This window comes from Bubalus kerabau, chromosome 4 (genome assembly GCF_029407905.1).
Source record: "Bubalus kerabau isolate K-KA32 ecotype Philippines breed swamp buffalo chromosome 4, PCC_UOA_SB_1v2, whole genome shotgun sequence".
In the NCBI taxonomy this organism is placed as follows: domain Eukaryota; kingdom Metazoa; phylum Chordata; class Mammalia; order Artiodactyla; family Bovidae; genus Bubalus; species Bubalus kerabau.
In genome coordinates, this window is record NC_073627.1 from 61,178,960 (window position 1) to 61,251,048 (window position 72,089).

Genomic DNA, 72,089 nt, shown 5'->3' on the forward strand with positions numbered 1-72,089 from the left:
GGAAATCCTATGGTTGGAGAAGCCTGGTAGGCTGCAGTCTATGGGGTTGCTAAGAGTTGGACACAACTGAGCGAATTCACTTTCACTTTTCATTTTCATGCATTGGAGAAGGAAATGGCAACCCACTCCAGTGTTCTTGCCTGGAGAATCCCAGGGATGGGGGAGCCTCTTGGGTTGCCGTCTATGGGGTCGCACAGAGTCAGACACGACCGAAGTGACTTAGTAGCAGTAACAGCAGCAGCAGGCATTTTACATAAATTTTCTTTGATCCTTATAACAATGCTAAAATGTAAAAATTGTTTTCCAAATTCTGTACATAGGATCAGAGAGGGTAAATAACTTTTTTAAAGTCACACAGACAGTAAGTGCTAGGGTTCAAATTCATATCTGTCTTTTATCAACATCTGTGTTTGTTCCATTTCTCCAAATTGGCTCACCACATTAAGCAAATTATTACTTTAATCACATATTTAGTATTTAAGCTTCCTGGTATTTAATAAAATTATCAACTGCCAGTAATATCATTTAATTCTAATAGAACAACTCTCATATATTTCAGCATCTGAAATGGACTTCCACAGAATTATTAGCAGCCACTTAAAGCAATGCATTTCAAAATATATACAAGATGGTTCATAATTCAAACTAATAGTTTTCCATTAAAAAACTATTATAGGCAATGAAAAAAATCAACATTGGTCTTTCAAAGTTAACATGCATAAATACAAAATAAGCATCATAAGATTACTGTCAGATGGAGAATACAACTTTAGTGAATATAACTGAAAACCAGAGTAATGTTTAAGCCACATATGATCTTATAAATCAGTTAATGTCATGATATTCTTCATGTTTTAATTAAATGCATGTAGCCAGTCACACAAGCCACAACCCTGATTTTCAACCCCTTCCCATCTATACTATTAAACTCCAATCTTGATAATTAGGATTAGGCCTTCATTAATACTCAATTCCCTGGTGACTCAGTCAGTAAAGAATCTGCCTGCAGTGCAGGAGACCCAGGTTCAGGAAGAATCCCTGGATAAAGAAATAGCAACCTCCTCCAGTATTCTTGCCTGGGAAATCCCATGGACAGAGGAACCTGGCAGGCTACAGTCCATGGGGTCACAAAGAGTTCAACAGGACTTAGCAACTAAACTGTTATTAATACTCAATTCACATGTGAGAATGCAAATGCTGTTTGTTTGTTTCCTTGTATTACCGTATATGTCTAGGCATTAAACTAATTGAGCTGGAGGACATGTGTGAGATTGGTTATCAACAGAAATGATCTCCCAGATATCTGTTTAAATTTAAGTTCAAAGAAATGTTTTGAACTGGTTTTAATCATCTGTTTTTCTGATTATATATATTTTTTTCATTTTTCTACAAAATAAGAAAGAAAACAAAAAAATAATTACAAAAGATTAAATAATGTAATTGTATCTCAGTCAGTGCAGATGAAAACAGTATGAATAGATATGGGTTTATTGTGGGAGTAGAAAGGCAAGATTTACTAATGATTGGAGGACAAGGGAAAACAAAATGAATCAAGTATAACCTCCAGGTTTCTGCTTTAACTAAGGTATGTTTATTGTACCATCACTTACAAGGACAGGAAGTCTGAATGAAGTGGTAAAAATTAAATGCTAGAATATAAATTTAAATATTAAATCTAAAAAGTGGAAGATATATAATAGGAAATATGAGTTTGGGGCCCAGAGTAAAGAAATGGCTTCAAGATGTAAATTTGGTAGTCACCTGTATTTGAATGACATGAAATTGTGAAAAATGAATGATATTAACTTGGGTAAGAATGTAGAGAAAAGATAAAGCTAAAATGGTTTAAAAAAGCTGATAAAGATGGGCTGGGGATAAAGAATAAAAATTGAAAGAGAATATTTTCACTAAAGAAGGAAAGGAGTGTTTCAAGCAGGAACAAAAGAAGGCCAAAGCCCTCTTGGCTCGTACAACGCAGAGCAGAGTAGTTCTGATCAGATATAACAACACAGTGCTTGTAAGTAACTTTCTAATGCATGTAGTCTCAGGGTGGTGAACTCTACATTAGTGTAATCGAAGAATGGATGAACAGTTTTAGTTTTAGCTGTATCCTAAACTAGATAGGCCCAAAACATTCCCTCTCCTGAGGCCTGTGAAGGAAAGGCCTCCATCTAGATAGAGGTGAACACAAGGGCCATGTTGCATGGGGTGCTGTGGTCCTGGCTCTGGGTGTATACAGTAGCTTAGCCTTCATGAGGTTTTATCAGCTGAGGTCAGTATTGGTAAAGACTGCAGAAATCTTCAAATGCCAAGGCTGTGCAAAAGGACTGTTGAACTTGTTGGTGGCACATGCTGAGGTTCTCCTGATCTCTTTTCCTCCCCCCAAGCCCCCTAGGAAAATTTGTAGCTGAGACTCCTTCTGTGCACAGGAATGGCTCACAGACACTAGAGGTGGCTGTGGCATGAGTGTTTGATGCATCAACGCCCACGGAGCGGCCACAGAGCCAGCGTCTGGAGTGAGGATGGGTGTCTGCGGAGCATCTGCGGAGTGTCTGCGGAGCGTGGTCCGGAGCCCAGGTGATCGTGGAGTTACATGGCCTGCAGTCCAGGCAGGTGGTGCTGTGACCACGATGATGACCCCACTGACCTGCAGAGGCACTCAGGGTCTGCTGAGGAGCCTGAATCCGCAGGGCATGCATGCCCCTATCAAGATTCCCAAAATTATATTTGTAAGATCTCTATGCTATGTAATACACCAATTTTGAGGACTAAGAAGGATATGAACATCTTCAGAGGGCCATTAATCTGTCTTTCAAGCTATTAATATTTGATTTAGTTTCATATTTATATTCATCAATTATCTATGGTTTTATTTTTCTTGCTGTTCTTGTCTGATTTAGGTATTGCATTTACAGCAGCCTCATGCAATAAGTTAGACATTCTTCTCATTTTTCTGTTACATAGATGATGGATACATTGAAATGATCTGTTTCTTTAAAGTTTCTGGAAAATAGCAACCGCTTGTAAAATTGTCTCATTGTAATGTTACTTTTTAAAAATACCTTTTATTTTCTCTTACTTCAGGCTTCATAGGAGAAGGCAATGGCACCCCACTCCAGTACTCTTGCCTGGAAAATCCCATGGATGGAGGAGCCTGGTAGGTTGCAGTCCATGGGGTCGAGAAGAGTCGGATACGATTGAGTGACTTCACTTTCACTTTTCACTTTCATGCATTGGAGAAGGAAATGGCAACCCACTCCAGTGTTTTTGCCTGGAGAATCCCAGGGATGGGGGAGCCTGGTGGGCTGCCATCTATGGGGTCGCACAGAGTTGGACACGACTGAAGTGACTTAGCAGTCAGGCTTTATATTTATTCTACCTCTATATTTCTTCTTGAGTTAGTTACAGTAAGTAAAAATTTTCTAAGAATTCATACATTTTATCTAAATTTTACAACTTGTGTAAAAGTTGTTCAAAACTGGTAATCTTAATACTACACTGGTGTATTTTAACTTATGTGCCCTATGACACCATTATTTATTCATACTTCTTTGCTTTTATTCTTAATAAATTTTATCACTGTTTCACTTATTTTATTACTCTTTCAAATAATCACTTCTGAAATTTTGTACATTCTCTGTATTTTATGCATTTTTTGTGTTCTTCAATTTTGCCCACATCTATAATGTATCTCTGGAGAAGGCAATGGCACCCCACTCCAGTACTCTTGCCTGGAAAATCCCACGAACGGAGGGGCCTGGTGGGCTGCAGTCCATGGGGTCGCTAGGAGTCGGACACAACTGAGCTTTTGACTTCACTTTCACTTTTCACTTTCATGAATTGGAGAAGGAAATGGCAACCCACTCCAGTGTTCTTGCCTGGAGAATCCCAGGGATGGGGGAGCCTGGTGGGCTGCCATCTATGGGGTTGAACAGAGTTGGACACAACTGGAGAGACTTAGTAGCAGCAGCAGCATAATGTATCTTTACTTCTGATTTCTGAGGGATTGTTCTGTGTTTTTCCTAAAGTCTTAGTCCAGACATTTTGCTTATTCATTTTCTGTGTCTTTTTAACTTAAAATATTTTGTGCTATGAGTTTACTTCTAAGTTACACTTAATTATATATTGTAATTATTTCATTTACTTAAAAATGATAAGCATTATTTTTAAAATATAGCTTTGCTAGGTAAAGTACTCCAGATTAATAGTGACTTTCTCTCATAACTTTGAGAATTGGATTTTTATGCTTGTTTCTTTTTTTCTACCAAAAAGTAATTTGTCAGTCTAATCATCTTTGTTTTGTAGGTAATCTAAATTTTTGTTATTTATCTCTCTTCCTGTCTGGCTTCAAGGTTAGATTTTGTTTATCTCTGTCACATTGCACTTTTAATAAAATATTTTTGAAATGATTTTTCTATATGTTTTCTTATCTATGTTATATAATTATATAGTATATTATAATTTATCTTCTGATAGAGGTACTTCACTATTTTTAAACAAAAATATTCAACATTTCTTCATATATTGCTACTATATTATGTTTTCCTGAGATTTCATGAGGATGATTGCAACTTTTATTCTTTATCTTTTACATTTATTTTTATATTTTACATCTTTATGTAGAGATGGAAATGGCAATCCACTCCAATATTCTTGTCTGGAAATCTGATGGACAGAAGATCCTGACAGGCTACAGGGGTTGCAAGAGTCAGACATGACTTAGCAACTAAAATACTACTACATCTTTTTGATTCTAACTCTTTTGGGTATTCATTTTCTGTAGTCTAGTTCACTAATTCTCTTTATTGTTGTTATTGTTTAGTCCTGAAGTTTTGTCCCACTCTTTGAGACCCCATGGACTGGAGCATGCCAGGTGTCCCTGTCCCTCACTATCCCTGGGAGCTTGCTCAAATTCATGTCCATTGAGTTGATGATTTTCTCTAACCATCTCAGTCTCTGCCGCCCTCTTCTTTTGCCTTCAATCTTTCCCAGCCTCAGAGTCCTTTCCAATGAACCAGCTCTTCACATCAGGTGGCCGAAGTGTTAGAGCTTCAGCTTCAGCATCAATCCTTCCAATGAATATTCAGGGTTGATTTTTCTTAGAAGAGATTGGTTTGATCTTGCAGTCCAAGGAACTTTCAAGAGTCTTCTCCAACACTACAATTAAAAAGCATCAGCAATTTGACTTTCAGCTTTCTTTATGGTCTAACTAACTCTCACATCTGTAGATGACTACTGGAAAAACTACAGCTTTGACACTATAGGGACCTTTGTCAGCAAACTGATGTCTTTGCTTTTTAATATGCTGTCTAGGTTTATCATAGCTTTCCTTCCAAGGAGCACATGTCTTTTAATTTTCATGGCTTCACTTACCTTCTGCAGTGATTTTGGGGCCCAAGAAAATAAAATCTGTCATTGCTTCTACTTTTTCCCCTTCTATTTCACATGAAGTGATGGGACTAGATGCCATGATCTTAGTTTTTGGAATGCTGAGTTTTAAGCCATCTTTTTCACTCTCACTCTCATCAAGAGGCTCTTTAGTTCCTCTTTGCTTTCTAACAAAAGGGTGGTATCATCTGCATATCTGAGGTTGTTGATATTTCTCCCAGCAAACTTGATTCCAGCTTGTGGTTCATCCAGCTTAGCATTTCACATGATGTACTCCGCATATAGGTTAAATAAACATGGTGACAATCTACACCCATGTAGTACTCCTTTCCCAATTCTGAACCAGTCACTTGTTCCATGTAAGCTTCTAACTGTTGCTTCTTGACCTGCATATAGGTTTCTCAGGAGACAGATAAGTTGGTCTGTATTTCCATCTTTTGAAGAATTTCCCACAGCTTTTTGTGATCCATGCATTCAAAGGCTTTCACTTATCTGTTTTTAACCCATCCATTTAATTTCTCATATTAAAACATTTTATTTCCAAAATTTTATTTGATTTTTTTTTCAAATATCTTTGGTTATTTGTTATAGACTCTTGCTGCTTCATCAGTTTTGGTATTTCTCCTTTTATATTGAAAATAACTCAATCCATTTATTTTATATTTTAATATGCAATCTGTTATATTTTAAGTGAGTTATATCCCAACTTTTTATTTTCTTGCTGAATCTTTCAATCATTTCTCTATTTTTTCCTAAATTTTTTTAAAAAATTGATAGTATTAATTTGGTTCATTAAACTCATTGGAATCCCTGAGGTCTAAATAATGCTCTTGCCACTTTAGTTCTTCTGGGATATATGGTGCTGCTACTAAAGTGGGGGCCCTTTTAGTACCCTTTTAGTGTCCCCAGTTTAGTGGAGGAAGAGAAGTTCTAATTATGCCGTTTTGTCACTGACTTAGAGGTCAGTCTTTGAATAACAGTTGGTATTACATAAGTATTTGTCCTCAGAATCACTTAACTGCATGTTTTTAGTGCTTCCTGATTAGATACCATTCCCAAACTCTTTGGGAAAGGAAAGTTGATACTTTTCTTTCCTTCCCTCAAGCCATAATATGTATAATAACAAAACTATGCTTCATATAGGATATAAATTCATATTTGAAGTGAAAGACTTTAAGAGAGCCATATAATCAGAATCACACAATTTAAAAGAATAATTATATTTCAGTATTTATTTATTTTTGGCTGTGCTGAGTTCTGTTGCTGAGCCTGTTGCTGCACAGGCTTTTCTGTTGTTGCAGTGGGTGGGGGTAATTTTCAGTTGTGCTCTGGGGCTTCTCATCGTGTGGCTTCTCTTGTTACAGAGCATGGGCCCTCGGGCATGCAGGCTCAGGAGTTGCATCTCCTGGGCTCCCCATCACAGGCTTAATGGTGGTGGTTCATTGGTTTAGTCGCTCCGTGGCATGTAGAATCTTCCAAGACAAAGGATTGAATCTATGTCTCCTTCATTGGCAGGTGGCCTTTACAGCACTGAGCCATCAGGGAAACCCCGCAAATTTTTTTTAAAGATTTTTCACTTTTTAGAGAATCCACTGTTTTTTATTAATATACCTAAATAATATGACTATTTAGATTATATCTTTCTTTTCAAAATCTTTAAGTCACAAGATACCTTAAGTTTTACATATAACATTTGCATCAAAGATGTTTTAATTGATATTTCAGCCATAAGACCACAGAATTCACCTTTTTAAATGCTTACTTACTGATAGTGAAGGTTTTTTTTTTTTAAGAATTGGGTTTCAGTTAATTATATTTTATATTGTCTGTGGCTAAGGCAAATTGATTTTTATTTTTAAGGTAGTATAAATAGCTGCAACTATTTGTTCTCCACCATGTTAAAACTATTGAAACAGAAGAAAATTAGACTTTATGGCTAGGAGTTATATGTTAAAGGGTAAGAGAGGAGTTAAATATCATATAAAATTTAGACTGTCTTTTCTTCAGTTCAGTGTCCATGGACTTGCTGGTATAAAATTTCATGGAGAGATATATTTTGTAGATTTTATATTTCCTTTTTAAAGTCCTCTTGATACATCTGAAAGCATGTGCATTAGGTCCTACAAAGAGTAAAATCAATGTAGACCATATAAATTATAGCACATGATAATAGCCTGATACGTTGGTACTACGTCATTCTCTTATTTTATTCTACCTTTGAGGAAAATAAATGATGTTGGGTGCTGAAATATTTGATCATAGCTAAATCTGTTTTTCTGGTGTAAAGTATGCAGCACTTACACTGTGCCTATGACTAAATATCTGTGCACTAAAAATAAAAACACCATGCCCCAAATACTTTGTGTGTGTGTGTACATGTTCAGTCATGTCTGACTCTTTGTAGCACTATGGATTGTAGTCCACCAGGCTCCTCTCTTCATGAGATTTTCCAGGCAAGCATATTGGAGTGAATTGCCATTTCCTATTCCAGGGAACTTTCCCAACCCAGAGAACAAACTCTATGTCTCCTGCTTTTCCTGGTATTAACAGGCAGATTCTTTACCACTGAGCCACTTGGGAAGCCCACAATACTTTAAAGTACACAGTTTTTTAGAGATTTTAGCCTCATTAGAATTTCAAAATTACTGTTTTTTCTCTCATTTTGGGCATTTTCCAATTGTTAACCCTATCATTTAATACAGTTTCAGAATAGGAGAATAGTTTGATATCAGGATAACTTCCATTTGCCTCTCCTTAATATTAAGATTCTGAATCATGACAAAATGTAGCTCCTTTTAGAATTTACTTTAAATAAAAATATTAAGGAAGAATGTCTTAATCACACAGAAACTATACTGATCCATTATTTTCTAAAGCAAATAGCACCAAACACTCTTTCTGGTGACTCAGATGGTAAAGAATCTGCCTGTGCTGCAGGAGACCCGGGTCTGATCTCTGGGGCAGAAAGATTGCCTGGGAAAGGAAGTATCTACTAACCCACTCCAGTCTTCTTGCCTGAAAAATTCCATGGAGAGAAGAGCTTGGCGGGTTACAGTCCATGAGGTGTCAAAGAGTTGGACATGACTGAGTGACTAACACTTTCATTCACTAATATTAAGATTTTGAGCCATGACATAAAATGTAGCTGCTTTTAGAAATTACTTTCAATAAAAATGTTGAATAAGAATGTCTTGATCACACAGAAACTATACTGATTCATTATTTTGTAAAGCAAGCATAAGCAAACACTGTTTCTAATGTGGTTTCATAGCATATCATGAAAAACAAAACAAACAAATTGAAAAACAACTGCCTTAAGTGTTTACCACTTGAAAAGAAGTGAAAGTGTTTGTCGCTCAGTCGCCTTGATTTTTGGGACCCCATGGTTCACATGTAGCTGTCAGGCTTCTCTGTCCATGGAATTCTCCAGGCAAGATAATGCTAGAGAGGATAGTATTCTCAAGGCGATCTTCTTGACCCAGGGATCGAACCCAAGTCTCTCAAACAACATTTAAACTGAAAACTCTAATGTATTTCTAAATTATTAAGAAAATTAAGAAGCAATTTGAATTATAAGAAGCCCTATCAAATCCATGTCAACTGAGAGGATGAATTATAAGAGATTATTCAAGATAGTTGATTTATATTTTTGAGCTATACAGTTTCTTAAAGAACTTACAAGTTACTACATATCTTTCCTTATATATAATAGATTTTCATGTAGAATATTCCTTTGAATACAAATAATTAGTATGCTATAAGTCTTAAAGGCATTATAAATGGAAGCAGTCATTTCTTACATAAATTAGTTTACCCTATTAATTTGCTTAATTCTTATCCCAAAGATAAGGATAAAAAGATGTGTGTGTGTGTGTGTGTGTGTGTAAAGTTTTGTTCAGTCTTAGTCAAACAATTATAGTTGCTAAAACTAGGGAGTTTGAATCAATATACTATGTCATATTTTTATTGGTGTCTTCTCCTAATAACCTGGGCTTCCCTAGGGACTCAGTGGGTAAAGAATCCATCCACATTGCAGGATACATAGGAGACAGAGAAGATGCAGGAGACATGCATTTGATCCCTGGGTTGGGAAGATTCCCTGGAGGAGGAAATGGCAACCCACTCCAGTATTCTTGCCTGAGAAATCCCATGGGAAAACGAGCCTGGCAGGCTACAGTCCATGGGTCACAAAAGAGCTGGACAGGACTGAGTGACTAAATACACACACACAATGATAACCTACCCCAGAGGCTGTAGATTGACAAGTGGTGTAGGAAACAGGAAGAATAAGCAGAAAGAAAAGAAAAGAAAAGAAAGAAAGAAAAGCAGGCCCCAGAAAGGACCGCAAAATAAATTTATAGTTATTGATCAACTGGATGCTATAAGGCATGAAACTCTTGGAACAAATCCAGAGGGAACAGTTCATAGTCTTGAAAACAAGATATGATCCTGGGGTCAGAAAACCTACCCCACACTGTTTCTCAACTGGAGTCTCAGAGTCGCATGTTTTACGTTTCTGGTGGAAAATCTATAGATAGAAATATTAGTAGTAGTTACTGATTTGTTATTGATTACTGTTTCTTAGTTAGTCAATGGTTAATGATCATTTTGTTCTTTGTCCCTGAAGGCCACATGAGTTATATCTTTACTCACCACATATTCTTTCCTTCACGGCTGAAAGCTGGCTTGGATTCAGTTTCGGCACCTTCACCTTGGAGTGGTGTTGGTCCCCTGATCCTCTCTTTTCTCTGAATTCTTGTGTCTCATTTCTCATTCTCTCACTGTATCGCACTTTCAGAAACCCTGCTTGTCGAGCTGGTCTCGACAAAGAGGTGTTTCTAAACCTGTTACAGTGATATTTATTACACCAAAGTTAACATAAAAGCTGTACTGAAATAATGTTTATTGCCTATTGAAAGCCTGCAAATTCACAGAATTTATAGCTAAAAATTAAACTAGCTGACTCGCAGGACTTTTATAAAAAAGTATATCTTTAAATTCAATACACAAAAAATTTTGATCTGAATGAAAGCTCTTATATCTTGCAACAAAACAGATAAAATAATTACACTTACATGGCTATTCTCTATATCCCAAAGTGTTTTTAGTTTCTTATTAGTATAGAAGATTTGCTTCTGTACAAATACTATTGCAAACATACACTAGCATGTATAGCTATTTCATCTTCTTTTCTCATGGGACAAAAGGGGAAAAAAAGATGAAATTTATTTTTAAATTGTATTTTGTTTCACGGTTAGTAATTAACAGTGGATAGAATTTGGAAATTCTTGATTTCTCAAATCCTCTGATTGTAGATTCAGGTATTCTATGCACCTCTACTCCTGCTCAGATAGAACTGCCATTCAAATTCAGAGGCTCTGAGCTTGTCTTCTATTGTATCTGTGGGCTGGAGAGAAAAAAAAAAAAAATGCCCAGAATGAAAATTTGCAGTGTTGTACTCTATTACTTTGCTATTATTATTATCATATTATCAGGGAATGTGGGATTCTCTGGTAACTCAGCTGGTAAAGAATCTGCCTGCAAAGCAGGAGACCCCAGTTTGATTCCCGGGGCCAGAAAGATCCTCTGGAGGAGGGATAGGCTACCCATTCCAGTGTTCTTGGGCTTCCCTAGTATCTACAGTGTTTGTAGGTTCTTCAAACAATTTTCTTTGATGATTTCCTCTTTTTACATTTTTTTTATTCTTTGCAAAAATTCACACATATATTAAGTTTATATATTTTAAACTATTCAGAGAAATTTGAATAAACATTTTAGTAATGGTTTTGCTTGAATCTAATGTAACTATATTTCAAAATAGGTATTTTCACTTTTTAAATTTGTGTTTCAGAGAAGCTTTTCACTGACCTATATACTCTGTTATGTTTGATTACCTGTCTGTGCCATTGCTCAAATGAATCTCTCCTTTCTCTCATCAAGATCTTATGTAAGGGCTGCAACGTTTAGAGGATTGAGCCCAGTACTAATCTCTGAGCTTTTAGGGGGTTTTTATTACTCTCATTTTTTAGAGAATGATAGACTAATAAGGAAGGATCAGCAAATTGAGAGGAACTTGGTTTCTAGGTCTGGCAGTACTATCATGCCTGAGTATTACTCAGGTGAAAAGAACCAGCCAGCTTCTAAGGTCCCTGTTAGCATGAAAATTCTGTGATGGCAAAGTAAACTAATACAACTATGAATGTATAGGCCTTAACTCTATATCAACTATAAGAAGAACAAACCACTTGCATAAGAATGAATTATCCAAAAAGAGGAAAAATGAGGCACTCTACAATCAATATTTTAGAGCTCCTGGTGCCATGGTTCTCTTCTAAACCCCATGTCAGAGTTTTTATTCTAGTAAGAGACAGTGACTTGGGCCCTAAGTGTAGCATTAGTAAGCAATACTTCTTAAAGTTTAGAGGGCCACAAAAGTCAGGGGATAAATGCCTCATTTAGAGATTTATTTTTTTTTTCCAAAAAATATTGAGAGTACAGGTCATTTTTGCATGAAAGCATTCTCTAGTTCATGAGGTCAGATAAATCTGTACACTCTCTACTTCTTTGCTTACAGAGAATCTTTCCCCTTTGACCTTGATTCCTCAGGAGAAGATATGATATCCCAGAGGAGCCAAACATTGCTTCTGTTGATCTTGGGAGTTCTTTCTTTCTGATCCATCCTCACTAGCTTATACCTTCTATCATCATGCACAACTGATCTCCTGCATAACCTAAATTAACTGTTCTTTTCCCTTATCATCTGGACCAATAGTTCCAGGTCTAGAGATCATTTAATGAATAGGCTTACTATGATCCTAAAACTACCAGAAGTAGACTTTCCAAATATTTAGCAGTCTATTGTTGCTCAGTCACTCAGCCATGCCTGACTCTTTGTGACCCCATGGACTGCAGTGCGCCAGGTTTCCCTGTCCTTTACCATCTCCCAGAGCTTGTTCAAACTCATGTCCATTGAGTCAGTGATGCCATCCAACCATTTAATCCTCTGAAGCTTCATTTTCACCTTGCCTTCAATCTTTCCCAGCATCAGGGTCTTTCCAGTGAGTTGACTCTGCATCAGGTGGCTCAGTATTCTGAGCTTCAGCTTCAGAACCAGTCCTTCCAACAAATATTTAGGGTTGATTTCTTTGAGGATTGACTGGTTTGATCTTGCTGTCCAAGGGATTCTCAAGAGTCTTCTCCAACTAAGTTCAAAAGCCTCAATTCTTCAGTGCTCAGCCTTCTTTATAGTCCAAGTCTCACATCCATACATAACCACTAGAAAAAAAACATAGCTTTAACTATACAGACCTTTGTCAACAAAGTGGTGTCTCTGTTGTTTTATACACTGTCTAGATTTGTCATAGATTTTCTTCCAAAGAGCACTCAGTGCTTTGAGGAAAATCTTTCACATTACTAAATGATACTTTCTTTTTATTTTCAAAAACTCTTTGTCTCTGTCATTAATTCATACAAATTTCCCAAATGTTACATGTTAGAAGTTTGCTTTAACAGTTACCATACACCTATGTCACTAGTGTTGGCAATTTGATCTCTGGTTCCTCTGCCTTTTCTAAAACCAGCTTGAACATCAGGAAGTTCACAGTTCATGTATTGCTGAAGCCTGGCTTGGAGAATTTTGAGCATTACTTTACTGGCATGTGAGATGATCCGTTGGATCATGGAAAAAGCAAGAGAGTTCCAGAAAAACATCTATTTCTGCTTTATTGACTATGCCAAAGCCTTTGACTGTGTGGATCACAATAAGATGTGGAAAATTCTGAAAGAGATGGGAATACCAGACCACCTGAGCTGCCTCTTGAGAAATTTGTATGCAGGTCAGGAAGCAACAGTTAGAACTGGACATGGAACAACAGACTGGTTCCAAATAGGAAAAGGAGTATGTCAAGGCTGTATATGGTCACCCTGTTTATTTAACTTATATGTAGAGTACATCATGAGAAACACTGGACTGGAAGAAACACAAGCTGGAATCAAGATTGCCGGGAGAAATATCAATAACCTCAGATATGCAGATGACACCACCCTTATGGCAGAAAGTGAAGAGGAACTCAAAAGCCTCTTTATGAAAGTAAAAGTGGAGAGTGAAAAAGTTGTCTTAAAGCTCAACATTCAGAAAACGAAGATCATGGTATCCGGTGTCATCGCTTCATGGGAAATAAATGGGGAAACAGTGGAAACAGTGTCAGACTTTATTTTTCTGGGCTCCAAAATCACTTCAGATGGTGACTGCAGCCATGAAATTAAAAGACGCTTACTCCTTGGAAGGACAGTTATGACCAACCTAGATAGCATATTCAAAAGCAGAGACAGTACTTTGCCAACAAAAGTTCGTCTAGTCAAGGCTGTGGTTTTTTCCTGTGGTCATGTATGGATGTGAGACTTGGACTGTGAAGAAGGCTGAGCGCCGAAGAATTTTTGAACTGTGGTATTGGAGAAGACTCTTGAGAGTCCCTTGAGCTGCAAAGAGATCCAACCAGTCCATTCTGAAGGAGACCAGCCCTGGGATTTCTTTGGAAGGAATGACGCTAAAGCTGAAACTCCAGTACTTTGGCCACCTCATGAGAAGAGTTGACTCATTGGAAAAGACTCTGATGCTGGGAGGGATTGGGGGCAGGAGGAGAAGGGGATAACAGAGGATGAGATGGCTGGATGGCATCACTGACTCGATGGATGTGAGTCTCAATGAACTCCAGGAGTTGGTGTTGGACAGGGAGGCCTGGTGTGCTGCGATTCATGGGGTCGCAAAGAGTCGGACACAACTGAGCGACTGATCTGATCTGATCTGATGTCACTAGTGAAAAGTTAAAAAAAATCATTTTAATATAAATGACATGGAATAAATCTATTTCTTACAATGCCGATACCACAATTTTGAGTGCATCTGCATTATTAAAAGTTGCTTACTTTAACATATCAGCTCCTTATATCTGATCTGTTTGTTGATGGTTAAATACAGTATATTCATTAGCACTTGCACAAAAGCTCCTATAGTGCTTAATACATTTTCTAAGTAAACTTTAATTACAAATTCTCACACTGTGTAAGATAATCCAGTTTTGTGAAAACAGAGGAGATTTAAAAACGTTTAGGATGATGAAAAGGAAGACTCTTTAAAAGCTTGCAAGACAGTTGATAAGTTCAATTATATAACAGCTAGTGAGCTCAGCAGTATCTCTTTACATACAGAACTGCTTACAGAAATGTCATCATTTATATATTTTACTAAAATACATTACAGTGCATATTTGAAACCTTCACACAAGATTAAAATACACCAAGTTTATTTTAAGATTAATCTAGCAAGGAGTATTGTCATTGTGAAAGATAAGTGGAACTAAAACCTATTTTAAAGTTTTATGATAACATAATTAAAAATTTCATCATTAGTTGCATTCTCTCTCAGATCTCTAACTCAGTTAAAATACATTAAACTTACTTTAAAATCAATAAAGTATTTTAAAAGTGTTTGCTTTTTTTTTTTTTCCTGGCACAAAGTGAAAGTGGGATATATTTACTTTAAACTCCCTTAGACACAAATACCTAATATATTTCTTGTGCCCATGTATTCCCCCCCAGTTCAGTTCAGTCGCTCAGTTGTGTCCAACTCTTTGCGAGCCCATGGACTGCAGCACATCAGGCTTCCCTGTCCATCACCAACTCCCGGAGTTTGCTCAAACTCATTTCCATCAAGTTAGTGATGCCATCCAACCATCTCATCCTCTGTCATCCCCTTCTCCTTCTGCCTTCAATCTTTCCCAGCATCTTTCTTTTCCAATGAGTTTGTTCTTTGCATCAGGTGGCCAAAGTATTGGAGCGTCAGCTTCAGCATCTGTCCTTCCAATGAATATTCAGGACTGATTTCATTAAGGATTGACTGGTTTGATCTCCTTGCCATCCAAGGGACTCTCAAGAGTCTTCTCCAGCACCACAGTTCATCAATTCTTTGGTGCTCAGCTTTCTTTATAGTCTAACCCTTACATCCATAATGACTACTGGAAAAACCATAGCTTTGACTAGATGGACTTTTGTTGTACTCCCCCCTAAGTATTATTTTATTGAATAAATATTTCAAATTGTATGTTTCAATTATTTCCTTGGCTCAATAGGACAATCTTGCTACTTGTTATTACTGGGTTTATTTGGTACTGTTTGTATCTCAAAGATATGTATTTATTTTCATAACTGTTCTAAGGATGTATATGTACAGCAATGTTATCGTCACTGGAAAAGCACATAATTCACAAAATCGATAGGAATATGAAAGGAAAATTTTGTATGATTGCATTCCTATAAAGTATCTAAAGTGGTCAAAATCATGGAAAAAGAAAGTAGAAAGGTAGTTGCCAAAGCCTTGGCAGCAGATGCATGATGTTTAATGAGTATAGAGTTTCAGTTTTGCAAGGTGTAAAAGTCTCAGAGATATGTTGCAAACAATGTAAAATACTTAACCATATTAAACTGTAGACTTAAAAATGATTAAGATGGAAAATTTAATGTTACATGTGCTTTTTCCCCCTTGATTAGAGAAGAAAGGAAAGGAGGAAGAAGAAAGGGAGAGTGGAAAGAAAAGGATAGAACAAAGGGGGAAAGAAAGAAGAAAGAAAGAAAGGGTTCTCCTTGCTGATTCTATTTTCTTCTCCTTGTCTACTGACTTTTTTCCTCCTCTGTCCTTCATATTAAGTAGTTCTCCATAATGTCTGTTTCCTCATTGTTTTGTTTTATCACAATTATTAACAACTCCAATTCAATTCATTGTCCTCTCTCTGAAATTTTTACTTCATGTGGTCAATTTCTTAAATTTTAAAAAATTTCCCTAATATAATTCCAAGGAAAGAATATGGTTGTCTCAGCTCATTCTTTTCATTTACACATCATATTTAGTTGGCTATTTTATTGAGGAACTATACATGGCTCAGGTGGCAAACTCTGATTTAGTAAACAGTATTCAGGTGAAATGATATGAATAGTCATTGTAGGGTTGTGTCTTAAGCAGTGAGTAAGCAAGGTTTCTCTTAGAATATATTGCATGCAGCTGCAATGACCATATAATTGATAGATTGTATTCACCTGCTCTTTTCTAGTTGCTCCTCTTGAAAGTGAAAGTGAAACTCACTCAGTTGTGTCCAACTGTTTGTGACCCCATGGATTATACAGTCCATGAAATTCTATAGGCCAGAATACTGGACTGGGTAGCCTTTCCCTTCTCCAGGGGATTTTCCCAACCCAGGGATCGAACCCAGCTCTCCCGCACTGCAGGCAGATTGTTTACCAGGTGAGCCACAAGGGAAGCCCAAGAATACTAGAGTGGGTAGCCTAACCTTTTTCCAGGGGATCTTCCCCATCAAGGAATTGAACCAGGGTCTCCTACAATTCAGGCAGATTCTTTACCAACTGAGCTATCAGGGAAGCCTTAGTTAACTTCATTTGTTTTCATCTCAAAATTTTTTATAACTCAATGCTTCCCACAAGAAAATACATTATTCCTCAATTATCCATTTTTCTTCTCCCTTTCATATACAATGTACAAATATTCACATAAATATATAAGCCAAAGGTAAAAAAATATTGATTTTTCACTTTAGTATTTATGGTGCCTAACCAGACACATAAAAATGCTTGAATAATATCTGCTAACTATCCATTCATTGGGCTTCCCTAGTGGCTCAGTGATAAACAATCCATCTGCAATGCAGGAGCTGCAGGTTTGATCCCTGAGTTGTGTACATCCCCTAGAGGAGGGCATGGCAATCCACTCCCATATTTTTTCCTGGAGAATTCCATGGACCGAGGAGCTGACAGGTTATAGTCTATAGGGTTATAAGAGTCGGACATGACTAAAGTAATTTAGCATGCATCCATATATCAGTCCATTGCAAAGTCATTGAATGCAAATATAATTGGTAAGAGGGGCCTGTATATGAAAAAATCATGGTATCTGTTTAGCCTTGCCTATAATAATCATTGTGATTTCTGGAATTTTAGCAGTTGTACTGGGTCATAACTCACAAATAATATATTTCGGAGAAGGCAATGGCACCCCACTCCAGTACTCTTGCCTGGAAAATCCCATGGATGGAGGAGCCTGGTAAGCTTCAGTCCATGGGGTCGTGAAGAGTCGGACACAACTGAGCGACTTCACTTTCACTTTTCACTTTCATGCATTGGAGAAGGAAATGGCAACCCACTCCAGTGTTTTTGCCTGGGGAATTCCAGGGATGGCGGAGCCTGGTGGGCTGCCATCTATGGGGTCACACAGAGTCAGACACAACTGAAGAGACTTAGCAGCAGCCGCAGCAACACATCATAGGACACAGGCTTTACAGTACACTATTCTAAATCTAGGGCACAGTCTTTACAGGACACAGTTCTCCTAAATCTACATCATAAGACACAGACTTTATAGGAAACTGTTCTACTAAATCTACATCATAGGGCACAGCCTTTACAGTACACTCTTATACTAAATCTACATCATAGGACAAAGCCTTTACAGTACACTCATCTACTAAATCTACATCATAGGGCACAGCCTTTACAGTACACTCTTCTACTAAATCTACATCATAAGACAGCCTTTACAATACACTTCTACTAAATCTACGTCATAGGACACAGCCTTTACAGTACACTCTTCTACTAAATCTACATCGTAGGACACAGCCTTTACAGTACACTCATCTACTAAATCTATGTCATAGGGAACAACCTTTATAGTACACTCTTCTACTAAATCTACATCATAGGGCACAGCCTTTACAGTACACAGTGCTGCTAAAGCTACGTCATGAGACAGCCTTTACAGTATACTCGTCTACTAAATCTACATCATAGGACACAGCCTTTACAGTACACCTCTGCACAGATCAGCCCACATTTGCATCTGTGTAATCCAGATGGGGCTCATGCCAGCTCAGGTCCCTTTGGGAGTCTTCATGCTTTTAATCCTCTTTGCCTGCCTCCATCCACTTCTCTCAGTAAGGACCTGAAAAATCCCCCACAGGCACAGGGCCTACGTCTTCAAATGGGATTTTTGTAGCATTCACAGCTCACATCACGAGTCTGTATGTTCAGGGTCACGGCCCATATCAGGAGCTTGTGTAACTACCTGTATCTTTTGCTATGGACACTTAAACTGCTGCTCTGGTCTCAGTTGCATAACAGACCTTGCTCACAAGCAGGGACCTGCAGTCTCATAATGTTCTACAACCTTTGTCTCAATGAGGGGTGAGTGGTTATAGATGCAAACTCTTCTATTTCATCCCTGGAACAAATGATACCCTCCACCCCTGTGTCCCAGAGTAGCAAAAGCCATGCTGCCAACTGTTCCTCTTGCTTTTGCTGTAACTGCTTACCCAAGTTGACCAACTCTACCTGAGTATATGGTCAATATGTTGTGAACTCAATCACATTGTGGGCCCCCTGAAGATGCCCCCCTGAGCCATAGACTGCTCATGTTTCACTTTCTGCTATACAACAGGCCTTGCTGCCAAGCAGGGACCTGCAGTCTCACAGTGTTCATTGTTATCGTCTCTCATTACCTCATAGACTGAGGCACTGGGTTCCTCAAGGCCAGCTGTATCTTGCTTCAGCATACATACACATGGTTCCAACTCTTCTTTTCATCTGTCTCTGCAGTTCATGCACTTGAGCAGCGTCATGGAGAGCACTATTCATATTGGCCTTCAGAGGTTAGGAAAACCCATCTCATGGTGCCAGTGACGGTACATGGCACATTATCTGGCAAATGGGAACTCACCTCCTGTAATGCCTTTTCAGTATTATCCTGTGACGTGTCCATCATCTCCCAGTCTTCAACTGGGGCCCACACTGAAAGGACTGTGGCCACCAGGTACCACATACTATGTGGTGTCCACTGACTTCCTCCATCCACTGGAGCCTCAGGCTCCCCTACCTGCTGGGTATCCCATCATCTATGCCGATTATCTAGCTGTATCTCACTGTTCACTGAACCCAGGGCAGGCAAGGTGTGAATGGGGAAACTGGAAGCAAACTTGAGGAGCTGTAGGAAATGTAGACATGTTTATTTGCAGCAGCAAGGCATGTATGCTTTACTCTTGTGGCTGACCTAGCAGACAAAGCCTTAATGCAGCCATAACGTAGCTATAACTCAGACATAGCACAGCCATACGTGGCCTTAATGCAGCTTTGATGCAAACTTAACACAGCCTTAACACAGACATAATATGGCCTCAAGGGCTTTTCAGGTGTAGCTTATATAGGTTTATAGAACAAAAGTGCCCATGGCCAAGTGGGTACATTGTGACACACGTATGCAGTCCTATAAGTGATCTCAGGTGTTACATAACAATGTATTTACCAAATGTGGGGCAAAAGCAAGGGGCCTTGTGGTGAGAGAATCTGGCCACTGCCATCTTGGGTAATTTGCTTTTTGCCTATAGTGGGTAACTCCTTTGTTTATTTTCCATGTCATAATGATAGCTCTGGGTACATCATCAAGAATATATAACTTGTTTATCTTTCAAGTGTTTATATTTCATTTGCCAGTATTGCAGATTTTCTACACCCATTTTTTTTTTAATCTCTTTACAGAGATTCATGAAAACCTCCTGACTTTTATTCTATTGGATTTTATTTTACTCTCTGTGGTAACTAATAGCCACTTTTAAACATCTCTTTATAGATAAAGAGAGTTTGTTCTTTCTATTTTAACATGATAAATGTGTCTGCTTATAGATTGAAAGTTCACTGTTGCCAGTCCAGAGAAGTGAGATATTTTTTCTTATTTTTATTATAAAGCCAGTTACCAGTCCCTCCTCATCCCCCATAAACAAAATACAGGCTATATTTACTGAATCTAAGTCCCATAAAAATGTGCTTTTTATTTCATGCAAGTGTTTTCAGAATTTAATTAATCTGGATAAAAACTATAAGTTTCTAGTCTTCCTTCTGCCATATTTAGACATGTAAACTTGAACTAGCTATTTCACTACTGTGCTCCCATTTATGCATTTGTAACTTTCCCTGCTGGCCTTTCCAAGTGAAAAACACAATTCTCTGACATTGATGACCCAATACTACTTTTGATCGCAAATTATAGAATCTTTATCTACTTCCTAAAGTCACCAGTTTTCTGGGCCAAAAAGTTTGGGATAAAAAATTCGACACAGTTTTCACTGTAGACCAAAAGATATTTGCAGTTGAGAAGTATCTATGAGAAATTAAAACAAATTATTTCTCCTTTTGTGCTTGTACATTTTAATGGTTACAGTATAAACTTTCCCAAGAGAGACCTGTCTTCATTGGAATTCAATCTGAAAATCTCTTTACACAGAGATGGCAGCTCATTTTGTATTGATCTAATGTACACTTTGAAAAGCTGTAGGACTGATTTTCTATCAAACAAACAGATCTTTTTGAGTTCTATATCCTATTAGATATTAATATTGACTTTCACTTGGCAAAGATGGGGCTTAACCTGGCTTATTTTTGTAAGTGTATAACACACTTTCTCTTTCAAGAGAATATTTCTACTTGATCCCCTAAACAATGAAAACACTAAAGAGCATAATATAATATGTGCTTTGCTTACTAACAGTCCCTCAAAATTGAGTAAATGCAGCACACCTGGATAAGCTAAATGCATTTTTTAAACTTCTATGATGATCTGTCATTTAAAATATTGTATTTTACTTGCCTTTATCTTTAGTACCCCCTCCACTCAGCCTCTGTAAATGAGATTTATATTTCAGCATGGTCTCTGAAGCAATTTCCCGTGGTTTCATACAGACCCTCAAGCTCCAAACATTATGAAGATTTTCCCATATACATTATAAACCTCTCTGCAACACAGCTGTAAATCATCATAATTTTGTTATGTCACATTTGCAGGTGATAGAAACAATAAAAAAGAGACCAAGAAAAGGCTCATGCTACTTTTTAGCAAATTATTTCTGAACAGTTTGACAGCTCTGTAAAGTTTTAAGGAATGTGTTCATTCTCTTCTTCTCACACTCTTTTACCAGCACTTTATCTCACATAGCAAGTGAATACAGTGAAAAATCACCTGGAACCTCTGCTCTCTTCCTATGCCTGTTTATGTCACTCTTATCAAACTTATAACAATATTAGAAAGAACTTGGCAGATGAGAGGATCCTACATGATACCACAACCCTAACACAATTATTTGTATTTCTGTATCATTTCTCTTATAGACTTTATGGGAATAACTGCTTTGTCACAGTCACAGATTGAATGCTCATATGTTTACTTTGGCATCTTTACTGGACATTACACTATATGCATGTTTTAAATTGCATTATATTCATAATTGGCCTTCTCAGGTGGTTCAGTGAGTAAAGAACCTGCCTGCAATGCGGGAGACACCAGAGATATAGGTTTGATTCCTGAGTCAGGAAGATGCCCCTGGAGGAGGGCATGGCAACCCACTCCAGTATTCTTGCCTGGAGAATCCCATGGACAGAGGAGCCTTGCGGGCTACAGGCCATAGGGTCACAAAGAGTCGGACGCTACAGCACAGCACAGCACAGCACATATTTATAATTAATTATCTTTTACAATAATTTTAACCTCTTTGATTATTACTTTAATGTAATACTAATAAAATGGTAGGCAAAACGTATGACTTGTTTCACGGATTTTGAAATAAATCCAAAAATGTCACAAGACTTTGTATTGTCTCATGCTGAGCTCTATAAGACAAATCAAGTTCATGTATTCTCACGAGCACTAGAATTAAATTTTCCGTATTTAGTGAGAATAAATTGTATCTCATTTAAATGCACACTTATTTCACAGTTTATCAAAATTTTCTATGTATTCTCATCACTTTTTCCTTTTTTTGCAGATTTAAGTATTAATTTCTTAATATTATTCTCTAAAATCTTGTATATCTTTTATATAATGACTATGCTAAACTTTTGCCAATTTCTTGAAATAATATTCCTAGACTATTGGAATAACAGAACAATTATCTTTGAAGAATTTTATATTTTCAGTAGTTGATCAGAAATTTTTCCTTTAATCTTTCAATGATTCTTAGAAATATAGTTGAATTTTATTTTGTCTATCAGATCAGATCAGATCAGATCAGTCGCTCAGTCATGTCCAACTCTTTGCGACCCCATGAATTGCAGCATGCCAGGCTTCCCCCATCACCAACTCCCGGTGTTCACTGAGACTCACTTCCATTGAGTCAGTGATGCCATCCAACCATCTCATCCTCTGTCGTCCCCTTCTCCTCTTGCCCCCAATCCCTCCCAGCTTCAGAGTCTTTTCCAATGAGTCAACTCTGCATGAGGTGGCCAAAGTACTGGAGTTTCAGCTTTAGCATCATTCCTTCCAAAGAAATCCCAGGGCTGATCTCCTTCAGAAAGGAATTTTGCTAAATCTAAGATACTTTTAGGACAAATAGGTTATTGGAGGGTACTAGGATTTTGTATAACAAATATCTTAATACGTTAGATATATGCTGGAGCTAATGATATAATTGAATCCTTTAATTTGTTCTGTATTTTAAATTGCTACTTGGTAATCAAGGATGTTATTACTTCTTACTGAAATTCAAGAAGTCATTTATGTAAATTAATACTTTCATAAGCCTGTGCTAATTAAAATTATTGGTTTATACCAAAGAATCCCTGCCTAATGAGTGCCATTGTTTGGTAAAGAATATGCCTGCTGATACAGAAGATTCAAGAGAGGTGGGTTCCATCCCTGGGTCAGGAATATCCCTGGAGTAGGAAATGGAAACCCACACCAGTAATCTTGCCTGAAAAATTCCATGGACAGAGGAGCTTGGGGGACTATAGCACATGGGATCACAAACAGTCACACACGACTTAGTGACAGAGCGTGAATGCACACATAACAAAAAACTACGAACATGTAGAAGGCTAGATAACTCTATCCTACAGAATTTCCACCCCCCAGTCCCCACGTCCCTACCCAACCCTCCCATCCCCCTAACACACACACCCCATCAAAAGCCAGGTTCAGTTCAGTTCAGTTCAGTTGCTCAGTCATGTCCAACTCTTTGCGACCCCATGAACTGCAGCATGCCAGGCCTCCAACTCCCAGAGTTTACCCAAACTCATGTCCACTGAGTCAGTGATGTCATCCAACCATCTCATCCTCTGTGGTACCCTTCTCCTACTGCCTTCATTTTCCTAGCCTCAGGGTTTTTTCAAATGAGACAGCTTTTTGGATCATGTGGCCAAAGCGTTGGACTTTCAGCTTCAGCATCAATCCTTCCAAATATCACTCAGGATTGATCTCCTTTAGGATGGACTGGATGGATTTCCTTGCAGTCCAAGGGACTCCAAGAGTCATCTCCAACACCACAGTTCAAAAGCCTCAATTCTTAGGTCCACAGCTTTCTTTATAGTCCAACTCTCACATTCATACATGACTACTGGAAAAACCATAGCCTTGACTAGATGGACAAAGTAATGTCTCTGCTTTTTAATATGCTATCTAGATTGGTCATAGCTTTTCTTCCAAGGAGCAAGCATCTTTTAATTTCATGGCTGCAGTCACCATCTGCAGTGATTTGGGAGCCAAAAAAAATAAAGTCAGCCACTGTTTCCATGTTTCCCCATCTACTTGCCATGAAGTGATAGGACCAGATGCCATGATCTTAGCTTTCTGAATGTTGAGCTTTAAGCCAAATTTTCACTCTCCTGTTTCACTTGCATAAAGAGGCTCTTCAGTTCTTCACTTCCTGCTGTAAGCGTGGTATCATCTGGCATATCTGTGGTTATTGATATTTCTCCCAGCAATCTTGATTCCTACTTTTGATTCTTCCAGCCCAGCATTTCTCATAATGTACTCTGCATATAAGTTAAATAAGCAGGGTAACAATATACAGCCTTGACATATTCATTTTCTTATTTGGAACCAGTCTGTTGTTCCATGTCCAGTTCTAACTGTTGCTTCCTGACTTGCATACAAATTTCTCAAGAGGCAGATCAGGTGGTCTGGTATTCCCATCTCTTTCAGAATTTTCCACAGTTTCTTCTGATTCAAACAAAGGATTTGGTATAGTCAATAAAGCAGAAATAAATGTTTTTTTGGAACTCTCTTTCATTTTCGATGAACTAATGGATGTTGGCAATTTGAGCTCTGTTTCCTCTGCCTTTTCTAAAACCAGCTTGAACATCTAGAAGTTCACAGTTCACATACTGCTGAAGCCTGGCTTGCAGAATTTTGAGCATTACTTTACTAGCGTGTGAGATGAGTGCAATTGTCTGGTAGTTTGAGCATTCTTTGACATTGCCTTTCTTTGGGATTGGAATGAAAACTGGCCTTTTCCAATCCTGTGGCCACTGCTGAGTTTTCCAAATTTGCTGGCATATTGAGTGCAGCACTTTCACAGCATCAACTTTCAGGATTTTAAATAGCTCAACTGGAATTCCATCACCTCCACTAGCTTTGTTTGTAGTGATGCTTCCTAAGGTCCACTTGACTTCACATTCCAGGATGTCTGGCTCTAGGTCAGTGATCACACCATCGTGATTATCTGGGTTGTGAAGCTCTTTTTTGTACAGTTCTGTGTATTCTTGCCACCTCTTCTTAATATCTTCTGCTTCTGTTAGGTCCATACCATTTCTGTCCTTTGTCGAGCCCATCTTTCCATGAAATGTTCCCTTAGTATCTCTAATTTTCTTTAAGAGATCTCTAGTCTTTCCCATTCTATTGTTTTCCTCTATTTCTTTGCATTGATCACAGGAATGCTTTCTTATCTCTCCTTGCTATTCTTTGGAACTCTGCATTCAGATGGGTATATCTTTCCTTTTTCCTTTGCTTTTGGCTTCTCTTCCTTTCACAGCTATTTGTAAGGCTTCCTCAGACAGACATTTTGATTTTTTTCATTTATTTTTCTTGGGGATGGTCTTGATCCCTCTCTCTTGTGCAATGTCAATGACCTCCATCCATAGGTCATCAGGCATTCTATCAGATCCAGTGCCTTAAATCTATTTCTCACTTCCACTATATAAATGTAAGGGATTTGATTTAGGTCATACCTGAATGGTCTAGTGGTTTCCCCTACTTTCTTCAATTTAAGTCTGACTTTGACAATAAGGAGTTCATGATCTGAGCCACAATCAGCTTCCAGTCTTGTTTTTGCTGACTGTATAGAGTTTCTCCATCTTTGGCTGCCAAGAATATAATCAATCTGATTTTTGTGTTGACCATCTGGTGATGTCCATGTGTAGAGTCTTCCCTTGTGTTGTTGGAAGGAGGTGTTTGCTATGAACAGTACGTTCTCTCGGCAAAACTCTACTGGCTTTCTCCCTGCTTCATTCTGTACTCCAATGTCAAATTTGCCTGTTACTCCAGGTGCTTCTTGACATCCTACTTTTGCATTCCAGTCCCTTTAATGAAAAGGATGCATTTTTTGGATGTTAGTTCTTGATGGTCTAGTAGGTCTTCATAGAACAGTTCAACTTCAGCTTCTTCAGCATTACTGGTTGGGGCATACACTTGGATTACTGTGATATTGAATAGTTTGTCTTGGAAATGAACAGAGATCTTTCTGTCATTTTTGAGATTGCATCCAAGTACTGCATTTCGGACTCTTTTGTTGACTATGATGGCTATTCCATTTCTTCTAAAGGATTCTTGCCCACAGTAGTAGGTATAAGGGTCATCTGGGTTAAATTCACCCATTCCAGTCCATTTTAGTTCTCTGATTCCTAAAATGTTGATGTTCACTCTTGCCGTTTCCTGTTTGAACACTGCCAATTTGCCTTGATTCATGGACCTAACATTCTAGGTTCCTATGCAATACTGCTGTTTACAGCATCAGACCTTGCTTCTCTGAACAGTCACATCCACAGCTGGGTGTTGTTTTTGGTTTGGCTCCATCTCTTCATTCTTTCTGGAGTTATTTCTCCACTGATCTCCAGTAGCATATTGGGCACCTACTGACCTATGGAGTTCATCTTTCAGTGTTCTATCTTTTTGCCTTTTCATACTGTTCATGGGATTCTCAAGGCAAGAATACTGAAGTGGTTTGCCATTCCCTTCTTCAGTGGGCCACATTTTGTCAGAACTCTTCACCACAGCCTGTCTGTCTTGGGTGGCCCTATATTGCATGGCTTATTTTCACTGAGTTAGACAAGGCTGTGATCCATGTGATTAGATTGCTAAGTTTTCTGTAACTGTGGTTTCAGTCTGTCTGCCCTCTGATGCCCTCTCTCAGCACCTACCATCTTACTGGGGTTTCTTTTACCTTGGACGTGGGGTATCTCCTCATGGCTACCACTACAGACCTTGGACGTGAGGTTTCTCCTCTCGTCCACTTGCCGCTCCCTTTTCTTACTTTAGTAAAACTCTGCTACACAAAAGCTCTTGAGTGATCAAACCTGGTCCCTGGTCCCAAAGCTAAATCTTCTTCAGATATCACAAATCCAACACTGTTCACCATAAGCTATCTGGACCCTGACATAGAACAATAAATGAAGGTTGCAGCAGCCATTCAGAATGCAATCCAGTGATACTGTGTCATCTATGATTTAAAAGAAAGAAAGAAAGAAAGAAAATGCTGCTCAGACATCACTGGTTTATTTTTGAAGAGGGTAGGTAGAATTGAATCCAGCAAGGAATCAAGACCTGTGCTGTGAAGGTCAGGTGTGCATGAACTGCAGCTCGACCTCCATTTCCTGTTGCTGACAGGCCTGAGCTCTCCCATCTCCCACCTCCTCTCCCTCCTCCATAAGTAACTCTTCTTGCCTGTTCACTCCATGCCAGCCCCTGTAGGCCAGCTGTTGTACTGTACTACTGAAATTTTAAAGGTACTGCATTGTAAAATTAAAAATATTTTATTTTCTGTTTTTTTATGTATTTCTTGTATGAAAAATATTATAAACCTGTTACAGTACTATATAGCTGATTGTGTTAGTTGTGTTCCTAGGCTAACTGTTAGATTTATAAACATATTGGACTTAGAAACATGCACTTCAAACAGAACTCATTTGTATGTAAGGAATTTACTGTATCATTATTGTCAGATAAGCCTCTTTTCTGCTTACCCATCAAAATGGTATTAATTAGTTGCTTGTGTTGAAGTGAAAAATTCTCCTTTAAAATCTATATCTCTCCCAACCTACACACGGACACATATGTACCTTCCAGTGATTTTTTTCTCTGTTTCTTCCCTTTTTCCATATCCTGACTCTTCATCCCCAGGTAAACCCACTCTCACCATCACAGAGAATCTCCAGCCTCTGCATCCACCTCGTCTTTATCTTACTTTCTTTCCTCAGAAGGGCTGGATTAGGAAATTCATATTGATTTGCAATCACAATAAATGCATGGAAGTATCTGTGTCTTAATGTGGGCTGCTCTAACAATGTCATAGACTGGGTGTCTTAAATACTAAGTATTAATTTCACATAGTTCTAGAGGCTAGAAGTCTGAGATTAGACTGCCAGCATGGTTGGATTCTAGTGAAAGAGACCTCTTCCTGTTTCACAAGTAGCCACCTTTTTTTCTGTGCCCTCATTTGACAGAGGAGGACATCATATTTCTTGTGTCTTTTCTTATAAGGGCACTGACCGCAATCATGATGTGATGGTCTGATTAATTTTCAAAGGCTTCACCTACAAATGCCACCACTTTGGGATTTGGAAATTCTACATATTAATTTTAGGGGGACCTGAACATTCAATTGAGTTTCCCAGGTGGCTAAGTGGTAGAGTCTGCCTGCAATACAGGAGCCACAGGAGATGTGGGTTCAATCTCTGAGTCAGGAAGATCCCCTGGAGGAGGGAATGGCAATACATTTCAGTGTTCTTGACTGGAAAATCCCATGGACTGGAGGGCTAAAGTCCATAGGATCTCTAAGAGTTAGACATGACTGAGTGGCTGAGAAGCAGCAAACATTCAATCCATAGCATTATGACTCATCTCAGATGAGTTAGGTCTGACTTGTTAATAGGAAACAATTAGGAAGTTGTACTAACCTCAAACTCAAAAGGTACATACAGCTTTATTACTATCCCTGACCTTTCTTCTATTGTTGAATGAGTTTTAATTTTCTTCTACCATTAAACAGTATTGCATGAAACAGTCAAAATTTAATTCCATACTATCCATACTATTTTCCATACACATTTTAATTCCATACAAATTTAATGCTAACTTTGCACTTAGTAACTTAAGACCTTGAGTAAGTTCATCTCTTTTAGCTTTTTTTTTTTTTTTTTTTGCTTAATTTACAAAATGGGCAATACTAATGCCTTCATAAAGTTATGAAGGTGAAAAATAAAGTATATCCATGATTCCCTAGTGCTATGTCTGGCATATGAGAGGTGATCATTAAGGGTTACTTCCTTTTAAACAGGAGTATGGTTGAATTTAGAAAAGGCAGAGGAACCAGAGATCAAATTGCCAACATCTGCTGGATCATGGAAAAAGCAAGAGTGTTCCAGAAAAACATCTATTTCTGCTTTATTGACTATGCCAAAGCCTTTGACTGTGTGGATCACAATAAACTGTGGAAAATTCTGAAAGAGATGGGAAAACCAGACCACCTGATCTGCCTCTTGAGAAACCTATATGCAGGTCAGGAAGCAACAGTTAGAACTGGACATGGAACAACAGACTGGTTCCAAATAGGAAAAGGAGTGCGTCAAAGCTGTATATAGTCACCCTACTTATTTAACTTATATGCAGAGTACATCATGAGAAACGCTGGACTGGAAGAAACACAAGCTGGAATCAAGATTGCTGGGAGAAATATCAGTAACCTCAGATATGCAGATGACACCACCCTTATGGCAGAAAGTGAAGAGGAACTAAAAAGCCTCTTGATGAAAGTGAAAGTGGAGAGTGAAAAAGTTGGCTTAAAGCTCAACATTCAGAAAATGAAGATCATGACATCCGGTCCCATCACTTCATGGGAAATAGATGGGGAAACAGTGGAAACAGTGTCAGACTTTATTTTTGGGGGCTCCAAAATCACTATAGATGGTGACTGCAGCCATGAAATTAAAAGATGCTTACTCCTTGGAAGGAAAGTTATGACCAACCTAGATAGCATATTGAAAAGCAGAGACATTACTTTGCCAACAAAGGTTCATCTAGTCAAGGCTATGGTTTTTCCTGTGGACATGTATGGATGTGAGAGTTGGACTGTGAAGAAGGCTGAGCGCCGAAGAATTGATGCTTTTGAACTGTGGTGTTGGAGAAGACTCTTGAGAGTCCCTTGGACTGCCAGGAGATCCAACCAGTCCATTCTGAAGGAGATCAGCCCTGGGATTTCTTTGGAAGGAATGATGCTAAAGCTGAAACTCCAGTACTCTGGCCACATCATGTGAAGAGTTGACCCATTGGAAAAGACTCTGATGCTGGGAGGGATTGGGGGCAAGAGGAGAAGGGGATTACAGAGGATGAGATGGCTGGATGGCATCACTGACTCGATGGACGTGAATCTGAGTGAACTCCGGGAGTTGGTGATGGACAGGGAGGCCTGGCGTGCTTTGATTCATGGGGTCGCAAAGAGTTGGACACGACTGAGTGACTGATCTGATCTGATCTCTGATGGTTCAATAGATGTGTAAATACAAAATGTCAATATCCGAATCTGTCTTTGAGGCTCTAGAATCATGTGTTTCATTAAATAGATTTATTTGATGTGTACTATATGCCAAACACTATGCAAGATCTTGGAAATATGGGTATAAAATTGACCAGTAGGAGATATGGTTTATGTCTTCTTGAAGTGACAGGCAAAGGAGAAAAGGAAAAATACACCCATCTGAATGTAGAGTTCCGAAGAATAGCAAGGAGAGATAAGAAAATCTTCCTAAGCAAACAATTGAAAAAAAAAAAAAGTGGAGGAAACAATAGAAAGAGAAAGACTAGAGATTTCTTCAAGAAGATTAGAGATACCAAGGGAACATTTCATGCAAAGATTGGCACACTAAAGGACAGATACAGTATGAATCTAACAGAATCAGAAGATATTTAGAAGAGGTGGCAAAAATACATAGAAGAAGTATACAAAAAAGATCTTAATGACCCAGGTAACCATGATGGTGTGGTTATCTCATTCACTTAGAGCCAGACATCCTGGAGTACAAAATCAAGTGGGCCTTAGGAAGCATCACTGTGAACAAAGCTACTAGAGGTGATGGAATTCCAGCTGAGCTGTTTCAAGTCTTAAAAGTTGATGCTGTGAAAGTCCTGCATTCAATATGCCCGCTAATTTAGAAAACTCAGCAATGACCACAGGACTGGAAAGGTCAGTTTTCATTTCAATCTCAAAGAAGGGCAATGCCAAAAAATGTACAAACTTCTACACAATTGCTCTCATTTCACAGGGTAGCAAGGTAATGCTTAAAATCCTTCAAGCTAACAACAACAACAAAAAAATACATGAACAGAGAACTTCCAATGTACAACCTGGATTTAGAGAAGGCAGAGAAACCTGAGCTCAAAGTGCAGGAGTCCATTGAATCATAGAAAAAGCAAGGGGATCAAAGAAAAACATCTACTTTTGCTTCATTAACAATGCTAAAGCCTTTGACAGTGTGGATCACAACAAACTGTGGAGAATTCTTCAAGAGAATACCAACCACCTTACATTCCTCCTGAAAAGCATGTAAAGAAGTAGGTCAAGAAACAACAGTTAGAACAGAATGTGGAACAACAAACTGGCTCAAAATTGGAAAAGGATTATGTCAAGGCTATATATTGTTACCCCACTTAGTTAACTTAGATGCAGAGTATATCATGTGAAATGCCCAGCTGGATTTACCACAAACTGGAATCAAGATTGCTGGAAGAAATATCAATAACCTCAGATATGCAGATGACACCACCCTAATGGCAGAAAGTGAGAGGAACTAAAGAGCCTCTTGATGAAGGTTAAAGAAGAGAGCCTAAAAGCTAATTTAAAACTCATCATTCAAGAAACAAAGATCATGGCATCTGGTCCCATCACTTCATGGCAAATAGATGGGGAAAAATGGAGACAGTGAAAGGATCTATTTTCTTGGGCTCCAAAAATCACTGGAGATGTTGACTGCAGCCATGAAATTAAAAGATGCTTGCTCCTTGGAAGAAAAGCTATGACAAACCTAAGCAGTGTATTAAAAATTGGACGCATCACTTTACTGCCAAGGTCCATCTAGTGAAAGCTAAGGTTTTTCCAGTAGTCATATTTGGATGTGAGAGTTCAACCATAAAGAAGGCTGAGTGCTGAAGAATTGATGCCTTCAAACTGTGATGCTAGAGAAGACACTTGAGAATCCCTTGGCTAACAAGGAGATCAAAGGAAAGGAAATCAACCCTGAATATTCGTTGGAAGCACTGATGCTGAACTTCCAATACTGTGGTCATCTGATGTGAAGAGCCAACTCATTGGAAAAGACCCTGATGTTGGAAAGCAGGAGGAGAAAGGAGCAACAGAGGATGAAATGGTTGGATGGCATCATTGACTCAATGGATCTGAGTTTGAGCAAACTCTGGGAGATAGTAAAGAACAGGGAAGTCTGGGCTGCTGTAGCCCATGGGGTCACAAAGAGTTGGACACAACTGTGAAGCTGAACAACAAAATCTTACAGCTCATTTCAAGTAGACACTAAATAAACAACTATTTGAGTCTACTGCTATAGCACCCTGATAGTCTCTAACATGAGAACATAGTAAAGGGACATTTCCATTTGTTTAATGTTTCTAATTTCTGTCTTTTTACTGATGATATTCTCTGTCTGATAATACATTGTCATCATGGCTTTCTTCTTTTCTTCTTCTTTTTTTTTTACTTTATTATTATTATTATTGCTTCTTGGATGTTTATAATAGCTGTTTTGAAGTCTTTGTCTTATTATTCTGATTTCAGGTCTGTCACAGAAAGTATCTTCATCTGTTTAATTCCCTCTGTTGATGGAATAATAGTACCCTTTTATTTGCATTTCTAATGGGTGGCGTGTTTTGCTGTTGTTGTCGTTGTTATAAACTAATTATTTCGAAGGGTATATTACAGCAACCCTGGATACTGATCCTTCAAGACTCTGGGATTTTATTTTGTTGTTGTTTGTTCATTTACTTGTTTATTTACATGGCTCGACTATTTCATTGACATTTATCTTCTGTCTCCTCAGTGTGAAACAACTGGTACCACCACACAAAGAGCACACTTGGGAATACACACAGTCAGGCTGGGATGGTTCAGTTTCAATAGTACTCTCTTTGTCTCTCTCTCATGCGGATATCTCTGTTAAACCAACTCCCTTTTCTGGTATCTCCTCAGCTTTTAAGCCGCATTAGTTGAACCAGTGAATGCTCTGTTTTTGTTATGAAGTCATAAATTACTCCAAGTCTGACCCAATCAAACTGGGGTCCATTTGGAGAGGTATTTCTTTCAGGAAGTCTTTGCAACTTGTTCTGAACTCAAAAGGGCTATTCTTAACAGTCTCTTTCCTTTGTTCTCTCTGGTAAATTAGCTGACCTTTGGTTTAGCTTGTTGCTCTTAAATGCATACTATCAAAGTGTCTATTGTTTCTAAACGTACCCTTAAGCTTGAAATCCTCCACAATATTGCAAATAATCTGGGTCTTCTGGAGAGAGCTTTTGCAAAGATTGTTTTGGTAGTATATCTTTTATTAAAATCTGTGAACCCTACTCTAGGGCTGGGAATGGAGACTGTGGCCTGCTTCTCCTGCAGGGATGCCCTTGATACATTAGCAGAACACTGGGATTGGCCACTGTCCTCTTTTTTTTTATTCTTTTTGGCTTACATCTCCTGTGAGGTCGTCTTCAGCCCTATAAATTGGGTATGAGTGGAGGAAGATTGCCTTCAATATTTGGCACACTTACCAGGAATGTAACCTCTGTAATTTGGAGTCAGGGAGTGGGAGATGAGAAATGCTGGTAGCCTGCCTTTCCAAGTGAGATAGTGAAATAGCCTATTTCTTGTCCAGGGGCTGAGGAAAGGATGGGCTCCTTTTCTTGATCACACATGCCTAAATTAGAGCTCTCGTTATCTTGGCCAGTTGGAGAGGATCTAGGAAGGTGTTGCTGGTCAAATTCTTAGCTTTATCTGCCCAATGAAACTGAATAAAATATATGGAGATAGAGTTTGGAGGTAATAGAAAGGTGGCTTTAATTCTCAACTGGTGGAGAGAGGAACACAGTAGGTTCACACCTCAAGAACAGCGTCTCCCCTGCATGAGGTGTCTCTCTCTGTGCGTTAAAGTCACTTCAGTCATGTCTGTCCATGGGATTCTCCAGGCAAGAATACTGGAATGGGTTGCCAGGCCCTCCTCCAGGGGATCTTCCTGACTCAGGAATTGAACCTGTGTGTCTTACATCTCCTGCACTGGCAGCTGGGTTCTTTACTACTAGCACCACCTGGGAAGTCCATGAGGAGTCTAGGGACTTATATAAGATGAGGACTTGAAGTTAGGAGTTGGTGATGAGAAACAAAGGTGTTAGGCTCTTGAATTCTTCCTCTTGCACTGTTTCAAAGACAGTCATAGGCTGATGTAGTAACCCAGTAATTTAGTCTGGGGGTTTGTTGGCTCTACAACCTTCTTTCTGGTATGTAAAAAGGAAGAACTGTAAGAAGAGTGTTGTAAGGGTAAACACCAGATACATGATGTATTTAGCATAGAGTCAAAGGGAAATGTTTCCCAGGTGGCTCAGAGGGAAAAGAACCCACCTGTCAATGCAGGAGACACAATAGATGCAGGTTTGATCCCTGAGATGGGAAGATCCCCTGGAGGAGGAAATGGCAATCCACTCCAGTATTTCTGCCTGGGAAATCCCATGGACAAAGGAGCTTGGTGGGTTATAGTCCATGGGGTGGCAAAACAGTTGGACACAACTGAGCAACTAAACAACAGCAAGAAGAGAAAATAGGTGTGAAGTGTAGCTCTTGCAGAGTTAGGGGGAAGAAAAGCAAACTTAGTTACCGATATGCAGAATTAGGTGAAGTTAAAGTAAGAAAGCTAGAAATGTTCAGTCCTGCTCACTCTTCTCTTTATCTTTTTTTGTTTTCAGGAAAGAGAAAGACAAAACTCATTTCTCTTTCTTTTCCTTTTCACTGCAACAAAGGGAGCAGGTGCTACAGACTCACACATTCTGAGATTTAGAAGATTTTCTTGAATATATATTTCTTCTTTTATCTTACTTGCTTAGGACAATTTCTGGAGACTTAAGTTTTTTCCACCAGTTACAGCTGGTTCCTGGGAACATCCATGAAACTCCTCATACTGCTTTTCTGAAAGCAGTCACCAATATCCTGAAGTTGTGTGTATATAGACAGGTAATTATTTTTTTTTATAGTTGAGTATTTAACAATTTAAGGGGATGAACATTGTTCGTGCAACATTTCTTTTTGGTATATTGTGGTTTTCATAGTTATATATAGCTTAATTAATTTAAAAATTCATTCTATTATGGTTTTCCATTAAGTGGATTTCCCACAATCTATTCATCCATCTTTATTTCAATGGTTATTTGACTTTTTTCTCAGCTTTGGTACTATGAACAATTCTACAATAAACAATTTTATGTATGTTGCTTTGTGCACCTATGCTAGAATTTCTCTAGAGTATATATTTCTAGATAATTTTAGAATATGCTTATGTTCAACTTTACTAGGAATTGTCAAAATTCTCTCTGAAATATGATTTACATCCCCATTAGCAATATGCAAAAATTCCTGATTCTCTTCATCATCTCTTGTACTTGGTAATCACTAGCTTTTGACACTTTCCCCCAATCTGAATGTAAAATTCTAATTTATGATTATTTAAATGCATATTAAATATTTATTTTCCTGACTACTGGCCAGATTAAGCCTTTTCCATATGGTGGCTCAGATGGTAAAGAATCTGCCTGTAATTCAGGAGACTTGGGTTTGATCCCTGGGTAAGGAAGATACCCTGGAGAAGGGAATGGCAACAGACTCCAGTATTTTTGCCTGAAGAATTTGATGGACAGAGGAGCCTGGCAGGCTACAGTCCATGGGGTCACAGTTGGACACTGAAGAAACTTAGCACAGCACAGCAGCACATGTATATTATTATGTCATCTGCAAACAGTGACTGTTTAACTTCTTCTTTCCCAATCTGGGATTCCTTTTATGTATTTATTTTTTTCTCTGATTGCCATAGCTAGGATTTCCATACCTATGTTGAATAAAAGTGGTGAGAGTGGCCATTCATGTCTTATTCCTGATCTTAGAGGAAGTGTTTTTGGCATTTTACCATTGAGTATGAGGTTAACTTTACTAAGTTGAAGTCTGTTTCCTCTACATCAACATTATGAAGAGTTTTTTTTTTTTTTATCATAAGTAGATGTTGAATATTGTCATTTTTTCCCCACATCTATTGAGATAATCATATGGTTTTTATTTTTCAGTTTATTAATATGGTGCATTACATTGATTGAATTGCAGATCCTGAACCATCCTTGTATCCCTGGGATAAAACCCACATCATTGCAGTGTATGTTCCTTTAAATATATTACTGAATTCACTTGAGAATATTTTGTTGAGGAGTTTTGCATCCATGTTCATCAAAGAGAGTGGCCTGTAACTGTCTTTTTTTGTGATGTATTTTTATCTGATTTTAGTATCAGGGTGATATAGGCCTCAGAATGAGTTTTCTCTGCAATTTTTGGAGTAATCTGAGAACTACTCAGTGTTAATTCTTCTCTCAATGTTTGGTAGAATTTACCTGAGAAGCCATCTGGTCCTGGACTTCTGTTTATTAGGAGTTTTTAAATTACTGATTTAATTTCAATACTGGTAATTGGTCTGTTCATATTTTCTATTTCTTTCTGCTTCAGTTTTGAGAGATTGTACATTTCTGATAATTTGTCCATTTTTCTCAGTTGTCCATTTTATTGGCATACAATTGTTCACAGTACTTATGATCTTTTGTATTTCTGTGATGCTATTTTTAACTTCTTTTTCATTTCTGATTTTATTGATCTGGGCCTTCTCTCTTTATTTTTTGATGTGTCTGACTAAATAAAAGTTTATCAATTTTGTTTATCTTTCCAACTCTTTGCTTCATTGGTTTTTTAAATTGATATTGTTATTTTAGTCTTTTATTTATTTCTGCTATAATCTTTATAATTTCTCCCTAGCTAATTGAGTTGTTTGTTCTCCTTTTTCCAGTTCATTTAACAGTACAGTTTCATTGTTTATTTGAGGTTTTGCTTGTTTGTTTTCTGTGGTAAGCATGTATTGCTAAAAACTGCTTTTGCTCTGTTCCATAGCTTTTGGATCATCATGTTTTCATTATCATTTGTCTCCAGGTGTGTGTGTGTGTGTGTGTGTGTGTGTGTATATATATATAATTTCCTCTTTGATTTCTTCAGTGATCCAGGTTTTTAGTAGCAAATTGTTAAGTCACCTTGAGTTTGTGTTTTTTATTTTTATGCAGTTTTTGTTTTTTTGTAGTTGATTTCTAGTCTCATAACATTGTGGTTATAAAAAATATTTGTTATGCTTTCATTTTTCTCAAATTTACTGAGGTTTGTTCTGTGGCCTAATAGTTGATCTACATTGGAAAATGTTCTATGTGCATGTGAGAAGAATGTTCTATATGTGTCTATAAAGTCCATCAAGTCTAATATAGCATTTAAAACCAATGTTTCCTTTTGGATTTTCTGTTTGAGTGATTTGTACATTGATGTAAAGGACATGTTAAAGTCTCCTACTGATATTGTGTAATTGTCAATTTCTCCCTTTATGTCCATCAATATTTTCATTATATATTTAGGTGGTACTTTGTTGGATGCATATATATATTTACAATTGTTATATCTTTTTCTAGGATTGATCTCTTGATGTTCTTCTTTGTCTCTTGTAGCTGTCTTTATTTTAATGCCTTTTTTGTCTGATAAAAATATTCTTAATCTGGATTTCTTTTTATTTCTGTTTTCATAGATTTTTTTTTTTCCCCATTCACTCACTTTCAGTTTTTTTGTTTCTCTAGATCTGAGGTGAGTATCTTATAGGCAGATTTTATATAATTTTTGTTTTTGTATCTATTCAGCCACTTTATGTGTTTTGATTGCAGCATTTAGTCCATTTTCATTTAAGATAACTATTGATATGTATGTTCTTCTTGCCATTTCCTTAATTGCTTCAGTTATTTTTGTAAATCTTTATTCTTTTTTCTTTCTTCTTCTTTTGTGGTTTGATGACTACCTTTAGCATTATGTTTGGATTCCTTTTTCTTTTCTTGTGTTTATATTTACTGTAAATTTTAAGTCTGTGGTTACCATGAAACTTTTATATCTAAACAGGTCCTGGAGCTAGCACTGTTCTACTGGTGGGCAGAGCTGGTCCTGGCTTCCAGACTCAAGGGACTGCTGAGTGTGGTCAGTTCCTGACACACTTGGCTGTGGTGTATATGATGTTTCAAAGCTTGTGTTGGCCTATAGTGGGCAGTGAGTGGACTGAGCCTGAGACTAGATCAGGCTCACTGGACAGCAGTGGCAGAGCCGGACTTGTCCCAGGGCAGATTCTGGCCTGCTTATGGGTGGCCTAGATCCACAGGTTTCAGGACTGTAGTCCTCCAGAAGCTTTTTTCTGCCTGCTGGTGAGTGAGATATGGCCTGAGGCTCAAGAAGGTTCACTGGTAGGTGGGCCAGCTTTTCTATGGCTGCTGTCTGCCCACTGGTATGCGGAGCTGAGTCTCAAGCTCTCTGGCTATAGGGCCTTGAGGCCTATATCCTGTGTCTAGTGGGGATCCTGGGATGAGTGCCTGTGAATTGGTGTATGGTGCCAAGTCCTGGGTGCTCTTGTGGGCAGGACTGTGTCCAGGGGAGGCTGTGGGCTCAAGGATTCTTAAAGCAGCCTATCTGCAAGTGGGTTGGTTTGTGTTGATGCCAAGTTAATTGCTTGGCCTAAGATGTCTATAGGCTGTTTTGCAAGGGCAAGGCTGAATCTGGAGGCTGAAAATCTATAGGAAAGACTCCAAAATTGCACTTACCAGCATCACTGTCAATGTGGTAGAAAGATTTCCCAAAATGGCTGCCACTACTGTCTAGGTTCCCAGAGTGAGCTATAGGCACCACCTGCCTTTCTGGAGGCCCTCTAAGATCAGAAGATGAGTCTGACTCAGGTTCCTTTCCAATTACTGCTTTTGCTCTGGGTCCTGGAGCATGCAGTGGCTCAGATGATAAAGAATCTGCCTCTTCCAATGCAGAAGACCCAGGCTTGATCCCTGAGTCAGGAAGATACCCTAGAAAAGGAAATGGCAATTCACTCCAGTATTCTTGCCTGGGAAATCCTGTAGGCAGAGGAGATTGCTGGCCTACAGTCTACAGGATTGCAAAGAGTCAGACACAACTCAGTGAATAATAGTTTAAGAGCGGAGTCTCTATTTCCCACAGACCTCTGGGATTTCTTAAAATAAGCCCTGATGCACAGGGGCTTGTCTCCCTGGTGCAGAACCCCCAAGCTGGGGAGCCTGGATATGGGGCATAGTCTCCCTTACTCTTTGGGAAAAACTTTTGCAATTTTAATCCCATTTATGGATTAAACACTCAGGGGTAGGGGACTTGACTATACTGTGACTATGCCCCTCTTACCAGTATTGTTGTTCCTTCTTTATGTCTTTAGTTGTAGAAGATCTTTCCTGGTAGGTTCCTGTTTTATTCATTGATGGTTCTATAAATAGTTGCAATTTTGTCATGCCTATGAGAGGAGGTGATTTCAGGGTCTTCCTAGTCTGCCATCTTGGCCGATCAGAAATTTATAAATTTTAAACTGAATGCCTGCATTCTCTTGGCAAAACTTTATTAGCATTTGCCCTATTTCATTCTGATCTCCAAGGCCACATTTTCCTGTTATTCCAGGTATTTCTTGACTTCCTACTTTTGCATTCCAGCCCCATGTAATGAAAAGGACATCTTTTGGGGGTGTTAGGTCTAGAAGGTCTTGTAGATCTTCATAAAACCATTCAACTTCAGCCTCTTTAGCATTGCTGGTCAGGGCATAGACTAGGATTACTGTGCTATTGAATGGTTTGCCTTAGAAATGAATAGAGCTCATTCTGTCATTTCTTCTAAAGGATTCTTGCCCATAGTAGTAGATATAAGGGTTATCTGGGTTAAATTCACCCATTCCAGTCCATTTTAGTTCACTTACTCCAAAAATGTTGATGTTCACTCTTCACATTTCCTGTTTGACCACTTCCAATTTGCCCTGATTCATGGACCTAACTTCCAAGTTCCTATGTAATATTGCTCTTTACAGCATTGGACTATACTTCCATCACCAGTCATATCCACAACTGGGTGTTTTTGCTTTGGCTCCATCTCTTCATTCTTTCTGGAGTTATTTCTCCACTGATTTCCAGTAGCATATTGGGCACCTACCAACCTGGGGAGTTCATCTTTCAGTGTCCTATCTTTTGCCTTTTCATATGGTTCATGGGGTACTGAAGTCAAGAATACTGAAGTGGTTTGTGGCTCACTTCTCCAGTGGACCACATTTTGTCAGAACTCTCCACCATGACCCATCCCTCTTGGGTGGCCCAACACAGCATGACTCATAGTTTCATTGAGTTAGACAAGGCTGTGATCAGATTCGTTAGTTTTCTGTGACTGTGCTTTCAGTCTGTCTGCCCTCTGATGGAGAAGGAAAGGTTATGGAAGCTTCCTGATGGCAGAGACTTACTGATGGGGAGTCTGGGTCTTGTTCTGATGGGCAGGGCCATGCTCAGTAAATCTTTAATCCAATTTTATGTTGATGGATGAGGCTATGTTCCCTCCCTGTTATTTACCTGGGGCCAAACCAAGGTGGAGGTAATACAGACAAGATGAAGAAGCTTCAAAGATGGAGAAGCTGTATACAGTCATCAAAAACAAGACCAGGAGATAACTGTGGCTCTGATCATGCATTCATTATTGTCAAATTCAGACTTAAATTGAAGAAAGTAGGGAAAACCACTAGACCACTCAGGTATGACCTAAATCAAATCCCTTATGATTATACAGTGGAAGTGACAAATAGATTCAAGGGATTCGATCTGACAGAGTGTCTGAAGAATTATGGATAAAGGTTCCTGACATTGTACAGGAGACAGTGATCAAGACCATTCCCAAGGAAAAGAAATGGAAAAGGCACAATGGTTGTCTGAGGAGGCCATACAAATAGCTGAGAAAAGAAGAGAAGTGAAAGGCAAAAGAGAAAGGAAAGATATACCTATTTAAATGCAGAGTTCCAAAGAATAACAAGGAGAGATAAGAAAGCCTTCCTCAGCAATCAATGTGGAGACATAGAGGGAAACAGTAGAATGGGAAAGAGTAGAGATCGCTTCAAGAAAATTAGAGATGCCAAGGGAACATTTCATTCAAAGATGGGCTCAATAAAGGACAGAAACAGTGTATACCTAATAGAAGCAGAAGATATTAAGAAAAGGTGGCAAGAATACACAGAAGAACTATACAAAAAAGATCATCAGGACCCTGAGAATCACAATGGAGTGATCACTCACCTACAGCCAGACATCCTGGAATGTGAAGTCAAGTGGGTCTTAGCATCACTACAAGCAAAGCTAGTGCAGGTGATGGAATTCCAGTTGAGCTATTTCAAATCCTAAAAGATGATGCTGTGAAAGTGCTGCACTCAATATGCTGGCAAATTTGGAAAACTCAGCAATGGCCACATGAAATGAAATGGAAATGTCAGTTTTCATTCCAATCCCAAAGAAAGACAATGCCACAGAATGTTTAAACTACAACACAATTGTACACATCTCACATGGTAGCAAATAATGCTCAAAATTCTCCAAGACAGGCTTCAACAGTACATGAACCATGAACTTCCAGATGTTCAAGCTGGATTTAGTAAAGGCAGTGGAACTGGAGATCAAATTGCCAGCATCTGCTGGATAATCAAAAACAAGAGAGTTCCAGGAAAACATCTACTTCTGCTTGATTGACTATGCCAAAGCCTTTGACTGTGTGGATCATTATAAACTGTGGAAACTTCTTAAAGAGATGGGACTATCAGGGCAACTGGCCTGCCTCCTGAGAAATCTGTATACAGATCAGGAAGCAACAGTTAGAACTGGACATGAGGCAACAGACTGGTTCCAAATAGGAAAAGGAGTATGCTAAGGCTGTATATTGACACCCTGGTTATTAAACATATGCATAGTACATCATACAAAATGCTGAGCTGGACGAAGCACAAGCTGGAATCAAGATTTCTAGGAGAAGTATCAATAACCTCAGATATGTAGATGACACCACCCTTATGGCAGAAAGTGAAGACCTAAAGAGCTTCTTGATGAAAGTGAAAGAGGAAAGTGAAAAACTTGGCTTAAAGGTCAACATTCAGAAAGCTAAGATCATAGTATCTGGACCCATCACTTCATGGCATATAGATGGGGAAACAATGGATACAGTGTCGACTTTATTTTTTAAGGCTCCAAAATCACTGCAGATGGTGACCACAGCCATGAAATTGAAAGATGCTTGCTCCTTGAAAGAAAAGTTATAACCAACCTAGACAGCATATTAAAAACCAGAGACATTTCTTTGCCAACAAAGGTCTGTCTAGTCAAGGCTATGTTTTTTCCAGTAGTCATGAATGGATGTGAGAGTTGGAGTATAAAGAAAGCTAAGCACTAAAGAATTGATGCTTTTGAACTGTGGTGTTGAGGAAAACTCTTGAAAGACCCTTAGTCTGCACGGAGATCCATCCAGTCCATCTAAAGGAAGTCAGTCCTAAATATTCATTGGAAGGACTGATGCTGAAGCTGAAATTCCAATACTTTGGCCACCAGCTGTGAAGAGCTGACTCATTGGAAAAGACCCTGATGTTGGGAAAGATTAAAGGCAGGAGGAGAAGGGGATGCCAGAGAATGAGATGGTTGGATGGCATCACCAACTTGGTGGACATAAGTTTGAGTAAACTCTGGGAGTTGGTGATGGACAAGGAGGCCTGGAGTGCTACAGTCCATGAGATCACAAAAAGTTGGACACAACTGAGTGACTGAACTGAACTGAACTGAAACTGCTTGCCTTTGTTAGTATCATGATGAAATCTTATGCTATCCTGCTCCTTCACGCCTGAATCCCAAACCATGAACACTTTCTGCTCTTTACTTCCACCCATGGACATCATCATGGCTTGAAGATCCAGGATCACCTGAAGTAGACAATTCTTCTGAGTTATCATCAGAAGGTCAATAGTAGCCTAATGCTATGTCACAATGAGTAAGTCATTCACATCATTTCATCTCATCATATAGACACTGGATCATCTCCCATCAACATCAGAGAAGAAGGGTGAGTACAGTAAAATTAGATGTTTTGGAGGAGAGCAAGAAGGGATGAGATCACATTCACATAACTTCTACTGCAATATATTTTTATCTCTGTTTTATTGTATTAGTAGTATTGTTGTTGATCTCTTACTATGCCTAATTTATAAATTAAACTTTATCATAGTTATGTATGTATAGGAAAAAATGGTATATATATGGTTCATACTACCCATGGTTTCAAACATGTACTGGGACTATTAAAACATATCCCCCATTGATGAAAGGAGGCTACTGTGCCACAAAAATATGACTGCCATAAAATAAAGACATAATAAATGTTTATTGTAAACATGTATCAATACAGCTTGACACTAGAAAGCACACAAATAAACACCAGCAGATAATCTCAAAGATTATTAGCCATAAAACACTGAAGCTGAAAAAGCTTTTAGAGACCACAGGCTCTAAACTTTCAGGGTCTACACATGAGCCTGAAAGTTCAGGCTCATACTCAAAGTCACACATGTAAAGATGAAGAAAATCCATGTGTTTAGTCATATGAATCCTTTTCCTTGCCCATCCTTCCAAGACTGGGACACTACTAAATTCTTGCTTGGTATAAATACTCTACTTAATTTTATTGTTCAAAAGAGTAGACAAGGACTTAGAAGCTAATCAAACTGATTCTTTAGTTTTAAAAATAATTTTATTATGAAGAGGTTAAACATTTAAATACAAGTAGAGGGGAAATGTTAATGTTTGTTGTGGTGATGCACTGAAAAACAATATGTAAGATATGATTGCTGCTAAACTGCTAAGTTGCTTCAGTTGTGTCTGACTCTGTGCGACCCCATAGACAGTAGCCCACCAGGCTCCCCCATCCCTGGGATTCTCCAGGCAAGAACACTGGAGTGGGATGCCACTTCCCTCTCCAATGAATGAAAGTGAAAAGTGAAAGTGAAGTCGCTCAGTCATGTCTGACTCTTAGCGACCCCATGGACTGCAGCCCAATAGGCTCCTCTGCCCATGGGATTTTCCAGGCAAGAGTACTGGAGTGGGGTGCCATTGCCTTCTCCAAAGATATGATTAGGTCAACGAAAATGAGGTAGTATAAAGTATTTGGTATTTGTGGAAGACAGAAATCAAAGTATAAGAAGCTATGTTAACAAAAGTTACATAGATATTTGGGGTATAAAATTATTTGGACAGGTTATTTTGGAACAGATAACAGGAGATTTGAGACGGGCTAAAGATGCTTGAAATATATTTGGATGATAACTATGGAAACAAGCAACTTAATTTAAAAAGAGAAAAAGGAGCATCCTTTTTGTATCTTCTCCTTCTCAAGGAGGGTGTAAGACTGTGCAATATAGCTGTGGATGTTTTGCAATAAATTCCCACTTCTGTCACTGCCGAGTGTGGGAATCTTTTTTTTTTTTTTTAATTCCCCAGTTGGCTTCAGTGAACCTGTTGCCTTTTTCCTCCATAATTAAAGCCTTCTCTTTTAAATGTGTTTTCTTTAAAGCAGTAATGTAACATTTTATGAACTGGGTTTATATTTACAGAAAATGACCACCTTGTTAAAGCTATTCAATTACTAAATAGGAAAAGATATTATAAAAATATTTAAATAATAAAATTTTCCAAAGACATATGTTAGTTATACTTTCCTGATTAAAAAAAAAATAACAGAATTATGAATCTCAATATCTAAAAAGTGTATACATATTTTTAAAGATGCTGAAAATAGTTTACCAGTTACCCACCTATGAGGGGAAGGGGTGGCTTCATAATTTGTATTTCTGAGTTGTAATAAAAAATAATTAAAAATATTGCAACATGACAAATGACATTCATTAAACAAAATCTTATACTTTTTGTTTTTGTTCTTTTCATTAGTTTTATAGTTTCTAGTTTTTCTCTCTATATATATTTATATATATAGTTAATTATCTTTTGCTTGAATATTTAAGTTATTATTTATATATATGCTATTTCTTCACATATATCATAAAAACCTATGTGTTACGAGGGGTTTTCTCTTGAACGCCAAATACTTGCTACTTGTGAGTTTCTTATATGGATGCTGTATTATGATATCTTTATGGTCTGCTTTAAAGAGTATCAAAGGAAATTTGCAGGACAAAAGTGTCATTAAAGAAAAGCATAAAGAACTGTTGATCTTTGCAAATTATGTTAAGCCCAGTTACTGCCATGTTTTCCTCTGTTTATACTGCTATTTGTTTGCTTCAGGAGGTAAGAAGAAAGGAAGGAAGGAAGGAAAGAAAGTAATAGAGGAAAAAGAAAAATAAATAATGAAATAAAAAATAAAGAAAGGAAAGGAATATAAATCAAGAAAGGAAAATGGGGGGGGGGGCTTTTGTTTATCAATTGCTGCATACAAAAAGTCTGTTACAAAACTGAATAGGTTGGACTTCCCTAGCAGTCTAGTGGTTGAGAATTTGCCTGCTAATTCTGGGGACATGGGTTCAGATCCTAGTCTGGGAAGATTCCACATGCTGTGAGGAAACTAAGGCCATGCACCACGACTACTGAGCCGTGCTCTAGAGCCAGTGCACTGAAACTACTGAGTTCATGCCCGCTAGAGCCAGCGCTGTGCAACACAAGAAGTCACTGCAACCAGCCCATGCACCACAGCTAGAAAGTAGCCCCTGCTCAGTGTAACTAGAGAGAGCCTGCCAACAGCAATGAAAACCTGGCACTGCCAAAAATAAATAAGTAAATTAAAACTCAACAGCTTAAGACACAACTACATATTTGGTCATGAATCTGTAATATGGACAAGACTCAGTTTGGATGGCTTGTCTGTGTTCCATGTGATTGATGTTGACCAGAAATGTCTAACTTGGGGTATCCAGTGAGGCTTCACTCACCTGTTTTCTGTCTATGTTGGGGTGGCTGGAATGGCTAGGGGCTGGCATCTCTGCTTCTCTCCTCACATCATTAAGATTCTCTTAGCCCTCTCTCTCTAGCACTATAGTTGGACAAGCTTACACAATAGCTCCAAGGCTCAAGAGAGAAAAAGTGGAGCAATTGGAGCTCATAAATGTATTATCATTTCTGTCATATTCTATAGCTCAAAGCAAGTCATGAGGCAAGCTGAGATCAAGGGAGGAATAAACAGATTCCATTTCTCAATTGTTGTTGCTCAGTGGCTCAGTTGTGTCTGACTCTTTGCAACCCCATGAACTGCAGAATGCCGGGCTTTCCTGGCCTTCAGTATATCCTGGAGTTTAGTCAAACTCATGTCCATTGACTCGATGATGCCATCCAACCATCTCATCCTCTGTCACTCTCTTCTCTTCCTGCCCTCAGTCTTTCCCAGCATCAGGCCCATCAAGTGGCCAAAGTATTAGACCTTCAGCTTCAGCATTAGTCCTTCCAATGAATATTCAGAACTGATTTCCTTTAGGATTGACTGGTTTAATCTTCTTGCTGTTCAAGGAACTGTCAAGAATTTTCTCCAGCACCACATTTTGAAAACATCAATTTTTCAGCGCTCAGACTTCTTTATGGTTTAATTCTCACATCCATACATGACTACTGGAAAAACCATAGCTTTGACTAGATGGGCCTTTGTCAGCAATGTCTCTGTTTTTTTAATATGCTATCTATGTTTGTTATAGCTTTTCTTCCAAGAAGCACACATCTTTTAATAACATTGCTGTAGTCACTGTCCACAGTGATTTTTGAGCCCCCAAAAATAAAGTTTGTCATTGTCTCCATTTTTTTTCCTGTATATTTGCCATAAAGTGATGGGATCAGATGCCATGGTCTTAATTTATTTAATGTTGAGTTGTAAGTCAGCTTTTTCACTCTCCTCTTTCACCTGCAGCAAGAGGCTCTTTAGTTCCTCTTCACTTTCTATCTTTAAGGTGCTATCATCTGCATATCTGAAGTTATTGATATTTCTCCCAGCAATCTTGATTCCAGCTTGTGTTTCATTCAACCTGACATTTTGCATGATGTACTCTTCACAGAAATTAAACAAGCAGTGTGATAATACACAACCTTGATGTACTTCTTTCCCAGTTTCTCAGTAGGAGAAGCAATATATATGTTCAGAGATGCAAGTCACCATTAGTGCCTCTTTGCAAATCACCCTACTAGAGAAATAAGATGAAACAAAACAAAAACTTTTCAAAAATGTTGCTTACTTTGCAATATTATTGTAGTTAATTTCTCCTCTACTCATTAGGTCATTCAGTATAGGAGTCAAACTACACCCTCTCTCTTTCCTGTTACACCAAACCTCATCTGTACCTCTCTAATTCTTCATGCTTGCTTCCTTTCTACATCTTTTTCTCTACCCCCATGCATGGTGCAGTGGTTATGATTCTTTCAGATTATTATACTAGTTTTTACCTGTTTTTCCTCTTCCCTTCACTACATCTTTTCCACTATAACAGAGTAATCTTTCAAAACACAAAACTTCATGTCAGTTTCCTGTTTTAAAGTCTTGAATAGCTCCATACTGTATAAATCATAGACTCTAAATTTCTTTTTATTTTATACAAGGCAGTCTTTAACCTGTATCTTGTTGTTGTTCAGCCACTAAATCATGTCCAACTCTTTACGACCCCACGAACTACAGCTTGTCAGGCGTCTCTGTCCTTCACTGTTTGCAGAGTTTGCTCAGATTCATGTCCATTGAGTCAGTGATGCTTTCTAATTATCTCATCTTCTGCTGCCCTCTTCTCCTTTCGTCTCCAATCTTTCCCAGCATTAGGGTCTTTTCCAGCGTGTTGGCTCTTCTGTCTGTTTCTCGGCTGCTATCAAATCTTTGGTTTTAGCTATTTTCTTATAAACATACAACTCACACTCATCACTCTGACCTATGCACAGCTCCTCAAATGTACTACAGCCATGTCTTATCTATTTTAAGACACATTTCCTTTTGCTTGAAAAGCTATCCTCCTTCCTTTATTTGAAAACACCTCACTATATTAGACTCAGTCCAAGGATTTCCTGTTCTCTAGAGCTATCATTGACATACTCAAGCAGAGTTGATAAGTTTTGGTTCCTAATTATTTCTGTACCAGATATTTCTATTTATTTACACATAGTAAGCTTCAGCTGAAATTCAACAAATTAATAAACAGAAAAAGAGAAATCAAAACTGCATGACATGAGAGGAGATGCACATTATTTCTTCCAGGAAGAATCAATCCACACTGCAAAGAAACTAAGATCTGAGACTATATTGTTCCACATATGGAGGTTAATAAAAATGGGCAGAAACCATGATTACAGAGTTCACAATGCATTCAGTTAGGTCTTTTATGGTACAGACTCACAAAATGGTGCTATAGTTGAGTGCCTTTTAGCACACATTTAGACTTTACAAAGTAAGATGCAGCATAAACTGATCACTGGAGAAGTGAACATCAAGTCAAGAGTGCAGTGTTCAATTATTGTCATGATTCCAACCACTATTGCCAGATTTTCAGAACCCATTATATCTATAAGTTGTTATTGAAGCTAAAGATGAATTCTTGTTACAATGTTATATCCATTATAAATGCATGCTAACTAGGAACCAACTATTATACTGTAAAGTTATATTTAATCAAACCAGAAATTTTCACTACACCAAAGCACATAAACCTCAGTAAATCTTGAAAAAACTAGTCAAAAAACCAACATGCATATTTTAAAAAATAAGTTCAAACTACAGATCAATATGTTGGCATAAATTATTGGAATCTATCTTTTATGGAGGTCATAGTGGCTTCACTTATAACTTAAGATGAACTTCTTATATTGTCTGGGGTCAGGTGAGACTAGGTATGTTCTGAATATAAAGACATTTGGAACTTGTGGGTCCTGAAAATTTGATGGTTTTGCTGAAACAAACATTTTGTGTAAAACAATTTTCTCACAGTGCTCCAAGAACTACATTCAAGGATATACCTAAACAGGAGGGATTAGTATTGTGGAGTGGGAAGTGAAGAACTGTTTCAAAGTGACTATAGAAAAATGATTGACATTTCTTCATGCATTTGAATAATAATTTGAAATAACTACAGCAGATTATTAACTTGAAATCATTATAAGAAATTATTAATACTAAATCTAGTTTACAGATGTGGAAATAGAAACCCAGAAAGGTTTTTAAGTTCTTATGAAAGATCACATGTTAGTTATGTACAGGTAGATGGGTGTTATAGCCATCTGTTCATGCTCCTTTAATTAGGTCTCACAAGAAATCCATCTAACAAGCAGACATTCCACTGCAGCTTTTGTAGATTAATGGCCTGGATTTTGGAGTTAAGAGAGTGAACACTGGAGGGTAGTTTCTTGACAGTTACGTGATGAAACATTTCAAAGAGATAATTACCAATTATGATGATTCAATTCAGTTCGGTTGCTGAGTCGTGTGCAACTTTTTGCAACCCCATGGACTGCAGCACCCCAGGCTTCCCTATCCATCACCAACTCCTGGAGCTTGCCCAAACTCATGTCAAATGAGTCAGTGATGCCATCCAACCATCTCATCCTCTGTCATCTACTTCTCACCTGCCTTCAATCTTTTCTAGCATCAGGGTCTTTTCAAAGGAGTTAGTTCTTTGCATCAGGAGGCCAAAGTATTGGAGCTTCAGATTCACCATCACACCTTCCAATGAATATTCAGTGTTAATTTCCTTTAGAATTGACTGATTTGATCTCCTTGCTGGGGACTCTCAAGACTCTTCTCCAACACTACAGTTCAAAAGTATAAATTCTTCAGTGCTCAGCTTTCTTTATGGTTCAACTCTTATATCCATACATGACTACTGGAAAAACCATTGGTTTGACTATGGACATTTGTCAGCAAAGTAATGTCTCTGGTTTTTAATATGCTGTCTATATTTGTCATAGCTTTTTTCCCCAAGGAACAAGTGTCTTAACTTCATGACTGCAGTCCCATCTGCAGTGACTTTTGGGCCAAGAAAATAGTCTGTCACTATTTCCATTGTTTCCTCATATATTTGCCATGAAGTGATGGGACCAGATGCCACGATCTTTATTTTTTTGAATGTTGAGTTTTATGCCAACTTTTTCACTCCCCTCTTTCACTTTCATCAAGAGGCTCTTTAGTTCCTCTTCACTTTCTGCCATAACAGTGGTGTCATCTGCATGATATTTCTCCTGGCAATCTTGATTCCAGCTTGTGCTTCATCCAGCCCAGAATTTTGCATGATGTACTCTGCATAGAAGTTAAATAAACAAGGTGACAACATACAGTCTTGACCTACTCTTTTCTCAATTATGAGCCAGTCCATGGTTTCATGTCTACTTCTAACTATTGCTTCTTGATTTGCATATAGATTTCTCAGGAGGCAGGTAAGGTGGTCTCGTACTGCCATCTCTTTATGAATTGTCCACAGTTTGTTGTGATCCACTCAGTCAAAGATATGGTGTAGTCAACAAAACTGAAATATATATTTTTTCTGGAATTCTCTTGCTTTTTTTTGTGATCCAACAGATGTTGGCAATTTGATCTCTGGTTCCTTTGCTTTTTCTAAATCCAACTTGAATATCTGGAAGTACTCATTCACATACTGTTGAAGCCTAGCTTGGAGAATTTTGAGCATTACTTTGCTAGCATGTGAGATGAGTGCAATTGTACTGTAGTTCGAATGTTCTTTGGCATTGCCATTCTTTGGGATTGGAACCAAAGAGAAAACAATGCCAAGGTAATGGAGCAAAAGCAAAAAAGCAAAAAAAAAAAAAAAAAAAAAAAAAAGACCAGTTGATGTGACTAGTGATGGAAGTCTGATGCTGTAAAGAAAAACACTACATAGGAGCTAAGAATGTTAAGTCCATGAATCAAGATAAGTTGAAAGTGGTCAGATAGGAGATGGCAAGAGTGAACATCCATATTTTAGGAATCAGTGAACTAAAATGGACTGGGATAGGCAAATTTAACTCAGATAACCATTATATCAACTACTGTGGATAGGAATTCCTTAGAAATAGTCAGCAAAAGAGTCTGAAATGCAGTTTTTTGGGTGCAATCTCAAAAATGACAGAGTTATCTCTGTTTGTTTCCAAGGCAAGCCATTCAATATCACAGTAATCCAAGTCTATGTCCCAATCACTAATACCATAGAAGCTGAAGTTTAACAGTTCTATGAGGACCTATAAAACCTTCTTCAGAAAACGAAGATCATGGCATCTGGTCCCATCACTTCATGGGAAATAGATGGGGAAACAGTGTCAGATTTATTTTTCTGGGCTCCAAAATCACTGCAGATGGTGACTGCAGCCATGAAATTAAAAGACGCTTACTCCTTGGAAGGAAAGGTATGACCAACCTAGATAGCATATTGAAAAGCAGAGACATTACTTTGCCAGCAAAGGTCCAGCTAGTCAAGGCTATGGTTTTTCCTGTGGTCATGTATGGATGTGAGATTTGGACTGTGAGGAAGGCTGAGCGCCGAAGAATTGCTGCTTTTGAACTGTGGTGTTGGAGAAGACTCTTGAGAGTCCCTTGGACTGCAAGGAGATCCAACCAGTCCATTCTGAAGGAGATCAGCCCTGGGATTTCTTTGGAGGGAATGATGCTAAAGCTGAAACTCCAGTACTTTGGCCACCTTTTGCAAAGAGTTGACTCATTGGAAAAGACTCTGATGCTGGGAGGGATTGGGGGTAGGAGGAGAAGGGGACGACAGAGGATGAGATGGCTAGATTGCATCACTGACTCGATGGACGTGAGTCTGAGTGCACTCTGGGTGTTGGTGCTGGACAGGGAGGCCTGGTGTGCTGCGATTCATGGGGTCGCAAAGAGTCGGACTCAACTGAGCGATTGAACTGAACTGAAAGTTAACACCAAAAAAAAAGATGTTTTTTTTTTTTTTCATCATAGAGGACTGGAATACAAAAGTAGGACGTAAAGAGATACCTAGAAAAACAGTTAAGTTTGGTCTTGGAGTAGAAAATGATGCAGGACAAAGGCTAACATAGTTTTGCCAAGAGAATGCACTGGTCATAGCAAACACCCTCTACCAACAACACAGGAGACAATGCTACACATGGACATCATCAGATGGTCAATACTGAAATCAGATTGATTATATTGTTTGCTGCTGAAGATAGAGAACCTTTATACAGTCAGAAGAAACAAGACCAGGAGCAGACTGTGGCTCAGATCATGAACGCCATATTTCAAAATTCAGAGTTAACTTGAAGAAAGTAGGCAAAACCACTAGACTATTCAGGTATGACCTAAATCAAGTCCCTTATATTTATACAGTGGAAGTGACAGGTAGATTCAAGGGATTATATCTCATATACATAGTACCTGAAGAATTATGGATGGAGTTGGTGACATTGTACAGGAGTGATCAAAACCATCCCCAAGAAAAAGTAATGCAAAAAGTCAAAATGTTTGTCTGAGGAGGCCTTACCAATAACTGTGAAAATAAGAGACCTGAAAGGCAAAGGAGACAAGGAAAGATATACCCACATGAATGTAGAGTTCCAAAGAATAAGAAGGAGAGAGAAGAAAACCTCATAAATGGCCAATGCAAGCAAATAAAGGAAACAATAGAAAGGGAAAGATAAGAGATCTCTTCGAGATGTTCAAGTTGGTTTTAGAAAAAGTAGAGGAACCAGATATCAAATTGCCAACATCTGCTGGATCATCGAAAAAGCAACAGAGTTCTAGAAAAACATCTACTTCTGCTTTATTGACTATGCCGAAGCCTTTGACTGTGTGGATCACAATAAACTGTGGAAAATTCTGAAAGAGATGGGAATACCAGACCACTTGACCTGCCTCTTGAGAAACCTGTATGCGGTCAGGAAGCAACAGTTAGAACTGGACATGGAACAACAGACTGGTTCCAAATAGGAAAAGGAGTACGTCCAGGCTGTATATTGTCACCCTGCCTATTTAACTTATATGCAGAGTACATCACGAGAAACGCTAGGCTGGAAGAAGCACAAGCTGGAATCAAGGTTGCTGGGAGAAATATCAATAACCTCAGATATGCAGATGATGCCACCCTTATGGCAGAAAGTAAAGAGTAACTAAAGGGCTTTTTGATGAAAGTGAAAGATCAGAGTGAAAAAGTTGGCTTAAAACTCAACATTCAGAAAACTAGGATCATGGCATCCAATCCCATCACTTCATGGCAAATAGATGGGAAAGAATGGAAACAGTGTCTGACTTCATTTTTCTGAGCTCCAAATTCACTGCAGATGGTGATTGCAGCCATGAAATTAAAAGATGCTTACTCCTTGTAAGGAAAGTTATTACCAACCTAGACAGCATATTCAAAAGCAGAGACATCACTTTGTCAACAAAGGTCCATCTAGTCAAGGCTATGGTTTTTCCAGTGGTCATGTATGGATGTGAGAATTGGACTATAAAGAAAGCTGAACATCAAAGAATTGATGTTTTTGAACTGTGGTGTTGGAGAAGACTCTTGAGGGTCCCTTGGACTGCAAAGATATCCAATAAGTCCATCCTAAAGGAAATCAGTCCTGGGTGTTCATTGGAAGGACTGATGTTGAAGCTGAAACTTCAGTACTTTGGCCACCTCATGCAAAGAGTTGACTCATTGGAAAAGTCCCTGGTGCTGGGAAAGATTGAGGGCAGGAGAAGGGAACGACAGAAGGTGAGATGGTTGGATGGCATCGCTGACTCAATGGACTTGGGTTTGGGTGGACTCCGGGAGTTGGACAGGGAAGCCTGGCGTTCTGAGGTTCATGGGGTCACAAAGAGTCAGACACGAGTGAAAGACTGAACTGAACTGAACTGTAGGGAACATTTCATGCAAAGTTGGGCACAATAAAGTACAGAAACAGTGTAGACCTAACAGAAGCAGAAGAGATAAAGAGGTGACAAGCATACACAGAAAAACTATACTATACACAAAAGATCTTAATGATCCAGATGCCCATGATGGTGTGATCACTCATCTAGAATCAGACATTCTGTAATGCAAAGTCAAGTGGTCCTTAGGAACCATCACTATGAACAAAGCTAGTGGAGGTGATGACATTCCAGTTGAGCTACTTCAAATCCTAAAAGATGATGCTGTGAAAGTGCTGAAGTCAATATGCCAACAAATTTGGAAAACAGCAGTGGCCACAGAACTGGAAAAGATCAGTTTTCATTCCAATCCCAAAGAAAGGCAATGCCAAATAATGTTCAAATTACTGCACAATTATGACAGAAAATTATCAATTTCAATTGCTTGTTACCAAAACACTTATGGGCAAAATATTAGTCTTTGTTTATGGATAAGCAAAATGAGGCTGTGTTGATTAAATTTTTGACCTACCAGGAGAGGTAAATGAAGTCAACAAAAGCTACTTCTTCACTCATTCTTTTCTTCTGCTTTGCATCCTTTTCATTCTAGGATCTCTGCTAAAACAGGGATCAGTATCTGAGGGAGAGGGAATGAGAGAATACTGGGATGCACAAGTGGGCCACTGAGGCTTTTGCTCCAAAGAAACTCTTGCAGTTCATGTTTGATTGGCTAAAACTTAATTGGCCAAACCCAATCTTAGTGAAAGGGTAGTATAATCCTGTTTATCTATCCAAGGGAGTAAGTGGAAATGAATGAATAGTACTATAACCTCCCATAAGTTGTTGTTGTTGTTCAGTTGCTAAGTCTTATCTAATTTCACATCATGTGAATGAATGAGCTGGGTTTTAAATAGAGGCAGTTTAACTCTAGTGCCAATGCTTTTTAACATCTACATTTTATTTCATATAATAATAGCTGGCATCTTATTTGTCAAACACTCTGCTAAACAATTTGCATGTATTTTCTTACTGGTCTTCATATCAATCCAGTGAAGATAGCACTTTTAGCATCCTCATTTTTTCAAGTGAAAATTTGTTTTCATGGTTTGAAGGGATAAATTGTATTACCCAAGTCACATTGCTAATGCACTATGTCTAACAACAGAACCACTTTCTTAATGAATATCAAAGTGAAAAGCAATTGGGTTTAAACATACATCAGATGTAAGTTAATTCCTGGATCTTACAGTACATTTAAACATGTATTTTAAAAAGCAACATGTTGTAATCATGTGTCAATGTATAAATATGGCTAATGTAACTCAGAACTATAGCATAAAGAAATCATATGAAAATTTGCTACCCTTAAAATCTGCCTACTTGAGGTTGTGTGTAGTCTTAGTGCTTTACCTAAGGTCCCACTATGAGTCCCTATGCCCTATACATTTTTGTAATAATATAGCTCTAATTTATCACCCCAAAATTTGGCTACAATGACATGGGTATTTCTTTTCTATAGTTAAGAACTAACTTTTTATCTCTGGTTTTAAGTTTGTTCATTTATATCCTGTTAAATTGTTTTAATACAAGATCCTCAGCTCCAAAAAGAGCTCTCTTACAGCTCTATATTTCTGGAGAGTACCTAGTGCTTGCCAGAATTATTTTATTTGATAAAAGTCATAATAATCTAAAAATAATTATGAACAACTTTATAAATAATTATAGTAATTTTTGAACGTATAATTTTGTTTTAAAATCCAGTTATTAAATATTACATTATATTAATGTATATAGTATACATAAAATATAGTACCACAAAAAATAGTGAACAATCATATATTATTTACATGTATCAAGTACTGTTTTAAATACAACAAAAGATAGCTCATTTAATTCTCCCAATGACTTTGTAAGGTATGTATTATTATAGCCTCCATTTTATAGATGAAGTAAATCCCCTTTGAATAGTTTTCCCACATTATGGAGACAATGTAGAAGAAAATGAAATAAATCCATATGCAGCATGGTGTTCACTAACATATTAATTATATAATATTTTAAAGCATTGTCAAATAAACGGGAAAATTAGAATACTTAGTAATATATCCAGTCTATATAATACTTCAATAAGTTCAAAAATCTTAAGTACAAAAATTATATTGATTAAAAATACTTATGCTTGAGAGAACAAGATGGCAGAGGAGTAGGTGGACATGGAGTACATCTCTCTCCACAGATACATCAGAAATACACCTTCAGACACAGAGGTGCATGCAGAACACTAGCTGAGAGCAGACAGGAGTACCTGACCAGTGGAAAAGAATATGTAGAACCAAACAGAACTCAGTAGTTCAAAGAAACTAGGAGGAAAACCAGGAGCGTTAGTAGGACTGGACCTGCCCTCAGCGGGTGGGGGAAATGAAGCAGCGGTCCAGGCCCCAGTCGGGGCAATTGTCTCAGTCAGAGGAGAAATATTTAAGGCTGAGAATGAAACGGATGATTTGTGGTGGCCTAAATGGAATGAAAATCAGACAGTCCTTGCCCCAGGCATACCCAGGACAGGTCCCCTGGAAGGCACAGTGGGTGGGAGCTGGAGTTTATGGATTATGGAGCAATCCTGGAGTGAGGGCTGCTGTTGACTGTGGAGAGACGGATGGAGGGGATGTGAGGGAAGAGATCATGGTGGGAAATGCCAGTGGAGGAAAGCCAGGCAGCCATGGAAGCAAGGTGATACTGCTGAGTCATGCATAGGGGGTGGAGCCATCACCATAGATTCTCTCCCCTCCACACACCAGCATCTGCAGCTGAACAATAGAGAGGATGTCTCATCAAATGCCTGACTCACTGAACCACGAAGTAGGGCCACAGCCACTGGGGGCAGGGGGCGGGGGGCCCTATGTGCCCGGCGTGCCAAACAACAGAGAAGGACCCCAGGCAAGGGAACCCTCTAAGTGCTTGAACAGGCAGAGCTACGGAGAAAGATTGTCTAAAGAGGCCTCTGATCACCAGCTACAAGAAACTCGATAAAAGACTCTGATAGAGCTATAACTCCCACAGCAGAGGCAGTGTCCCTGCATACTAGGTGCCACCAGGGTCCCTGCAAGCCAAGCAACTGGGGCACCTTCACGCTCACCTCTCACTGGGGAAGAGCTGCCACAGGCAAAAAAATCTTGTATCTATGCACGCAGGGTCATTTCGGTTGTGTCCAACTCTTTGCAACCCTGTAGACTGTTGCCTGCCAAGCTTCTCTGTCAGGAAAGGCGTTTCTCCAGGCAAGAATACTGGAGCATTTTGGCCAATACTGTTTGCCATACCCTTCTAGAGCACTCTATTTCCTGCTGCCCTAGCCACCAACTCCCCTGAGTACCTGGTGCTGCCAGAACCCCTGCAACTCAAGTGGCTGTACCATCTTCACACCTGGCTCTCACAGGGATAAATCCAAGTCCTCCAGGGAAACCTCAGGGGCAATCCCCAGTAGATGACCCATATGTAGAGGTGGAGATACAGCCATAATTGAAACCCAGGGGCACTGTGGCTAAGAAAGAAGACCCCAAACCTTCCCACCTGCAGATTAAATCCACAGGATTAACTAGGCAGTCTCTGTGCCTATGGAATATATAAAAGATCATTGAAAGTTCTCACAAAAGAAAACAGACTAGTTCTGATAGCTGTGGACCTTGGAGGCAAGAACACATAGGAGTAGAACCAGACTAGAATCTGAGCTGCCCCACAGCAGGCCCAGAGATCATCACAGTGTTGGATGGCATCCTAGGGAGGTAAGGTGAACTGTGACTCCCAGTGAGAGAAAGGACTCTGATCGCAGTGACTCAAGAAAAACATTTATTATTCTTATGTTTTCATTTGTCTTGTAGACTCTTTGAATTTTTTTCCTCCCTGCTTCCCTTTTTAGTAGTTTCAATTTTATTGGCACTATGAAATCCAATTAAGCTTTTGAGTTTTTTTTTTTTTTTTTCTAAGTTACATTTTTTACTGTTATTATAAACCTCTGCCTCTGCTGCATGGGGCTTTTGCAGTTCTGTGGACTTTTAATTTTTTTATTTTTCTTTTCTCCTTTTAAAATTTTAATACTTTAAACCTATTATTATTATTCTATATTTATTCTTTTGAATTCTTTTCTTACTGCTCTTTTCCCTTTGCAGTTAATCTTTAACATATATAAGTCTTCTTTAATCTACTTCTATCTAACTTTGCATATCTGTTCTTTCTTTCTATGTTTTGTCCCCTTTCCTCTCATCATATTTGATAGCTTTATTTTCATTGCTTTATTCCCCAAGTGGCACCTTGCTTTACTTTTGTTTTCCAGTTTGTGCTTTAGTTTTGTTCTGTAGATATAATTTTTGGTTTCCTTTGTTTGCTGGGTCAATCTATTTTACTTTATTTTTGTTGGACTGTTTCAATTTTGCTTATGGGTGTATATGTAAATGTGTATATTCAGTCACACATTTTATTGTTATTATAAGCCTCTGCCTCTAGTTAGGATTTTGCAGTTCTGAGGAGTTTTCCTTTTATCTTTTTTTCTTTCTTCCTCTGTTTTTTCTCTTTTTATAATTTTAATTTTTAAAACTTATTGTGTTTTTTCTACATTTATTCTTTTGTTTGCCTTTCCTACTTTTCCCCTTGAAGTTAATTTTTAATGTATATAAATCTTCTTCATCTACCTCTAATTAAATTTGCATGTCCATTCTTTTCTTTCTTTCCTTCCTCTCAACATATTTGTTGGTTTTATTTTCACTGCTTTATTTCCCCCTTGGCACCTTGTTTTAGTATTATTTTCCAGTTGGTGCTTTAGTTACCTTTGTTCTTAACTGGTAAATATAATTTTGATTTCCTTTGTTCACTGGATCAATCTACTATAATTTATTTTTGTGGGCCTGTTTTCACTTTGCTCATGAGTGTATATGTATATTTGTATATTTCATTATTTTATTTATTTATTTAAATTTTATTCTATTTTTAAACTTTACAAAATTGTATTAGTTTTGCCAAATATCAAAATGAATCTGCCACAGGTATACATGTGTTCCCCATCCTGAACCCTCCTCCCTCCTCCTTCCCTATACCATCCCTCTGGGTCGTCCCAGTGCATTAGCCCCAAGCACCCGTCATTATTTTAATTATTACTTTCCTGATTTTGTAACTGCCATTTGTCTGGAGTTCATCTTTTGTTTCTCCTTTTTTGGATATTTGTTTTAATTCACTTAATGCCATAACAAACCACTTGTGGAATCTTTGTTCCTGACAAAGGATCAAGCCCTGAGCCTTTGGAGTGGGAGCACTGGCCCCAGGACCCTAGACTACCAGAGAACTAACCCTATGGAGTATCAAATAGTGAGAACTCACACAAGTGAAACCACTTGAATACAAGACCTAGCATCACCCCATCACCAGTAACACTCTGTGCAGGAAGCCTCATCTAAACAACAACAACAAAAATACAAACCCAATCATGTGTAGACAGGACAACCACTTCAGTCAGCCTTGCTTGTCAGAGGAAAAGCAAACAAACAAAACTTCAGCCCAAATTTCACCCTATAGGAAGCTTACACAAACCACTAGACCAACCATAGGAGGGCAGAAACCCAAGGGAAGAAAAAACTAACTTTCTTCAAGGAGAAAATTGAACTTTCCTTGAAGCCTGGGAAAAGGAGACCTCAAACAAAATAAGTTTAAAGAAAAATAATAATGAAAAGGCAGAGAAATACTACACAAATGAAAGAACAATCTAGAGACACAGAAGGGCAAATAAACGAAGAGGAAATAGGCAAATTACTTGAAAAAGAATTCAGAATAATGATAGCAAAGATGATCAAGAACCTTGACAACAAAATGGAGAAAATGCAAGAATCAATTACCAAAGACCTAAAAGAATTTAAAAATAGATACACAGAGACAACATAATTACTGAAATTTAAAGACTACTCTAGAAAGAATCAATAGCAGAATATCTTAAGCAGAAGAAGGAATCAATGAGCTGGAAGATAAAATGGTGCAAATAACTTCTGAAGAGCAGAGTAAATTAAAAAGAATGAAAAGAACTGATGATAGTCTTAGAAGCCTCTGGGACAATATCAAACACACCAACATTTGAATTATAGGGGCCCCAGAAGAAGAAGAGAAAAATAAAGGGTATAAGAAAATTTTTGAAAATATTATAGTTGAAAATTTCCCCAACATGGAAAAGGAAATAGACAATCAAGTCCAAGAGGCCCAAAGAGTCCCATATAGGATAAACCCAAGGAGAAACATGCCAGGACACATACTAATCAAACTAACAAAGGCTAAACACAAGGAAAGAATATTAAAAAGAGCAAGGTAGAAATAACAAGTAACAGACAAGGGAAACCCCATACACTTAACAGCTGATCTTTCAGGAAAAACTGCAGGCCCGAAGGGAATGGCAGGATATATTCAAAGTATGGAAAGGGAAAAATCTATTACCAAGATTACTGTACCCAGAAAGGATCTCATTCAAATTGATGGAGAAATAAAAAGATTTTCAGATAAGCAAAAATTAAGAGAATTCAGTACCATCAAACCAGATTTACAACAAATGTTAAAGGGACTTTTATAATCAAGAGATACAACAGAAGCTTCAATACAATTGAAGCTGTGATCAAAAATCTTACAAAACAACAACAACAACAACAAAACAGAATCCCAGGACCAGATAGCTTCAGAGGAGAATTCTAGCAAACATTTAGAGAAAAACTAATGCCCATCCTTCTAAAACTTTCAAAAAATAACAGAAGATGGAACACTTCCAAATTCATTCTACAAGGCCACCATCACCCTGATACCAAAACCAGACAAAGACAACACAAAAAAATAAAACTACAGGCCAATATCACACATACATGCAAAAATTCTCAAGAAAAGCAAACAATTCAGCAACACATCAAAAAATTCACATACCATGATCAAGTTGGGTTTATTCTAGGGATGTAAGTATTCTGCAATATACACAAATCAATCAATATGATACACCATAATACAAACGGAAAGATAAAAACCATGGAATAATCTCAATAGATGCAGAAAAAAGCCTTTGACAAAATTCAGTACACATTTATGATTAAAAGTCTTCAAAAATAAGCATAGAAGGAACCTACCTAAACATAGTAAAGGCCATACATGATAAACCTACAGCAAACATTATTCTCAATGGTGAAAAACTGAAAGCATTCCCCATAAGATTAGGAACAAGATTAGGAACACCATTATTATTCAACATAGTTATGGGAATGCTACCTACAGCAATCAGAGAATAAAAAGAAAAGAAATCCAGATTGGAAAAGAAGTAAAGCTCTCACTGTTTGCAGATGACATGACACTGTACGTAGAAAATCCTAAAGATAGTATCAGAAAATTTCTAGAGTTAATCAGTGAATTTAGCAAAGTTTCAGGATACAAAATCAATACACAGAAATAGCTTGCATTTCTGTTTTAGAAAAGGCAGAGGAACCAGATATCAAATTGCCAACATATGCTGGATCACAGAAAAAGAAAGAGAGCTTCAGAAAAACATCTATTTCTGCTTTATTAACTATGCCAAAGCCTTTGACTGTGTGGATCACAATAAACTGTGGAAAATTCTGAAAGAGATGGGAATACAAGAGCACCTGACCTGCCTCTTGAGAAATTTGTATGCAGGTCAGGAAGCAATAGTTAGAACTGGACATGGAACAACAGACTGGTTCCAAATAGGAAAAGGAGTTCATCAAGGCTGTATATTGTCACCCTGCTTATTTAACTTATATGCAGAGTACATCATGAGAAATGCTGGGCTGGAAGAAGCACAAGTTGGAATCAAGATTGCCGGGAGAAATATCAATAACCTCAGATATGCAGGTGACACCACCCTTATGGCAGAAAGTGAAGAGGAACTAAAAGCCTCTTGATGAAAGTGAAAGTTGAGAGTGAAAAAGTTGGCTTAAAGCTCAACATTCAGAAAACTAAGATCATGGTATCTGGTCCCATCACTTCATGGGAAATAGATAGGGAAACAGTGGAAACAGTGTCAGACTTTATTTTTTTGGGGGGCTCCAAAATCACTGCAGATGGTGACTGTAGCCATGAAATTAAAAGACACTCCTTGGAAGAAAAGTTATGACCAACCTAGATAGCATATTCAAAAGCAGAGACATTACTTTGCCAACAAAAGTCCATCTAGTCAAGGCTATGGTTTTTCCAGTGGTCATGTATGGATGTGAGAGTTGGACTGTGAAGAAAGCTGAGCACTGAAGAATTGATGCTTTTGAACTGTGGTGTTGGAGAAGACTCTTGAGAGTCCCTTGGACTGCAAGGAGATCCAACAGTCCATTCTGAAGGAGATCATCCCTGGGATTTCTTTGGAGGGAATGATGCTGAAGCTGAAACTCCAGTACTTTGGCCACCTCATGCGAAGAGTTGACTCATTGGAAAAAACTCTGATGCTGGGAGGGATTGGGGGCAGGAGGTGAAGGGGACGACAGAGGATGAGATGGCTGGATGGCATCACTGACTCGATGGACGTGAGTCTTAGTGAACTCCAGGAGTTGGTGATGGACAGGAAGGCCTAGTGTGCTGTGATTCATGGGGTCACAAAGAGTCAGACACGACTGAGTGACTGAACTGAACTGAACAATGAAAAATCTGAAAGAGAGATTAAGGAATCAATCCCATTCACCATTGCAATGAAAATAATAAATATCTAGGAATGAACTTAGCTAAGGAGACAAAAGAACTGTACACAGAAATCTATAAGAGTCTAATGAAAGAAATCAAAGATGACATAAACAGATGGAGAGATATTCCATGTTCCTAGATAATAAGAATCAGTATTGTAAAAATGACTATACCACCAAATACAATGTACAGATTTAGTGTGATCCCTATCGAATTACAAATGGCATTTCTCACAAGTATAGAAAAAGCAATTTTACAATTCATATGGAAACACTAAGGAATCCAATGAGCCAAAGCAGGCTTGAGAAAGAAGAATGAAATAGGAAGAATCAACCATCCTGACTTCAGGTCATACTACAAAGCTACAATCATCAAGTACCATACTGTGCCAGGATGGTACTGGCACACAAACAGAAATATAGACCAATGGAACAAGATAGAAAGCCCAGAAATGAACGTATGCACCTATGGGTAACTTATTTTTGACAAAAGAGGCAAGAATATACAATGGGGCAAAGATAGCCTCTTCAATAAATGGTGCTGGGAAAACTGGACAGCTACATGTAAAAAAATGAAATTAGAACACTTATAACACCACAAACAAAGATAAACTCAAAATGAATTAAAGATCTAGATTTAAGACCAGAAACTATAAAACTCTTAGAGGAAACCATAGGCAGAACACTCAATGACATAATTCAAAGCAAGATCCTCTATGACCCACCTCCTGGAGTAATGGAAATAAAAACAAAATAAATAAGTGGGACCTGATTAAACTTAAAATCTTTTGCACAGCAAAGGAAACTGTAAGCAAGGTATAAAGACAACCCTCAGGATGGGAGAAAATAACAAATGAAACAACTGGCAAAGGATTAATTTTAAAAAAAGAAAAAAAAAAAAACTAAGTAGCTCATACAACTCATACAACCAGAAAAGCAAACAACCCAATCTAAAAGTGGGGAAAAGACCTAAACAGACATTTATCCAAAGAAGACATACAAACACGTGAAAAGATGCTCAACATTACTCACTAGTAGAGAAATGCAAATCAAAACGACAATGAGGTATCACCTCACACCTGTCAGAATGGCCATCATCAAAAAGTCTACCAACAATAAACACTGGAGAGGGTGTGGATAAAAGGGAATGCTATGGCACTGTTGGTGGAAATACAAATCGACCCAGCCACTATGGAAGACAATATGGAGATTCCTTTAAAAACTAGGAGTAAAAACCAACAAAGACCCAGCAATCCCACTCCTAGGCATATACCCTGAGGAATCCAAAATTAAAGGCCACCTCATGTGAAGAGTTGACTCATTGGAAAAGACTCTGATGCTGGGAGGGATTGGGGGCAGGAGGAGAAGGGGACGACAGAGGATAAGATGGCTGGATGGCATCGCTGACTCAATGGACGTGAGTCTGAGTGAACTCCGGGAGTTGGTGATGGACAGGGAGGCTGTCCATAAATCGTGCTGCGATTCATGGTGTCGCAAAGAGTCGCACACAACTGAGTGACTGATGTGATGTGATGTGATGTGATCTGATCCCATTTTTCATTGCAGCACGATTTACAATAGCTAGAACATGGGAGCAACCTATATGTCTACTGACAGATGTTTGGAAAAGGGAGTTGTGGTACATATACACAATGGACTATTACTCAGACATAAAAAGGCACACTTTTGAGTCTGTTCTAAGGTGAATGAACCTAGAAGCTTTTATACACATTGAAGTCAGTCAGAAAGAGAAAGATAAATATCATATTCTAATGCATATATATGGAATCTAGAAAAATGTTACTGAAGAATTTATTTACAGGGCAGCAATGGAGAAACAGACAATAGACTTATGGACATGGAGAGAAGGCAAGTGAGGGTGAGATGGATGGAAAGAGTAACATGGAAACTTACATTACCATATGCAAAATAGATAGCCAATGGGAATTTTTTGTATGGCTCAGGAAACTCAAACAGGGGCTCTGTATCAACCTAGAGGGATGAAACGGGGAGGGACATGGGTGGGAGGTTTCAAAGGAAGGGGATATATGTATATATATGGTTGATTCATGTTAAGGTTTGAGATATATATATATATATTTGATTCATGTTAAGGTTTGACAGAAAATAGCAAAATTCTGTAAATCAATTATCCTTCAATAAAAAATAAACACATTTAAAGCTGATACTTATGCTTTATTATACAATGAATATCTTAGTAATAACCTACTTGTGCTAAGCATTAATAATAAATATAATGAGAGAGAAAAGATCTATGTACTCTTGTACTTACAGTCTGTTAGAAAGACAGAAAATAGAAGCTATGGAGAAATTATTAATTAGAGTAAATAATTACAGATTATTCATATTAGAGAAAGATCAGAATTCAAAATTATATTACCATATTACATTAATATTCATACATATATAGGAATTGCTGCTGCTGCTGCTGCTAAGTCGCTTCAGTCGTGTCTGACTCTGTGCGACGCCACAGACGGCAGCCCACCAGGCGTCCCTGTCCCTAAGATTCTCCAGGCAAGAACACTGGAGTGGATTGCCATTTCCTTCTCCAATGCATGAAAGGGAAAAGTGAAAGTGAAGCCGCTCAGTTGTGTCCGACTCTTCGTAACGCCAAGGACGGACTGCAGCCTGCCAGGCTGCTCCGTCCATGGGATTTTCCAAGCAAGAGTACTGGACTGGTTGCCATGGCCTTCTCCGATTTATGCATTGAACTGAAAACAATTCATAATAAAAAATTCAGCCTTAGCTTTGGATTATGGTATTGTGCTTGGATCTGGCTTTTAAATTTTCTTTAATGTGGCTAATTAGAAAAAGACAAACATGAAAAATAGGCAAAATAATTAAAAAGCTGGTTCACAAAATAATAAATTTAAATAACTGATTAACAAGAATAAATATTCTTCAGGGAGAATTACACTCACCTGGTAATTAGGTTAAGTCTCTAGCTTATACATTTTCCTAACACTGTGCTATATGCATTATTCTTTATATTTACAAAACCATTTTTTTGTGTCATGTTAATTTTTTTTTTCTTTGCTATCCTAGATTTACGTTTCTGGAGAGCAGTAAATATCATCTGTTTTGTCCCCATAGAATCTTGAGTTCCTGCAGGGTAACAGGAATATAATAGACATTTATAAATATTTGTTGAATAAATTAATAAAACTTGGCATTTAAATTAAGTAAATGAGATAAAGTTAGTACAAAATACCATTTTTCTCATCAGTTAACCAAGAGAGTTAAAAATTGTAATAATTAATATCAGTTACTCATTGCTTGTGTGGAAATAAAATGATAAGAATATTTCTTCAGATCAGTTTGAAAAATATTTTAATAGCTCTCAAAAAAGTTATCTTCCAATTTGTAATCTCCATATGAAATGTGGTATAAGAGCATCATGTGATTTACACACAAAATTCAAATATGAGACTGTTTAATGCAGAAAACTTATAATGCATAGACTTATCTTTTTATAATGAGATTGCATATGATATTTTTTAATAACTCTTATGGATTGAGTTGTGTCTACTCAGAATTCATATATTGACCTGCTACTTTCCAGTATACCTCAGAAAGTAACTGTTTGCAGTGTTTGGAGACATGTCCTTTAAAGAGGTAACTAATTCTAAATGAGGTCATAAGAGTGGAGTTTCTATCTGAAAGGATCGGTGCCTTTATAAGACCAGGAAGAGAAAACAGGGATTACTGCACAGGTCATGTGAGGACACAGCAAGAAAATGGTCATCTGCAAACCAAGCACTGAGGACTCAGAAAAACCAAATCTGTCAGAAGCTTGATTTGGACTTCAATTTCCAGAACTCTGAGAAAATGAATTTCTATCATTTAGGCCATCAGTCTGTGGCATTTTACTATGATAGTCCCAGCAAATGAATACAATGCTTTTCTGAAACTTCCACAATTCCTTTATGTTCTTTTTCCAACCAGTGAAATGTTTTAAAAGAAATTTATTTAGCATTTTTATGATTTTGTTATTTTATCACTGGATATTTAAGGTCTAGTATAGAAAATAAGCTAGAGAATTAATATTGGATAGCCATATAAGTCCTTTCAGAGAAGCATGGCTACATTACCATAGTAATTTTAAACTCTAGGGATTCAGAGGGGGTAAATCAGAAAGACTACATAGAGAAGAATTCAAGTGGAATACTGAAAATTGGGTAGAATAAGAATCTGTAACTGAGGGAAAGATAGATAAGGAGGTAGTGGGAATAATTTTTCAAGTAGCAAGATCACATGATTATTTATATTGTGGCCTAAAGGCATGGTTTTAGAAAAGGCAGAGGAACCAGATATCAAATTGCCAACATCTGCTGGATCATCGAAAAAGAAAGAGAGTTCCAGAAAAACATCTATTTCTGCTTTATTGACTATGCCAAAGCCTTTGACTGTGTGGATCACAATAAACTGTGGAAAATTCTGAAAGAGATGGGAATACCAGACCACCCGACCTGCCTCTTGAGAAATTTGTATGCAGGTCATGACGCAATAGTTAGAACTGGACATGGAACAACAGACTGGTTCCAAATAGGAAAAGGAGTATGTCAAGGCTGTATATTGTCACCCTGCTTATTTAACTTATATGCAGAGTACATCATGAGAAACACTGGGCTGGAAGAAGCACAAGCTGGAATCAAGATTGCCGGGAGAAATATCAATAACCGCAGATATGCAGATGACACCACCCTTATGGCAGAAAGTGAAGAAGAACTCAAAAGCCTCTGATGAAAGTGAAAGAGGAGAGTGAAAAAGTTGGCTTAAAGCTCAACGTTCAGAAAACGAAGATCATGGAATCTGGTCCTATCACTTCATGGCAAATAGATGGGGAAACAATGGAAACAGTGTCAGACTTTATTTTTGGGGGCTCCAAAATCACTGCAGATGGTGACTGCAGCCATGAAATTAAAAGACGCTTACTCCTTGGAAGGAAAGTTATGACCAACCTAGATAGCATATTAAAAAGCAGAAACATTACTTTGCCAGCAAAGGTCCATCTAGTCAAGGCTATGGTTTTTCCAGTGGTCATGTATGGATGTGAGAGTTTTACAGTGAAGAAAGCTGAGCGCTGAAGAATTGCTGCTTTTGAACTGTGGTGTTGGAGAAGACTCTTGAGAGTCTCTTGGACTGCAAGGAGATCCACCCAGTGAATTCTAAAGGAGATCAGTCCTGAGGGTTCATTGGAAGGACTGATGCTGAAGCTGAAACTCCAATACTTTGGCCGCCTCATGCAAACTGTTGACTCACTGGAAAAACCCTGATGCTGGGAGAGATTGGGGGCAGGAAGAGAAAGGGATGCCAGAGAGTGAGAGGGCTGGATGGCATTACCTACTCGATGGACATGAGTTTGAGTGAACTCCTGGAGTTGGTGATGGATAGGGAGGCCTGGCATGCTGCAGTCCATGAGGTTGCAAAGAGTCGGACACGACTGAGTGACTGAACTTCACTGATCTGAAAGGCATGGGGCCCAGAGTAGAAACATCAAAATTTCAAATGGATGGAGCATAAGATGAAGGGAAAGGAAAACTGAGATAAACACTTTGGAAAAGAAAATTTGAGGACATAGTTTGGACTTGAGACAGAGTAAGACCAACTGAGAGAAATGTTCTTTTCATAATCAACTATGATCTTCAGATACATAATTTGGTAGAAGATTACAAGTTTGGAGGGGGAAGAAAGACTAAGGTTAAAAAATAAGTTGATAGCTAGTAAAATACTTTAGTCCCAATATTAATGAAGTCCCAATTAATATTTTAGCAGGCTCAGAGCTGTTAAGAAGTATAGGGATAGGTCTCACCTATGTTTGAATATGGGGATTCCTTGGTGGCTCAGTGGTAAAGAATTCACCTTAATGCAGGAGGTGCAGAGATGCAGTTTTGAGCCCTGGTGGAGAAGATTCCCTAGAGGAGGACATGGCAACCCACTCCAATAATCTTGCCTGGAGAGTCCCATGGACAGAGGAGTCTGGCAGGCTACAGTCCATAGTGTCACACAGAGTTGGACATGACTGAAGCAACCTCGCATACCCACAGCATGATAACTGAATATAGGAAGATAGAAATCAAAGATGAAGTCTCAACCTGTGCTTTTGGGAAGGTGTTGGGGGTGGCTAGCTAAGGATCAGAAAATATGTTGTTTTTGTTATTTTTAATATTGCTAATGTTTGGGGAAGTAAACAAGGTTGGAAATAAAGGTGATACGTAATTTATGTACTATGATTAATATAGAGTTTAAGGCAATGTTAGGATATTTGGGTAAAATAAGGAGCATTCAGAAACGTAGACTTGGAGCTCTGGAACAAGTCAAATTTAGAGAAAGCACACAAAAAACTAGTGAAAGCAATTTGTAAAATATTTAGTTCTCTAAATCAAGGAATGGAATAATGTATCCTTTATCTCCATCTGAAACCTGAATTTGTATGCCCCAGAACATTTATATGACTTTCAGAATATGGAACAGAATCTCCAAAGTAGAGGTTTTTTTACAGTCCAAATAGAAAGAAATAGTTTATAAGTCAAAAGTTTTAAGTTGATTCATTGTTAACACACAGAAATATTTCTGCTTAGCTGAGGACTGAAAGTAAAGACCTAAAAAAGATAAAAAGACAATAAATAAAAAAGTAAAATGAACAATTGTAGGCAACTGTGAAATAGCTACTTAACTCTCAAATTAAAAAAAAAAAAAATTTTTTTTCCCACGAACTTAAAATCAAATGCTGCAAATAGATCCTCAAGAGGAAAAAAAAAAAATCCATTAAAAAAAAATGCCACTTCTCATCGGTGTGTAGAAGTGATGCGTTGATGATCCCAGTGACACAGAAAAAGTCTGGTTCATTAAGAGAAAAATCCTATTGTCATTCAACAAAGAACTGTGGAAGCAATAGGTAATAGATGAATGAAATCTCCAGGAGGAATGATGTGCTGACCTTTTTCCTGGGGTTTTTGCCAATATTGGATCGGGAGTCAGGGGAGGTCTCAATTAGAAAAAGATCTGCTTGGGAGAAAGAGAAAGCAATAACACTTTTTAGAGGTTGTTTATGGTTAATGTGACCAGTTTAAAATGAGGAAACTCAAACACACAGTCTGTTTTCCCTAGAGGATGTTTACTGAACTCAAGATTCCTATGGGACACTGAATGCTTCTATAAATCAAAATGAATCTCCTGTTGTCTTCCAGTACTTAGGAAAAAAAAAAAAATCTGCAAACACACTGCTGGCCTTCTTTTCTGGACAATTGTGAGATCTTGAAGCTGTTTGGAAGAGAAGAATTCAAAAATATATTAGTAAATATATCCAGAAGATAGAGTGAGGTGCCCTAAAGACTTGTGGTACTTCATTAACTTAGAACTTTCTCAAGAAAATTGTTGACCCATTTGTCAAGATAGTTGCCAATTTCTGAAGTTTTATGGGAAGAAAATGGAGAGCTGGATGGGGAAATCTCTAAGTAAAAGCTAAAACTCTCACAATTTGTTGAAGGACTCAGAAGATAGAGATTGCTGAGAACTCCATGAGATATTGAAATGAAACATCTGAGAAAAAGATCTAGACCTAGAAAAATTATTTTATTTTAGTGGTAACAGGTAGAGACTCTTGGGCTACCATCCTAGAGACCTAGGATGGTAATATCCTAGAAGAAAACCAGAGATAAACTCCATTTTATAGAAATCTTGTCTTATTCCTAACTCAGATTAACTATTTGAGAAGTAGAGGAAAAGAGGAAGGCAGTACAGTTTTAGTTTACATACCACATATATTCCACACATTAAAAAAAAATCACTGGACATGTGAAAGAGAATAATACACAGCCAATAACTGAGAGGACAGGAAAATAGACACATATGTACAAATGATATAAACATTGGAGTTAGTAGGCAATAAATTTAAGAAAAAAAGTAGGAAGTTAAGAGATACCTGGAGTAAAAGACAAGTTTTGCCTTGAACTACAAAATAAAACATGAAAAAGGTTAAAAATGTTTTGCCAAGAGAACACACAGCTAAGAGCAAACAGATTCTTCCAACAACACAAGAGACAACTCTACACATGGACATCAGCAGATGGTCAATACTGAAATCAAGTTGATTATATTATTTGCAGTAGAAGATGGAGAAGCTCTATATAATTAAATTAAAAAAAAAAAAAAAAGACCTGGAGCTGAAAAATAGCGGAGAAAAGGCAAGAAGTGAAAGGCAAAAGAGAAAAGGAAATATATACTAAACTGAATTCAGAGTTCCAGACAATGTAAAGAAATAGAAGAAAACAATAGAATGGGAAAGATTAGAGATCTCACAAGAAAACTGGAGATATCAACAGACTATTTCATGAAAAGATAGCCACAATAAAGGACAGAAGTGGTAGGGAACTTGAAGCAGAAGATATTAAGAAGAGTTGGCAATAATTCACAGGATTATACAAAAAAAAAATAATAAAAAAAAAGAGTCTTAATGACCCAGAATCATTAAGATCCATGAATTAAGTTAAATTGGTAGTGGTCAAACAGAAGATGGCAAGAGTGAACATCGACAATGAAGGAATCAGTGAACTGAAATAGACTGGAATGGGCGATATAATTCAGAAGACCATTATATTTACTACCGTGGGCAAGAAACCTTTGGGAAAAAAATGCTGTAGTCCTCATAGTCAACAACAGAGTCTGAAATTCAGTGCTTGGATGCAGTCTCAAAAATGACAAAATGATCTCTGTTTGTTTCCAAGGAAAACCATTTGATATCACAATAATTCAAGTCTATGCTCCAACTAGTAATGCTAAAGAACCTGAAGCTGAATGGTTCTATGAAGACCTCCAAGACCTTCTAGAAATAACACCCCAAAAGATGTCCTATTCAATAGAGGGGACCGGAATACCAAAGTAGGAAGTCAAGAGATACCCAGAATAACAGGCCAATTTGGCCTTGGTGTACAAAATGAATCAGAGCAAAGGCTAACAGAGTTTTGCCAAGAATGTACAGGTCATAGCAAACACCATCTTCTAACAACACAAGGGATGACTCTACACATGATAGTCAATTGACTCACCAGATAGTCAATACTGAAATCAGATTGATTTTATTCTTTGCAGACAAAGATGGAGAAACTCTATACAGTAGCAAGAATAAGACCGGGAGATGACTGTGGCTCAGATGATGAACTTCTTATTGCAAAATGCAGACTTAAATTGAAGAACGTAAGGAAAACTGCTATAGAATTCAGTTCAGTTCAGTCTGTCAGTCATGTCCGACTCTTTGTGACCCCATGGATTGCAACACACCAGACCTCCCTATCCATCACCAGCTCATGGAGTTTACACAGACTCATGTCCATTAAGTCGGTGATTCCATCCAACCAATCTCATCCTCTGTTGTCCCCTTCTCCCAGCATCGAGGTCTTTTCAAATGAGTTGTTCTTCACATTAGGTCACCAAACTATTGGAGTTTCAGCTTCAGCATCAGTCCTTCCAAAGAATATTCAGGATTGAATTCCTTTAGGATGGACTGTTTGGATCTCCTTGCAGTCCAAGGGAGTCTTAAGACCTTGCTAAATCAAATACCTTATAATTATACAGTGGAAGTGATAAATAGATTCAATATATTATATCTGATAGACAGAGTGCCTGAAGAACTATGGACAGAGGTTTGGGACATTGTACAGGAGGCAGTGATAAAGACCATCCCCAAGAAAGAGAAATGCAAAATGGCAAAATGGTTGTCTGAAGAGGCCTTACAAATAGCTGAGAAAAGAAAAAAGCAAAAGGCAAAGGAGAAAAGGAAAGATATACCGATATGAATGCAGAGTCCCAAAGAAGAGCAAGGAAGGCTAAGAAAGCTTTCCTCAGTGATCAATGTAAAGAAATAGAGGAAAACAATAGAATGGAAATATTAGAGCTCTCTTCAAGAAAATTAGAGATACCAAGGGTATATATCATGCAAATATGGGCACAGTAA